At 40.3% G+C, this 60,948-nt stretch overlaps 1 protein-coding gene and 1 non-coding gene across 4 annotated transcripts; one reads left to right on the top strand and one right to left on the bottom strand.

Moving 5' to 3' along the window:
• Positions 1–6,944: 6,944 nt before the first annotated feature.
• On the bottom strand, positions 6,945–21,581 carry Il20ra (interleukin 20 receptor subunit alpha). 3 transcript variants are annotated; one of them, XM_090337641.1, is made up of 6 exons: positions 21,490–21,581; positions 15,116–15,294; positions 13,653–13,828; positions 12,621–12,762; positions 10,333–10,466; positions 6,945–7,676 (listed from the first exon to the last, which is right to left on the bottom strand). In XM_090337641.1, the coding sequence occupies exons 1-6, from the start codon at positions 21,564–21,566 to the stop codon at positions 6,945–6,947; spliced, it is 1,440 nt and encodes a 479-aa protein (XP_090193767.1). In that variant the 5' UTR covers positions 21,567–21,581. The 3 variants fall into 3 exon arrangements, with proteins under 3 accessions (XP_090193767.1, XP_090193765.1, XP_090193766.1); XM_090337639.1 differs by lacking the exon at positions 15,116–15,294 and having other exon boundaries at positions 21,490–21,559; XM_090337640.1 differs by lacking the exon at positions 15,116–15,294 and having other exon boundaries at positions 13,653–13,762; positions 21,490–21,559.
• On the top strand, positions 18,118–18,224 carry LOC150059617 (U6 spliceosomal RNA). Its single transcript, XR_016536517.1, has one exon. It is a non-coding gene; the product is annotated as a U6 spliceosomal RNA (small nuclear RNA).
• Positions 21,582–60,948: the final 39,367 nt, after the last annotated feature.

Raw genomic sequence — 60,948 nt, 5'->3', positions numbered from 1 at the left:
GGCATTGCCTTTATCGGATTCTTTTGATTACCTCCTCTCACTTCAAGACTTCATTTTGTTGCTATAACTCTTGGAAGCTTCTCAAACACAAAGTGAGAAATATCTCTCTAAGTGATCTTTTTACTCTCATTTACTTCTGCCTCTCAGCGCATTCCCTTGCCCTCTCTGACCTGACTGTGTTTCCACACTTCTGTCCTTGGTGGCTCTTCGTTGTAGCTTCTGTACTCCCTTAGCTAGCTCATCTTCTCCTTCTAACTTATGCAAATGATTCATTCTTTTTTTTTTCCCTAACCATTTGACAGATACTCCCACAAGTCCCTTGGCTTCTCTTCATAGAACAGTGCAGGTAACTCAAAGCATGAATCAAATCATGCTTGACTTTTAAACTCCCAGCAAAATAAAATCAAATGTAAACATTAAAAACAGACAGACAGGCCAGGTGCTAGTGACTCAAACTTGTAATCCTAGCTACTCAGGAGATCAAGATCTCAAGATCAAAGTTCAAAGCCAGCTTGGGCAAGAAAGTTTGTGGGACTATTATTTCTAATTAACCACCCTCAAACTAAATAGTGGAGCAATGTGTCAAGTAGTAGAGGATTAGCCTTGAACATCCTCAAAAAAATTCAGTCAGGGACAGTACCTAGATCCTGAGTTCCAAGTCCTGGCACAAGAATTTAAACACCCCCCCCCCCAAAAAAAAATAATACACCTCCAAAAGCTCAAACAGCTCATTCTCTCCTTTCTGTGTTGTCTTTTTTTTTAAATTAAAGTTGAATATGTCCTCTGATTCACTCTCACAGAGTAAGGCGCTGGCATTCATTGACAGTATGACATCCTATCCGTCTCCTGGATGGAACTCTCTAGTATCTTCCCGCTGCCACCCACCTCATTCTGGGGGCCACAGAACTCCTGTGATCTACCTGCCTTCTGTCTGCCCACTGCTTCTCACCCCTCAAGTTCCTCCTGACCAGCTCTAACCAGCTTCCTTCTCTGTAACCTCCCTTCGGAGTATGGCATAATCGTGCAATTCAGAGAATGTGCACTTACCTTCCTGGCCTTTCCGTTCCTCAAGGAACTCTCTCTGGAGTGAGCTTTGGGCATTGAAACAAAAAACTCTGCAAACCTTAGGTAACCTAGATTTTTCTGCTATCATTTCTCTTTTGCAAGTTTTATAGTTTTGTGATTTACATCTAGGTTTATGATAACCCACTTGAACCAGTTTTCTTGAAAAGGAGAAAATCCTTAGAGTATTTTGGGGGCAATGTTGATAGAACATTTAGACATCCATTGCATCTATTGAATGTTCTATCACTTTTCCAATGTATTTCTCTTGTGCCTTTATCAAAGATGAGTTTGTATGGCTTTGTTTGCCGGCACTAAATCATCTAATTTTAAAGGATTATTTACTTGTATATTCCATCAGCAAGTATTTATTTTTAGCAAGTATTCATTGAGAAGCTACTATAGCATAGGTACCATATTTTTGTTTTGTTTTTGTTCTTGTGCCTGTACTGGGGCTTGAACTCCTGACCTTTCATTCTTGTTCCCTTTTTCACTCATGACTACCACTTGAACTACACCTCCACTTGTGGCTTTCTGCTAGTTAATTGGATAATTGTCTCAGATTTATTTTCCCCTATCAGGGTTAGCTTCAAATTGAGATTCCCAGATCCCAGCCTCCTGAGTAGATAGGATTATAGGTGTGAGCCACAGGTATATGGCTCAAGCCTTTCAGATCCTCTTTTTATTTTTGTTGTTGTTGTTAGCTCTTGTTAAAATGCAATGCACTTATGGTCTTTGTTCTTTACAAAATTATATTATTGGAATTTTGATCTCAGGGCCTTTTATGCTTGTTAGTGCTCTGCCATCGGGGCCATTCCCATTAATCCTTATCTCTGTAGTCTTGCTTTTTGGCCTGGGCTGGTCTTGAACCAGGAGCCTCATAGTCTCAGCTACTTGGGAAGTAAAGAATTACACCTTGTGAGAGGGAGTAATGTTTGACAAGAAATGTACTATTTTATGTAGGTAACTGTAACCCCTCTGTACATCACCCTGATTTTTAAAAAAAGGTTAAAATAAAAGAATCACACCTACTTTACATTTCTGGTTCTTTAGAATAGTGTTTAGTTGATATTAAGAAATGCTTCAGTTATGCTTCTGTTCATACAAACATCTTAATTAAATTGCAGTTTAACCTTTGCAAAATGAAGATTGAAAGTGTAAATTTTTGAAATTTCCTTATCATATCTGGATTAAAGGTGTTTCTCCTTGAAAGTGCTACTTAGGTCTGTCATGTCGCCAACCTTTCCTTTTGTTCCTGGTGGTAACAAGCTGGCAGGAAACATGAGCCACAGGAAAAACAAACAGGTTCTGTTTGCTAATGGTCACTAGCATGTGTTACCAAGATGAGCTTATTACAGAAAGGAAGAGTTAGCCTCAGGGTAAAAGACAAAGCCTTCACATCCTTGTTGCTCTTCTCTGCAGACTGAAGTCAGCAGAGGCTGGCATTCATGGCTTCATAAGGATGTGTTGTCAGCACTAATGGTGAACACTTTAATCAAAGAGTGGCGGTAGACTCATGAAGAGTTTGAGACCAGTCTGGGCTAGGCTTAGATAAAAGAGCAGGGTGCGGGGTGGGGGGGTAGCTCACACCTGTGATCCTGGTTGCTTAGGAGGCTGCTACTTGATGGTCAGGGTTCAAAGTCAGCCTGGACAGGAAAGTCTGAGACTCATTACCAATGAATCACCAAAAAGCCAACATGGAGCTGTGGTACAGTGGAAGAATATCAGCTTTTGAGTGAGAAAGCTAAGGGAGAGACCCAGGTTTTGCGTTCAAACCCAAGTACTGTTTCATTCTCACTCCCCTAAAACAGTTGGAGGAGGGGATGTATTAACACTAGGTAACTTATCTGTGGGCCTGTGTGAGTGAGATCTTATTGTTTTCTAATTTACCCATATCTGTAATTAGCAAAAAGACATTGGCAGTCTAGAAGTTTGTGTGAATCATGGGTCTTTCTCAATGTTCTTTCTTAATGACCATTCTTAGCCTAGCTAAGGTGTTACAGCTCATGTCCATCAGTCACCAAGGAAACTCAATTAGCCCCTTTCCTCCCTCCCTCCCTTTCTCTTTCTTTCTTTCTTTCTTTATGGATCATGGGGCTTGAACTCTGGGCCTGGGTGTTGCCCCTGAGCTCTTCAGCTCAATACTACTGCCCTACGCCTTGAACCACAGCCCCACTTCCCAGCCCCTTTTATTTCTTCTAATCAGCAATGAATGTTTTATGTCCATGTATGTTCATATGTAACTTATAGAATGAAAAGGCAAGCATATCCATGCGATTATTTATTTTATTAGCCTAACCATGTTATTTTGATTAAAAGATGAACAGTCACATGTTTTTCAAAGACTTTGCTCAAAAAACAATGGTAGAAAATTTATGGTTAGATTAATATAGGGAATCGAAGAGAATAAAGAGAAAAACAACTAAGATAATTGAGCTTAAATTCATCTGGAAGATGTGGGGAGGCAATGTGTGGGCCAGGGAGAATGATTTATGACCCAGGAGCGCCCATCGTGTTGATCAACCCTGTTGAATGTTCTCATTAGATTCATCCTCCAGGGCAGACATGTGCTGCGGGCTGTACAAAGGGTGTGTCTTTGCTGCACTGATTTTCTTGGAGCTGACTAAAGGGAGGGGAACCAGCTCTTTCTCCTGCTACCGGCTGTGGGGACAAGTTCCCTTCATCCACTTCCTGCTCACAGGCAACATGTCACAGGCATTTCTGCTTCCTTTCCTGGGTGGCATTGTGTAGGATCTGTGGGCATGGAAATGCAACCACTAAGGGATGTGTTCGTGAGGAACATGGGAATAATGTCTGGAATCCTAGACTTGGATGATGCGGAGAGATGGAATGGTGGGGAGAGTCTGTCAAAGGCTTAACACTTCCAACATCACAACTCCACGTCTGCTTTCTACCTGGGGGTGGGATCGGCTGCAGAAGAGTGAGTGACGCCTCGCTACAAAAGGTAAGGCACGGAATAGCCACTCCACCCAGACGTGGTACAGGAAACACATAACTTTCCCTTGGCAAGAACGTCTGTCATCCGCTCGTGTGTGAATATACAGATGCTGTATCCCCACAAAGCCTTCAGCAACTGAAAAATGCATTCAGTGGCACTCTGTTAAGTCAGCTTCGCATCACCATAACAAAACACCTGCCACAATCTTTTTATGAAATGAGAGTTTTATTTGGGCTCACAGTGATGGAGACTGAAGCTGAGCCATGGCAGCCGTGTGGATTGGAACTTGTTTAGAGGAGGAGACATGTTGACAGGTGTGCATGTGGGAGCTAGTAGCTATAGCACAAGCCAGAGGGAGACCCAGGTCCCATAATTCCTTTTGACAGTTTAGCCCAGTGTCATAAGGACCTCTCACGAGGCTCCACCTTCTGAAGGCCACAGTATCTCTTAGCAGTACCACCTTAGGAAGAAGCCTTTAACACCACGTGGGCCTTAGGTGTATCACCCTCATCATAGCATCCACTAGCTAGCCTACTGCATATGACAATGCACTGGTGCTCTCTGTGGTGAGTGACACGCTCTGTACCAGGAGAAACAGTCCTGTCTGTCCCATAGCTCTAGTCTGTCTGTCCCTTAGGTCTAGACCAGCCCAGAAAAAGATCAGAATTCAAAGTACAGTTTCTCCTGACCTTGTCTGGCTTTTACACTGTGGGGAAAGTCGAAGAGTTTTAAGCTGACCCCTTGTTAAGTCATGAATTGTATAGGACCAAAAGTCAGAAATGCTCGATACTGCTGTGGTGCTTAGAATGACAAGAGATGGAAAAGCAGCGCCATTAGGTTCCTTCGTACAAGCCAGAAAATCTGATTAAGCCGTGGAAGGATTTCAGTCCACAGGTGCGGAGTAGGAAGCAAATTACTACTGTACTTTCAGGTGAGAAAAACAAAGTCAAGTTTTACATTCAAATCAAAATACTCAAATGTCTAAATGGCTTCTCTTTCTTGTGCTAAGACTGTGATTTGACAGCTAATAATGAGCTAATATCTACACAGTACCCATTAGGTGTTAGGTGTTGTTCAAATGCCTTCTATAGTCTAAATCTTCATTTTCTAAAGAGGCTTAAGGAAATCATGTTTCACAGATGAGGACTAGAAAATATAGTAGGTGTTCAGTAAATATTTTGTGACTGTTCAGTAAATATTTTGTGAGTGACATCAATAAGCCAATAAGCCAAACTATCATCAATTATTTTTTTCTTTGTTCCTCATCACTTATTTTCTTTTCTTTGCTCCTCATCATAACTTTCTCTCCCAGTCCTAAATTTCATTTATAGTTTGCATTGTGCATTTGTTCTTCAAAGCCAGCAGAATTCTATCAAGATCAAGAACAGAACACTCTGATAAATATAATTACGGTCTAAATTAAACCATTAAATCAGAAACTGTTTGGATCTGTGGATAATTGTAAAAGACCATGACCCCGGATCCATCTCTTCTGCCAGGCATGTCTGCCTGTGCAAAAAAAATAATAAGGAAAGGAAGATGCTGTTTGTTTTCCTGAAAGTACGTCAGTGGATTATGAGTTCATGATGAAAACATAGCTGTGTTTACATTCTTACATGGATTCTATTATATACAATGTGTTTGTAGGATTTAATCTTCTTAAGTGGTGATGGAGAAGAAAATAGTGAATGAAACTAGGAAGGTAATTTTTCATGGTATATTTCAGTTTTCACCATAAGGTAAATATTTTAGGATTTAATAAAACTATATATATATATATATATATATATAAACCTATATTCATTTGTATCTCCCTTCCTCCCGCCCCGCCTTCCCCAGGCTTCAATTCAGGGCCTGAGCACTGTCTTTGAGCTTTTTGCTCAAGGCTAGAACCCTCACATTTCTACTTCTGACTTTTTGGTAGTTAATTGGAGATAGGAATTTCATGATTCCTTCCCAGCCTGGCTTTCAATCGTAATCGTCAGATCTCGGCTTCCAGAGCAGCTAGGATTACAGACATGGGTCCCCATTGCCTGGTCTTATTTCTCTTCTGTGTCCTGTACTTACTTACTGATATTCATTCATAACATCTAAAGAGTCTTAATATTCTACTGGGATGGATTGTGCCTTAAATTATAGTAACAGGTACTTCAACTACTGAATTCTTTCAAGTTCATAATTGTGTAAATGTCTTTTCAGCACGGCATTTTCTGAAATAAATGTGTTATTCAAGTATAAAATATGTCACTTTCTCTTGGGTTAATTTTGAAGGACAACAAAATGTCCCTACTGAATTATAGAGAGGGCATTTCCTTGACACCCCAAATGCAATTATCTGAAGTCACACTCCAAAAGTAATCATAAGGTCTAAAGGGCAGGCAAAGCACATGATGTCATGAGGGTCATGCATGATTTATCCATCTAAACACGGATGATTATGGTTAAATAGTAGGTTGAGGCCTTTTAATGTGGCCCACTGACTGCTGATTTAATGGTATTTGCTTATTTTAAGTATTTCACTGTTCTCATAAAGTTCTGGAACAGCAATATGATAATTAATGATCTTTATGAAATGTTTACAGGGTTATATACCCTCATGGAATAAACAGGAAATAACTGGAGAAGCATGCTTATTAGAATAAAAACTAAGCAGAGTGGCCATAGTACACCTTTGCAAGCAAATTCTGCACCCAGCATGGCACATATGCCTTGGCCCCTTCCTCTCTGTCCTCCGCCACAGACATGCAAGTGTAAGACAGCCACTGGGAGAAGGCAGCGCCAAACATATCCGCAGAGCAGAGAGTAGTAAGTCATTCTTCTAACCCTAGCCCACACGCACAGGTGGTTCACTCATTTGAGAGGCCCACTCCTTTGCCGGCACTCAAGTGTTGTAGGAGGAGTTGAGCAAAGGGTATGCCTTAGGTTAGTTTTCCATTTGTACATACAATCTCCATTCCTCCATAAATCCCATGAGATAGTCTTCGCTTTCTTCTGCTGGTTTCTCATAGAGTCGAGACAAAAGGCTCTGTTCTGGGAGATTGTATCCCTCACGATGTTTGCGATCCTCAGGCTCCGGGTCAAAGCTGGATAATGAAGGGATGCACAGCCTGCCTCTCTCAGGGTTCCAATCCAACAGTGTCATTGGTGGTTCTTCTCTCCCCTCTCCAGGGACTGTATGTTTCTGCTCCACATCACAGAGCCGAGGGGTGTAGGAGCACAGGAATGTTTGTGCCAAGAATGCCTGTTGCACAGGTAAGGTTCCTTCTTTGGGCCCCTCCTCTTGCACACCTAGCTGATCTCCTGCAGGCTCAGGGGAGATGTCAGCTTGGACGTGGTACTTGTATTCAATGGCTGCCTTCTCTGTGGGCACCGCTATGCCAAGCCACTCCTCTTGATTTAAGGACGCACCTTGACCACTTTCCTCAAGATCACTGAAATTTTCCATCACGTGTGAAGCATACCCTATGTGTTTTGTCCACGCTTCCTCCAGATGTGGCTCTGCAGTCCAGCTAGGTTCGGGTGCAGGAAGGCCGGATCTCTCATCCATGTTTTCCACTTTTTCCTGAGGAACTTTGGAGTCATCCAAAATATTGAAGTTGATTTTCTCAGCAGGCATAAAGAATCTTTTGTCAAATCCACTTTCATAAATCCAAAGCTGTCACGAGAGAAGAGTAGGGTTTTCACCTTTTCGCTTTAGAGAGATATTAAAAACAGCTGTTAAGTAGAATTTCTGGTGTAAACTCCTAGCAATTCAGTAAAAGTAGAAGGCATGCTTGGAATACCAAGAGCCATAAAGGTGATTAGAAGCAAAGAACTGTGATTCACCAGTGAGGCTCAAGGTTGCTGACCTCTCCCCTTACAGACTAAGGGATTGCTAGTGCCGTATTTGAACTCTTGACTGTGTGTGTGTGTGTGTGTGTGTGTGTGTGTGTGTGTGTGTTCACATGCTGTTATCAGAGCTTGAAATTAGGGGCTGGGCACTTTCCCTTAGTGTATTTCACTCAAGCTAGCACTCTGTCACTTGAGCCACAGCACCATTTCTGTTATTTTCAGTGGTTAATTGGATGTAAGAGACTCACAAAGTTTCTTGCCCTGCACAGGCTTTGAAATGAGACCCTTAGATCCCAGCTTTCCTGGTACTAGCATTGTAAGTGTGAGACATTGGTACCCAGCTATTGAAAATCATTAATTCTGCAAAATCAATTTCTGCCACATGGAGAATATGCCTAAGAGTTTGTGGAAGTGCTTTAGAGTACAGGATTCACTATATATTTGTTGATAAGCTTGGATAACCTGGATACCAAGCCTTTCTTGCAATTATGGTGGAGGTAAAATGTGGGCAAATATGAAAACTGGGAGTATAAAGGAGATAGGGCCATGTAAAAATTATACTAGAACAAAGCCAGAAAGTAAATGCATCTCCCAGGTGAAGATAGATAGGGTAACTCTAAATGAGGGATTCAAATTTGAGGAGTTCAAATTTGAGATTAAAATTTAGTGGAGATATGTGAAACGTGCCTATTATGTAAGAAGGAACCAGTCAGTAATGAGTTAAGTTTACATCATACCTTAAAGTGACAATGAGGGCTGGACCTTAACATTGCAAAGTAGGACCTTCAACCTCATTCTTTTAAAAATGTTTCAGTTAAATAAAATTGTGTGTAACATCAATTCTCTTGTGAATTTTTCTCCAAGCTGCAGGCTCCCCGTACCATTAAGAAGCTAATAAATACCACACAGGGAAATAGAAAAATGTAGAGATGGATCTGGCAAAACAAACGCATTCCTGTGCATTTGTACACAGTACTGTCCATGTATTTCTTAATTCCCCTGGGAAACGCGTTCCTGTAACCATGTGCTGCTTAGCTTTCTGGCATGTGTTAGCAGATGTTTAGTATATCAGGTTTGTTCCTTCTACTTGCTTTTCCTTGCGCTGAGTGGCCACCTTGTGGTGCTGTGCCCCTTAACTGTGGTTCCATTCCATCTCAAACCTGATATTATACTCTCCTTCTGGATTGTCATGGTCTCTCCCCTGGACAATTGTCAGAGCCTCTCAGTTACTGGTGTCTAGTTTACTCCCTTTAATGCTATCTTAGAACCTCACTGGATCTAAAATTCAGAGGTGACTATGACGGTCAACTTAGGTACTCAAACTCTAAGGCTCAAAAAGTAATGTAACCCCTCTATACGTTATCCCAACAATAAAATACAATAAAAAATCTTATTGAAATTTCTCTTTGATGGAAGAAAACCCATACTTTTTTGGAGTAGTGCCTTAATTCTCCTAGTACCTGGACAACATCTGCATTCCAGTTCAACCCCTTGTCAGGAGCCAGTGTGCTGCTCAAATGTGATTTTTCACATGTCTGTTCTTTTTCCTTCCCCTTCACCTCTTCTCTCTGCTCACTCTTCTGATCAGTCAGTGGCCCAGCTCTTACTTTCTTTTTTTTGCCAGTCCTGGGCCTTGAAATCAGGGCCTGAGCACTGTCCTTGGACTTTCTCAAAGCTAGAGCTCTACCACTTGAGCCACAGCACCACTTCCAGCTTTTTCCTATGTATGTGGTACTGAGGAATCAAACTTGGGTCTTCATACATGCTAGGCAAGCACTCTACCACTAGGCCAAACTCCCAGCCCCTAACTCTTACTTTCTTAGTCAAGCTTGCGCATGAGATTTGATTTCCTAATGTACCTTCCTACATTCTGTCACTTAAGCTCCAAGGGCCTGCTTTTATCCTCCTTCGGGGAGCCTGCTTTTATCCTCCTTCACAACTTATTTTGAAATTCAACATGGTGACAAACAGAACCTCAAAAAAGGTAGGGACTGTGTGGTAATTCATCTGTATATACTAGGATTACACAATCTAATCATTAAGTATAAAGTATTAAGTTTAAAGTCTTTTCAAAGCTAAGGAAATTATATTTTATTGTTTTTCACTTGTGTCAGTCCAGGTACTTGAACTCAGGGCCTCATACTCTCACTTAGATTTCTTACTTATATAACTAGCTTATTGAGCCAGGCCTGAAACTATGCCTTCAGTCTTATCTTTCTTTCCTTTCCTTCCTTCCCTCCCTGTCTCTCCCCTCCATAATATTGGGGACAAAACTCAGGGTATCATGTATGCTAAGCAAATGTTCTACCACTGAGCTATATGTCTGACATATATATATATATATATATATATAATATATATATATTAACCCATCAACTATTTAAGTTTAAATCAACTCTTGTTAACACAATTGTATCTGTTGTAGCCTTCTTCTGTAGATTATTGCTATAAAAGAAATTCCTGCTATGCCAAGCACTCACCAAATTTGCTGGGTGCTTCTCTTTTCCAACATGGATATACTGGTAGATAGAGTATCCAATCACAGAAAAAAGAAGCAGGGCAACAGACATGGGGAAAACATACCAGAAGATGATTTTAAATGCTGATATTTGATCTGTTAACAATACAAAAAAAGAGAAATGGTGAACAGTTATGATTTTGTGAGGGTGAGAGACCAGGAGTGTTGTCAAGAGATTTCAGGAAGATTCCCTATGTTCAGAGATTCAGTTTTCTTACCTATCCATTGAGAAGCTTGAGGATTTCTCAAGCGGTCCCAGAATTCTTAGTCTCTCTGACAACAGATGTTCTTACTCTGGACTTGCCTTACATTTTTACCTTAAGGATACATTAATTACCCAAGCCATCAGATAGTCCAGTATTTTATATCTAGCTTTGAGATTGCTAATGGTTCCTATATTTGAAGGTGTGGTGTCTTATAGTGTAACTCACAGCTCTTCAATTCTGTGGATGCTCCACTTGTCTGTCCTGCCCATGGAACTTCATCTTTTTCATGTATTTAGGAAAAGCCATGAATATCTACAAGACCACGAATACACCCATCTTTGCACTGGTCAGCTGGTTCTGGTAGGCAGGACTGGAAATGGGGAATGTGTGTTGACCTTTTCAGGAGCTGGTCTGATATAGGTCTGTGCTGACTGGAAATCCATACCAAGAGGAATGGAAAGACCCAATGAAGAAAAAGTTTTGAGAAAAGTAGCATGGCCCACCAATAACCACACCTTAGAACTGATGGTTAGAATCCATTGTCACTTGCATATTTGTTTAGCATCTAAAGCTGTATGTGGATGTTGGGTTGGTTGATGCCAATAGTACCCAGATATTTGGCAAAACATTATTCTAGATGTTTCTGTGGAAGCATTTTTCAGATGAGATTAACATTTTAATCAGATTCTGAATAAAGCCAGTTGCTTTGGATAATGCATTTGGGCCCCATCCAATCAACTGAAGCTCTTAATCTGAAACAACCAGTGATCCTTGGGGAATTCTGTCAGCAGATGGCTTTTGGACACACACTGCAAGCCCATTCTTCCCATGGGTCTCCAGTCTGATGCCTACCCTACAGATTTTGGACTTGCCAGCCTACACAATTGCAAGAGCCAACCCTTTATTCTCTTCGTATCTGTTCAGTCTATTAGTTCTGTTTCTCTGGAGAATTCTGACAAATACAGCAGTAGAGAAAGGAAGCAAACTTAGCACAAATGATAAATGCCCCAGAGTCTTCTTCCCACAGTAATAAAATCATTAAGTGAGCACGGGAGCATTCCAATGCATACGTGCCATTGAACGCTTCTGATACTTGTGCCTGAGACAGAGCAGCAAAGTCACTATTGAGTTGATTGCAGATAGGAAATAGAAGTGTCATGGACAGTGAGTGAGGGTGATTTCCTCATATGGGAAACTACTGTAGGCTTGTCTAATCTGAATAGGCTCCAGAGAGCATGTTCAGCCGTAGGTCCTGCATAGTAAGGTACAAAGGACTGTGAGGAGATGTTGCAGGAGTAGGCTGCAGCTCAGTCTCGTCCTCTTCATACAGCCCCTGGCCTGAGCCCAGTTGTGATGACAATGACTATGACATTTAGTGTGTTCTAGTGTGTTTGCTATAATATAGCTAATTCACCTGAATTTAGGAGATTACGCAAAGAATATTAAACAGGACTATTCCTTAGAGATAGCCTCAAAGAAGTCATACTAATTTTCTAGGAGGTAAGTGTCTGGTGATGTCTTAGGTAGGATATCAGGGCAAAGCACAGAACCAGAATTGGGGGTTTATTTACTTTGCCCCCTTTTCTATACTGGTGAGGGAGCAGGCTTCATCTGCTTACCAGAAGTAGCTTATTTAATCTGCAGTTATGTTGTTTTAGCTATGCCAATGCAGTATATGATTTCCCCTGGAAATGTATTCCTATCATTTGGCACTGAACAAACTGTTTGCACACAGAACACTTTCTTTTTCTCCCCAATAAGAATATTATTTCTTCAATCTGCTTTGTTTTTGCTTTCCCTTCTGCTGGCTTGGCACTTCTTTTATTTGTAAAGTGGCAGAGAACCCTTCCTTTCAAAGGAACAGTTATGAAGGATGGGGGAATTCAATACTAAAGCTTTAAACTTTTTGTATGTGTTCGCAGCATTCTCCTTCTCCTTTGGAACATTTTCCCTTAAACAATGGAAGGCCTGGGGCCAAGTCATGCTTTCTGATGGAAACACAGAATTCCATTGTGTACATATATCACGTTTTCTTGGCGCTTACCTTTCAGAGTACTGACACACTGTTGAGATGACTGAGCTGAGCGAAGAAGCCCAGGCACAAAGGACTCAGCAGTGACACAGTACAGCGTGTTGGGCTGCAGCCAGCTGAGCTCCAGTGTGTGGTTGGTGACAAACTGGGACCACTAGGGAGGGAATTTCAAACAGCAGTTAGAGCCAGAGATCCTGGAACTACCCCAGACACTTCTAGACAGAAACAAAAGACAGAGACTCCACTGGATCCTTTACTATCACTATGCTTTTTACCTTTTTTTATTAAAGAATTTATTAACATTGATTTTTACATCATTATTTAAATGACAAGTTTAACAAACAAGTGTTCAAGGAGGGAATCTCTATTTACAATCACTGGGTTACCTTTTTTTTTTTTAACAACAGTTTCAAAATACCCTTTTACTTTAGCCCAGAAGACCATGGTTGGGAATTGGTTCAATTCTAGAGTAACTCTAAAAATGATGCAGGATGTCTTACTTCATGTTTTCCTGTGTTCTTGTTGATATTTTTGGCTGTACGGGGGTTTGAAATCAGGACTTTGTACTTGCTTGGCAAGTCTTCTACCACCTGAGCCATACCTCCAGCTCTGATTGCTATTTTTCACATAGGCCTGACCAGGCAGAAATGCAAGATCTTGAGATTGTGATCTCTTACCTTTGCCTGTCATGGAGCTGGGATTACAGGCTTACACCACCCTAGCTTGCTAACATTTCAAAAATCTTTCATGGAGAGTGTTGGATAAATGTTATGCAAGTAAAAGCTTTTCATCCAAGTGTACTGCTGTTTGTGACCGTGCATTGTTAGAGGGGTTCTATCAGGAAAATCTGAAGTCTAGGAAATTGATTTCATATCAGCTTCAACTGTATCTTGCTTAGCATTGCTTTTGAGTAGCTTAAAGTCCTGCATTCTCACACAGAAAATCAAATCATCATCATATTGCAAGCTAATGCTTTAGATTGCAATGCTTGTCTCAGTATTAGCTACAGAAGGTAATATATGCCTCACCCCACTGCAGGCTTACCATTGCCTTTGACTTGTTGTTATACAGAGAGATGTTGTACTTCAGGTTGGAGTATATTTGCTCCATGGAAACAGTCGGGTCTTCTGGATTTCTCTTCCATTTCTCTGGTGCCATTAGGACAATAGAAATGGACTTCTCACCAACATTCAGAACAAACTCTGGGGGGCCAATTTTTGCTTGAAGAGGAGGGGTATGAAAAATTAGTATAGTAAAGACTGCAGCTCAATCCCATTTAGATCAAGGACCTGAGCCCGTCTTCTTAAAAGTCAGGAGGTATCTCAATATGCTAAGGCAGACCCAAATTGTATTTATTTAATTCCTAGTAACATTGCCAATATAAGATGGTGCTAAATACAATCAAATGTGTTTTAACATTTCTGTGACTTAATAAAGTTGGTGCTTAGTACCATTCACATAATTAGATCAATGGGAAAATCAGAGATGGTATTAAAGTGACCCTTTAACAGAGGCCAGTCAACTCTTAACACAAAGGTCAGGAGAATGAATGTTGTAGGCTTTCCAGGCTAATGCATCTCTGTCTCAACCCATTTTTGGAAATGATGTAGAAACAGTCGTAGGCAACTATGTAAACAAATGAACCTGGCCCTTATTCCAATAAAACTTTATAAACAGATATTGAAATTTGAAATTTCTTCCATATATATGCTACCAAGCAATCAAGTCTGGGTCTTTGTGCATGCTAGGCAAGCACTCTACCACTAGGCCAAACTCCCAGCCCTGAATTTATTTTTCACATGTCACAAAATTGCTTTAATTATGAGTTACACTTCACCACATTACTAAGTTCAGAACAAGCAGAGTCTTCTTTAGTTGGGCACAAAAGACGTGTTTCTTTTTCTTTTAAATTTGTGGTACAGAGGATTGACCTCAAGGCCTCACACTTGCTAGTAGGTACTCTACATTTGAACCACATCTTCTGTTCTTTTTTGTATTTGTTTCACGGAGGGGGGGGGGTCTCACTTTCTGTTTGAGCCTGCCTATGCTACAATCCTGCCTGTACATTCCCATATTATTGAGGATGACAGCATAGGTCCGTGCGCTTCTTACAGCTTGTATAAGAGATAGACATTACTATGTCCAGACAGAGGCTGAGAGGAAGCCTTAAAAATTTTGCCTCTTTGAGTTGACCTCATAACATGGTCTACCTATCCCTCTGAAATAGCTAGGATGAGGCTAGAGCTACCATGCTCAGCTGGTTCGGGACACTGCATGCAATGATAAAAATCAAAAGCTGATAATATTGGCCTCTGACCTTAGTTTTGGATCTAGAAAAGACCTTAGAAATCCCTTGGCAGAACTTTTCACTGACTGATGAGGCCAAGAGACCTTTTCCTCTGGGGCAAGGTTGTCTATGGAACCATGACCAGCACATCAAGAGTTGGATTAAGTTGGACTCAATACATATACAACAGACAATAATAACAGACAATGACCTTACTTACTTTCCCACAAAGGATAGAATCGATGTGTTTCAGCCCATTCAGAACAGTTTGTTTCCCAAATGGCCTTAACTTTAGCGTAATACTGGTGCTCATAGTCAGAAGTTTCAGCAGAAAGATCACAGTAGGTCCTGTTGATATGTCTGCATTCAGATTTACTCAGCCATTGCTTTTGTCCATATCTGCTTAGAAGGAAACTGAGTTAATAATGAGGTGCCCCCTGTCTTACAATTAAAGAACCAGTCATTATGTAAAACTGAATGGAAGACCTTCTCTTCAGAAAAAACAAAAGTGCCTGTCATTGAGATAAAAGGAACCTACTTTTGCTGCTGGCAAGGTTTTTTTTTTTCTTCTTTTCATTAGCTGTCAGGAACATGAGTCAGAGTTTCTGTACAGAAACTTGCTTTCATTGGAATTATAAGGAGGATAGTACATTTTGGAAGCATGTGTAATATTCTTTTTCAGCTACAGTAAAGTTTATAAGAATTGTGTGATCATTTCTTCTAGTAACTGAGTTTTTAGTCCATTAAGTATATGAGATCAGAAAAAGTGCCATGACAGTCACAAAATTTTAAACCTGGTAGGCATTAAGAGTTTATGGATGGGCCAGGAGTTTGGCCTAGTAGTAGAGTGCTTGCCTAGCATGCACAAAGAGCTGGGTTCATTTCCTCAGTATCACATACATAGAGAAAAGCTGGAAGTGGTGCTGAGGCTCAAGTGGTAGAGCTCTAGCCTTGAGAAAGTTCAAGGACAGTGCTCAGGACCTGAGCTCAAGACCCAGGATTGGCAAAAATTAAGAGTTTATGGATAATTCACTAGATTGGAGAACACAGGAAACCTGTGATTTTAATGATTGATTTTGACTAGGTTGTTCATATTAATTTTCTTTACCGCCCCCCTCCAACTTTCATAGCACTTAGAGAGGGGGAAATATCTCTGCACATTTTAGAAGAGAGAGGCTAGTATAAAGAGTTTAGTAACATGAGGGGCTAGTGAAAAGATGGGATTGAATTGGAGGCTAAAGAAGAGACAGAAGGGGCGTGGCTTAGATGCCATGGCTTTGTGTGGAGAATGTAATGGGAAGCATTTGGTAGAATACTGCAGTGGCTGCACAGAAGATTCACAAGGATGATGGTAATGGAATGAGGGGGGATATTAAGAAATAGGAGACAGCACATGATGGCTGAGTGTGTGCAAGAGCTAAGGTAAATCAAGATGTTAAGGACGATGTCTCTTTCTGCTTTGGACAAGATGGGTGAATAGAATAAAAATCACCAAAATAAAAACCATTAAAGAAGAATGAGTTTGGAAAATGAAGGATGGGACAGGAGGGAAAAGATAGTCTCATGTTGCCATGTTTATTGTGAGGTGTGCAAGAACTACCCAAATGCAGATGCTCAGTAAAGGGGAGGTGCTGGAGAGGTGAAAGTGGAAGGAGAAGTTTTGGAATCAATGATGTAAACTCCACATTAAAGGCAGGAATAATAGGCAGGAATAACAATAAGCAGGAATAAACTTATCTATGGACACAAAACCAAGTCTGTGAGTTGCAGGCAGCATCTAAAGGTAGAGCAGGTTAGAAGGGAGTAAAAAAGGCCTTACAAAAGTCTATCTTGAGAAGGTGGATAAGGCAACATCCGAAGTTTGAGGATATCTTTCCTATTCAGGATGTGGGAATAGTTTTGAATGCAAGTATCTCCTGTTTCATCAGTACCACAGACACCAGAACACAGCAGAAACAAAACAAGATACCAGAACACAGCAAAAACAAAACATCACATCTTGCTGCTCAAGTCTTCCACCCAGGGAATACCCCTAGGGGCCTCCAAAAGTTTTTGGCTATGATTAATATATATTATAGGTATATATGCATATACACATATTATTGTGACTCAGCTTACATATCTATATGAGAGAGAAATAGAGAGAGAGAGAGAGAGAGAGAGAGAGAGAGAGAGAGAGAGAGAGAGAGATATCTAACATACAAAAAGAAAACTTTACAAGAGTATACCCAAGCCTCTCTACATGCTTCATGGTTGGTTATTTTCTATTCCATACCTCTCTACATTATTCTACTCCTTTCCAGTAGCTATAATGCTAGTTGTCCTGAATCACTAAAAATTGATTTCTTGACCCACCGGTGAATTTTGACCTTGTGGTTTGTCCTCTCTTCCTCACACTTTTCTCAATCTGTCAAAGAGAAGAGCATCTTTGTAGGATAGCTGCTGACAAAGGAGAAAATGCTCTTTTCTGGATTCTGAATGAAAGATATCAAATGAATCATTTGACTACTATTCTACTAATAATACTTATTAGAAACAAAAAAGTCTTGAGGGGCCTCAGTGTGTTTCTAGTAGCAAGTACAAACATCTGTCAATGGCCATCATGCTCTGAGAGAGTGCTAAGGATTTGCAAACTGTACTTTGCAGAATGACATAATGATCGAGGAAGTAGTTTCCATTATTTTCAGTCTACTTTAGAGATTAGCAAATCAGAGTTCATCACGACCAAGGGATCCATTCGGATTCACAGGACTAGCTGAGGTCAGAACTACCTTTCTCTGACTACAGTCTGCTATAAATTCTTTGGATAAAATTTAAACTTTCATTAAAATACCCTTTAGAAACAAACCACTTAAACAATATAGAAATATATCTCCTGCCCACACTCATCTGGTTCACTTCATAGCCTGGTCAGGTACTGAGGGCTGGCTGACTTTAAAGCAGCCCTGGGAGACTTCTGACAATGGAATCCAGGCCTGGCTTCCTTCGTGCCCACTGTCCACACCAGAAACATGCCAACATGTTTCCTTTAGGCATCATTAGACAATATCTAAATCTAAACTATTTGCTCTTACAGAGCAGGAATGACTCTATAAGTCTTTTATAAAACACACAAAAACATGGACAGAACAAGCTCTTTACTCCATCTAATAAATAAAGAGGATACTCAGAAGTCCAAAAGCAAAAAAAGCATAGTACCCTTGAGCATAAAAGCAAAAGCGAGTGCTCGCTTCAGCAGCACATATACTAAAATTGAAACGATACAGAGAAGATTAGCATGGCCCGTGAGCAGGGATGACATGCAAATTCGTGAAGCGTTCCATATTTTTGTGAAGTAATGCACCTTCTATCTGGTGAATACAATGTAACCCTTCTATTAATTACAATAAAAATATATGAAAAAAAAGCAAAAGCAAAGGTCCTGAGTTCAAGTCCCAGTACTGCCATACACCTCTTCCTCCCCTTCTTCCTCCTCCTCCTCCTCTTCCTCCCTTCTCCCACCTTCCATTCTCTCTTCTCCCTTCTTCCTTCCTCCTTCTTTCTTCCTCCTCCTCCTCCTCTTTTTCTTTTAAATGCATACTATCAAGCAATCCAGAAAGGTATACTCAAGGGAGAAATAAATCATCCTGAAACCCATTTCTCTGAGACATTTGGTGCATTTGATTTGGTACATTTTGTTTAGCTCATGTATAAATGGAAGGATGACTAGCTGGTTAGATAAAAATGGACATTAGATTATACTATACATATGGTCCTAATAAATTAACTCTAATAATTTAACTCTACCTTAATTTGAACTTTGATAGAAAAAAGAAATGGATGTGAAATTAAAGAAATATTGCTCAATTTCAATATTTCATTACCACAAATATGTTATCTATTAAAAGAGCTCTTAAATTAAGAAAATGGCTTAGGAAAATAGCAAGAGGTTAATTTTTCAATTAATAAAGTACAGTTGGCCCTCTGCATCCTTGGATTCTGCATCTGAAGTTTCAACTATGATTTGACAACATTTGGAGCCATGATTGTGCCTTTGTCCTTATTCCCTACACAATCTAGTATAACAAATGTTCACAAAGCATTTGCCCTCATGGTAGGAGTTGAAAGAAATCTAGAGGTGATTAAAGTACGTGGGAGACCGTGTGCAGGTTACATGTAGATAGCATGCCATCTGATGTGAGGGCATCTGTATGAACAGATCGGTTACTTGTTGGATGACTGCTAGGCAAAGAGTAGGTGTAGGTGTAGGGATCTGGCAATAAGCTTTTGCTCTTCAGAATTTGTAACTTGTGTTTTGGTCATACATGCCCTCGTCAAACCTTCCTTTCCCTCTGCTGAGGAGTGATCTGACTTCAGGGTTCATCTGCTGGAGGCTTCATGGGTCCTTGGAAGGTCATGACCTTCCAGAGCTGCCTCCAAGTCATGGGTAGGTGCCTTTCCCCGGTCTCACCACAGGCTTCTTTTCGAGCTGTGACAGGGTCCCCGGAATTCATTCAGTGTTACCTCCTCTTTTTCTGGCATTCTCTGGTGCCAGACTATGGCTCGATGTGAACACTTTCTCAATTTCTGGTGGTAGAGATGCGATCTGTATACACATTCTTACTTGTTAGGTGAACCTCTTAGCCTTAATGCTCTTATTCTTGTGAAATTATTTTTCTGCTATTTGGATTCATGAAAGCCTGGGGTGGCTGTCAACATCTGCACTTTTTAAAAATTTATCTATCTATCTATCTATCTATCTATCTATCTATCTATCTATCTATCTATTTATTTATTTGCCAGGCTTGGGGACCGAACTCAGGGTTTGAATACTGTCTTTGGGCTTTCTTCCCTCAAGGCTTGTGCTCTACCACGAACCCAGGTCTTTGTGCATGCTAGGCAAGCATTCTAACCACTAGTCCAACCTCCCAGCTCCTGCACTTTTTTTTTTTGCCAGTTATGGGGATCGAACTCAGGCTCTGAGCACTGTCCTTGGGTTTTCTCAAGGCTAGAGCTCTACTACTTGAGCCACAGCACCACTTCCAGCTTTTTTCTATGTATGTAGTACCAAGGAATTGAACCCAGGTTTTTGTTCATGCTAGGCAAGCACTCTACCACTAGGCCAAACTCCCGGCCCCATTTGTGGTTTTATTTTTTGTGGGGGGTCAATCCTAGAGCTTGAGCTCAGGGCATGAGCACTGTCCTTGGGATTTCTGAAGGCTAGAACTCCACCACTTGAGCCACAGCACCATTTCTGGCTTTTTTTTCTATGTATGTGGTACTGAGGAATCGAGCCCAGGTCTGTGTGCATGCTAGGTAAGCACTCTACCACTAGGGCCAAACTCCCAGCCCCCCTGAACTTTTTTAAACCTCTGATTCTACAGCTGTTGGTTGAGTTGCATCACTTAGGGGTCTGGGTTGTGGCCATTTCTCTTGTTTTTGGAAGACAGAGATTATCTGTCCTGCATTCTTTTTCACGTGCAATGAATGTTGAAGGAGAGGTGAAACGTCAAATTGTAGGACTCATGGTACAAATTCTGCACTTAGTTAAACTTACCCTAAAGATGCCTAAAACTCCAATAATCTACAAGTCTCAGGGCTAATGAACTGCCTCATTTGCATAGCCAGTGAATAACAAACTTCTTTTTTATCCATTTAAATAACTTCCCTTGGCTGAGCATTCATAAGAAAATGTGCCAAGACAGTTCCTCAAAAGACTAAACATAGAGCTCCCCTATGACCCAGCAATTCCACTACTTGGCATTTACCCAATTGTCCAGAAACAAGGACATACTAAACCCACTAGTACAACGATGTTCATTGCAGCACTATTTACCATAGCAAAGATATGGAACCAACCCAGATGTCCCTCAGTTGATGAGTGGATCAACAAGATGTGGTATTTGTACACAGTGGAATTCTACGCTGCTGTCAGAAAGAATGACATCGCCCCCATTTGTTAGGAAATGGAAAGACTTAGAAAAAATCATATTAAGTGAAGTAAGCCAGACTCAAAGGAACTTAGGCTCAATGGTTTCCCTCATTTATCATAATCAGTAGAAACCTTGGGCTTTCATAGCAGAGATTTGCAATAGAACAAAACCTAGATACATAAGGCCATACAGTATGATGCCAAATGAAAGGACCTCTAGGATATAGAAACAAAAGCCATATAATGAGTAATTGCTGTCCTTAATATACTATGTTATTTCTCATCTCTTTTGCTGTCCCTTGGTAATCTTATATTGTTACGGTATCTCACTTTGTTATCTGATATATTGGATATATTTGTATTTGGTTATTTGAAATTGGATAGGGAAGGGGGGAAATCAAGATGAGGGGTGGGCGTGGGGGGGAGGGAAATGGGGACCAAGACACGAGAAAGGGTATCAATGTATGTGAATTAATGCACCTTCTATCTGGTGAATGTAATGTAACCCTTCTATTAATTACAATAAAAAAAAAGAAAATATGCCAAGAAAAGTTAAGATTAAATATCCAAAACTTTTCCAATATCCAAAACTTTTCCAAACTTAAAACCATAAATTTCATTTTTGCACAATAAATGAGTATGTGTCTCATGTTTATAAAATAGAATGAAAAGAAACAACTTACATGAAATATTCCACAGTGTAGGCAAGTTCAATTCCATGTAAACCCTCTGGTGGATTCCACTGTAAAACATTCTTCATGTTAATGGAGAAGAAGGTGATATTTGTAGGTTTCGGCACACCACTAGAGACACAAGGCACTGAAAAAAGGGTAAAGAGGATTTGTGGTCTAAAGTGGAAGAAAAGGAAAACTATCCCTAGAGTAAGTAGCTGCTCTCCAAAGGTGGTCCCAAAGAGCTTTGTCTTCCCAAACTCAGGCTGTGTACTTGCTCCCACTTGGGTCGTGAGCTGGCTGGGGCTCACTTGGAGAAGAGCGTGTGGCAGAAGTGACTCTGGGACTACACTGGTAGGTGGTCGAAAGTTTCTGTTTTGGTGCCTTTTGAGCACCCTGAGTTGCCATATAAAACAGCTAGGGTTCTGGAGAGACTGTGGCAGGAAGTCATATGGGAAGGGGGTCTGGTCCTAGTGTCCCAGCTGAGTCCTTCCTGAAGCTCACTCCAGCCCCATGCACCCTGACTAAACCTACATGAAGACCTCAAGTGAGACTAGCAGAATTAGTCGTTCAGAAATCACCAAGGGGCCGGGACTTTGGCCTAGTGGTAGAATGCTTGCCTAGCATGCACGAAGACCCGAGTTCGATTCCTCGGTACCACATACATAGAAAAAAGCCAGAAGTGGGGCTGTGGCTCAAGTGGCAGAGCTCTCGCCTTGAGAAAGTCCAAGGACAGTGCTCAGGCCTTGAGTGCAAGACCCAGGCAAAAAAAAAAATGAAAAACAACACTGAGTTCTGGGGTAGTTTGTTATGTACAGCAGATAATTGGGTAATCCCCTGTTTTAGAGATTGGAGTAAAATCTGGGATCTTTCTCAGGAGGTTGCACTCCACAACCATCCCCTTCCATGGCTTGCTTTCTCTCCCATAAAACGGGAACCATAATTGCAACTGCCCACTACCTGCTAGACTGGAGACCTATTCAAATTTTATTCAAATGCTATTCAAATTCAGAAGCTATGGGAGACGCCTGGGATGTGTTTTGGTATTTGTACACCTGAATAAATTTACAAAATTTAGCTTGCATGGTTATGAAAAAGAAAATTGGGGATAAATGTTTCTGAAAAGCCAGAGCTGAGAGTTCTGAATCGGAGGTTGGATTTGAGTTGGATTTATTAACTTATACAATAAAGCAAAATAAAACACCTGGATGTGGGTACTCAGAGTGGGTGGATGAGTGAAGAGGCGAGAAGGGGAAAATGTAGACAAGGGTTCAATATATATCCTACAAAATTAAGAGGAGTGAGGGAAGGGGCAGGTAGGAAGAGACGAGTAAGAATGTTGACTATAATATCTCGATCAATGTTAACATTGATCGAGATATTATATTCATAAACTGCTTTGTTAAATGGCAACTCCTTTGTATAACTATTTAAACATATAATAAAAATAATAAATTAAAAATAACACAAGGGGAAACCAATGAAGTGAAACAATTCTAGTAAATACTGGTATGTTTATATAATTGCAATACAAGGAAAATTGTGTCCTTTAAGACCAATTTGTAGAAATTCTCTTGTAGAAATGATACAGAATTGAAAAATGATCAAGCATTTAAGAAAGACATGGAAGGGGTGTCTGTGTTCAAGAAATAATGTACTCACTACTTGACCAATGTAACTGCAAGCCCTTTATATATCACCCCCCACAATAAAATACAATTAAAAAAATGGAGTATACACACACACATACACACATACACATATATGATAGGTTGATCCTGTGGAGGATATATATATTTATATATTAATAAAAGATTAGATAGATTGATCCTTTTTTTGTTCTGTCCCAAGGATAGATCCAAGCTCTTGATCATGCTACACAAGCACTCTGCCACCAACCCTCTCTCATACCCAAGGATGATCCTTGAATTAAAAAGAATGAAAAAGTTTTGTGGGAAATGTATGAATCAAAATATTAATGTAAAACACTGGAGAGATCAAGGCTCTCAAGTAATAATCCGATTTTGTGAATAATGTATCTTAATGTATGAATATTCTGCAACTAGAATATCAGAAAATTCAGAGTCTTGATATTGCAAATGGAAACTTAGGATACAATTTAGTTTCTGGATCCATTCTTGGCTAAGACCTATAATTCTTATGTAAATTAGAGGGAACTAATGTCAGAGAAAGGAATTAACTTAAAGGTTTGGGTAATCCTTTGATATTATTAGAGATATATGATGTATTGTATTACCACAAAGCAAATAAAAAAAGAAAGTTTAGAATTAATCTTTACAATATGATCCTGATTTTCAGCAAAAGAAGCTCTTAACATCCAGGTGGGTTGAGCCTTTGTGAGTGGATGTGTGTGTGTGTGGGGGGGGTTAGTTGTAATGTTTTCTGCATTTTACCTTGATCATGGAAAAGAAGAGAATTCCCAGTTTTATTTATTTATTTTTTCTTTTCTTTTTATTGGTGCTTATCCTGGGGCTTGAACTTGGGGCCTGGGCATTGTCTCTTGAGTGTTTGTTTTTTTATTTTCTGCCACTTGATCCACAGTTCTACTTCCAGTTTTTCTCGTCATTATTTGGAGGTAAGAATCTCATGGACTTTCCTGCTTGGGTTGCTCTTGGATTGTGATCCTCAGATCTCAGCCTCTTGAGTAGTTTAAGATTACATGAGTGGTCACTGCCCTGGCTCAGATTTAACTGAGTATCTACTCAAAGATAATGCGAGTGTGTTACTTGTGTGGTAGGAATAGAGAGTCTGGAAAGGCCATAGCCTGCCATACGCCTTTGATTTTGATTCTTGTAGCTTTGGGGAAACATCGTGTATCAGTTAGTACTGGCACGTTCTGGAGACCATACAAGCCAATAATTTGCATTGATTCAGTACTGTTTTGTGTTATTACTCGGTCCTATTTTTTTAAACTGGAGTTTTGAAATCAACATTGAAGACTGTAATAATGTTAAACCCCTCATAGATCATTCTAACCTTTGAGATCTTTGTAAATTTAAAATGTGGTTCCACATTTTTAGATGATCCTAATATGCATAGAGTAGTTAGCATCTTACTGGAAATAAAATAAAAATAGTGCATTTCAATATCATAGATGAGAGACATTGCCAAAACATGGCTTTTTAGAACTGATAAGGAGATGAAATGTTCTGGTTTGTTGCAACATGAATTTGGAGATAGAAATCGCAAATAGTCTTAGAGATTAGAAATCACGATTAGTCTTAGATATTAGAAACAGACACATTCTTTCAATGTTTAACCTGTTCAGTCATTATCTTCTACAGCACCTTCCTCCTACTTTTCTTCTCCTTCCCTGTCCCCCTTCCTTCCTTCCTTCCTTCCTTCCTTCCTTCCTTCCTTCCTTCCTTCCTTCCTTCCTTCCTTCCTCCCTTCCTCCCTTCCCCTGTCCCCTTTTTTTCCTTCCTCTCTTTCCCCCTTCCCCCAACCCCTTTCCCCCTTCCTTCTTCTCCTCTTCCCCTCTTTTCTTCCTTCCTTGCAGTACTGTCATTTGAACTCAAGCTCTTAAACTTGCTAGGTTGCTCTTTCCCTTGAGATACCAACCCTGCTTTTTGCTGGTTACTTTGACAGAGTCCCACTAACACTGGCATCCAGGCTGGCTTAAAATTGTGATTGTCTGGATCTCAGTCTCCTGAGTAGCTAGGATTAAAGGTGTAAGCCCTCTGTGCTTAGTGGACTAATGTTACTTTTTGATTGCCTCAGTAGAAAAGTATATCAGTTTTGGATCATCTCTTCAATGAATTAAATGTTATCTAATGGCAGGCCTATAATGAGCAAAGTAGGCCAAATCTTATCTGTAAATCTCACCAGGATACACAGTATTTTCTCCTTGTGACACAGCCTGCTTATTTCCCAGCCTCTCCGCACCCCCACCCATCCTTTTACTAACTCAGAGCAAATTAAGCCAATATAGTCATTTGCTCTGATTAAGGCACAGGCATTTTTGTCTCAAAAATAGATATTGATCACTTTCAGTGTTGGCAGTAACTTGGCTATCTCTATCCGTTTTCACATTTGTTAATTGTGGAACTCTATTATTTGCCTTTAATCAGTGGGAACAAATGCAGTCATTGTTGGCCATTCTTCAGAGCTACAAGAATTCTCACCAACTGACTGCCTGCCCCCTTGGACTAGCCCTCATTTTCATAAAACCCAGGAGATCTTTGGTATGATCAAAAATGATTCCTATCTATAATCCTAGCTATTCAGGAGGCTGAGAATCTCTAATGATCACCAAAAATCTAGAAGTGGAGCTGTGGCTCAAGTGGTAGAGTGCTAGCCTTGAGTCAAAAAGCTTTAGGACAACGCTCAGGCCCTGGGTTCAAGCCCCAGGACTGCATATACACAAAAAAGAATAAGCTAGCTGGGTGTTAGTGGCTTATGTCTATAATCCTTACTACTTAGGAGCCTGAGATCTGGAGGTTTGAGGCCAGCTGGATAGAAAAGTTTGCTAGACTCCATCTCTAAAAGAAACTAGCAAGAAAGCAGGGCTGGATCAAGTGAAAGAGCATCAACCTAGCCAGGATAAGGCCCTGAATTCCAATCCCAGCACATTAAAGAAAAAAGACAGCTCTAGTGTTTCTGTTTTAATACTGGCTAGATTATGTACATCACATTGAAGAACATAATGCATTTATAAAAAAGTTCATATGTTACAGTGTTTAGTTGGTAGGAGCAAGTTGGCTAGTGTAGAAGAACATAGTTGGTGGCATTTGCTGCATCCTTCAATCAGCATGGATCTATGCATGGAGGATTCACATATAATGTTGTAGAGTCATCCAATCTTCACAGCAGCCCTAAGGCAGTTGCCTTTACAGTGTTCTGTACTGTATGGATGTGGAAATGAGCACTGAGAAGCTATACAAGCTCACCCAGACAAATAGGGAGTGCTGGGTCAGAACACACTTTCAAAAATAATTTTGCACCATTGGGTTTTAAATGTAGGGCTTTGGGGTTTAAACTTAGGGCTTTGAGCTTGCTAGGAAGGTAGGTATCCAGTTGAGCCATGGCTCCAGCCCCTTCTGTTTTACGTTGTTATTTTGGGTGAACAGAGGGCAGTTATGGGGCTTGAATTCAGGGACAGGACTTTGCCCCTGTGCTTTTTTGTTCAAAGCTGGAGCTCTACCACTTGAGCCACAGCTCCCACTTTTGGCTTTTTCAGTGTTTTAATTGGACCTAAGGAGTGTCACTGACTTTGCTGCTCAGCCTGGCTTTGAACTGCTATCCTTAGATCTCAGACTTCTGAGTAGCTAGGATTACAGATGTGAGTCACCAGTGCCCAGCTTTTAGATTTGCAGATGTGAGCCACCAGTGCCCAGCTTTTAGATTATTTTAGATAGGTCATTGCTTTATGCTCAGGCTGGTCTGAAACCTATGCCTTCTATTTATGTCTCTTAGGTAGTTGAGATTACAGATTTAAAGCATACCACCTATTTGTTGAGATGGAGTCTTGGTGACTTTTGCCAGTACTGGCCTCCAATTGTGATTCTCCCCATCTCTGGAGTAGCTCGGATTGCAGGCATGTGTTACAACATCCAGCCTAGAACATACACCTTTAATCTCTTTACCCACCTGCTACCCTTGCACATTAATTATAATTGAAACAAAGACAAGACAAGGCAAGGCTGGTGGGAAAAACATATGCTATTCTAAGATATTAATATGTAAAATGACATAAGAATTAACTATACTGGATACTGATCTGGCTCTCAAATTCCTTTTGGATCCTGCCACTTCTTATAGTAGAAGGGCCTTTTCTTTCTCCATGAAAGTATTTTCTATTTTTCCCTTCCATACCTCTAGCATGCATGTTGAAGCTTTATTTACACAGTCTCCAGACACATTCCCCAGACCGTGGGGTGACAGCAAAAGCAAGGGCAACTTGGATCTTCATGACTAGTCTGGTTTCTTTCCATTTGAAAACTAACGTAAAACAGGTTGAAACTTTCTTAATAAGGACCAAGAAACACAACAAATCAGAGAAAGTCTGGATAAGTGGGGCTGCATTAAGCTGCAGAGCTTCTGTATGGCAAAGGACATAGCTAGCAAATTAGAGAGCCTACAGAGTGGGAGAAGATCTTCACTAACCATACAAGGAACAAAGGACTCATATCTAAAATATTTCAACAGCTCAAAAAATCGAATCATTCTAAAACTAATCTCCAAAGAAACAACCATCCCATTAAAAATGGGCCAAAAGACTTAAAAAGAGTCTTCTTTGAAGAAGAAATAAGAATGGCCTATAGACACATGAAGAAATGCTCAACATCTCTGGCCATAAAAGAAATGCAAATCAAAACAACTCTAAGATTCCACCTCACTCCAGTTAGAATGGCCAGGATCAGGAAAACGAATAATAACAGATGCTGGAGGGGATGTGGCCAGGAGGGATCACTACTACACTGTTGGTGGGAGTGCAAACTTGTTCAACCACTATCGAAAGCAGTATGGCAGTTCCTCAAAAGACTAAACAGAACTCCCCTATGATCCAGCAATTCCACTACTTGGCATTTATCCAATTGTCCAGAAACAAGAACATACTAAACCCACTAGCACAACGATGTTCATTGCAGCACTATTTACCATAGCAAAGATATGGAACCAATCCAGATGTCCCTCAGTTGATGAGTGGATCAACAAGATGTGGTATTTATACACAATGGAATTCTATGCTGCTGTCAGAAAGAGTGACATCACCCCATTTGTAAGGAAATGGAAAGACTTAGAAAAAATCACATTAAGTGAAGTAAGCCAGACTCAAAGGAACTTAGGCTCAATGGTTTCCCTCATTTGTCATAATCAGTAGAAACCTTGGGCTCTCCTAGCAGAGATTTGCAATAGAACAAAACCTAGATACATAAGGTCATATAGTATGACACTAAATGTAAGGACCTCCAGGATATAGAGACAAAAGCCATATAATGAGTGATTGTTGTTCTTAATGTACTATGTCATCTCTCATCTCTTTAGCTGTCCCTTGGTTATCTCATATTGTTACAGTATTTCACCTTGTTATCTGATATATTGGATATATTTGGTTATTTGAAATAGGATAGGGAAGGGGGAAAACAAGGTGAGGGGTGGGGGGAGGGAAATGGGGATCAAGACATGAGAAAGGGTATCAATGTATGTGAATTAATGCACCTTCTATCTGGTGAGTATAATGTAACCCTTCTATTAAATACAGTAAAAATATATGAAAAAAAGAAAACTAGCGTCAAGCTTAAAGCTGTGCAGATGGACGCGTTTCATCTTAGCATTGACTCTAGTGTACTCTGCCGTGAGCAAAGGTTCAAGGCTATCTATGACTAACTAGGAAACCTTACCACTGAGGGCTCCATGCTCAGCTTGGCCAGGGAAAGTCTCCAGATTCCCCAGTCTTTGAAAAATCTGAATATTTCAAACTCATCAAGAAAGTAATGAAGCCTGTCAGCAGGGGGCACCATGAGTCTGCATAGTCACTGTGAAGGGGAGAAAAGACTGGATGGGGGATAGAACAGGAGGGGAAGGAGATTACTGAAGCACCCTCCTCCTCTCAAGAGGAGGAGCTTGGGCCACTTGGAGGCAGCTATGGGCTGGAAGGGAGCATAAGGAGCAGAGCTGCACTTGGCTCCAGGGTGGGGACACTAAGTGAAGGGAAGATGGGAAGATGATTTATCAAGGAATGATTGTCTGCCTGCCTGCCTCCCTCCTGTCCCCTCCCTCCCTTTCTCTCTCTCCCTTTCTCTCTCTCTTTCTCCTTTCTTCCATCCTTCTTTCTCTTTCTTCCTCCTCCCTCTCCCTCTCTCTCTCTCTCTCTCTCTCTCTCTCTCTCTCTCTCTCTCTCTCTCTCTCTCTCTCTCTCTCTCTCTCTCTCTCTCTCTCTCTCTCTCTGTCTCTCTCTTTCTCTGATCTTTTTGCAATAACAGGATTAAACTCTAAGGCCTTTTGACTTGCTATGCAAGCATTCTACCACTTGCGTCATATCCATCATCCTTTTGCTTTCAATTTGCTTTACACATAATTTTGTTTTTCACCATCTCTATCCAGCTGGCCTCAAGTTTGATCCTCCAACCTCCACTTTCTGGGTAGCTGGGATTATACCACAGCTTGCCCCTTTTATCTGCTTTGATGATGCAAAAAAGTGAGAATTAGCATTCTTTTTAAAGGAATAAAGAAAACACGTTTAATTGTCAAAACTTTTGTGGTTCAGAGCCAGCCCAGGCAAGAAAGTTTGTGAGACTTTTATTTCCAGTTAACCACCAAAGTGTCAGAAGCGGAGCAGTGTGAGCCTTGCCTTGAGGAAAGAAGCACAGGGAGAGTGCCTAGTCCCTGAGTTCAAGTCCCAGGATCAGCACATATGCACTTACAAACACACACACACACACACACACACACACACACACACACACACACACACAGAAAGAAAACAATTTGATAACTCATGTTCTCTGATGGTTTTAAAGATATTGAAAAAGAAATGTTGGGTGCTTTTAGGCAAAATTTCAAATTTGAAAACTACAAACACACTCCTAAATAAACATTCCAGTTGTGATGAGTCATTTTTCTAACCTGGTAGTACTGATAAGATAATCTAATCAATATCAAAGTGAAATTAAGTCACACCTAGCTTGTTATCAGGATTCATATGAAAAATTGAGTAAGAAAGAAGTGTCTTTGCTCCCATTGATTGATGGCCTGTGAGCACACCTCTGACTCAGTGATCCTCCAGAGATATCACAGCCCCCGCTGTAAAGCTGCTGACATGGTTCACACAGCCCCTTGTGTAGGCAGTGTTGGACTGTCCTAAGTGTTTGGCTAGTGGCACCTGCTCTGGCTTCTCTTTCTGTAGTTCTGCAGTCTGGCAATGCCCACACAAAATTACCTTTCACACCAGAATTTTATCTGTTCTTTCAAGTTTTTGCAATTTTGATGCCCCCTGCCTGTAGTAGCTCTTAACATGAAAGAGAACACGTTCCTCTGTATTCATCCCTGAATGAACTGCTGTTATTTATCTCATTATGACATGGTATTCTGTTGTATAGGGGAAGAATGGCCCGGCAAATGAGGATTCCTGACTGCAGACAATCTGGGTAGCAGCATGGTCTTTGAAGAGAAAATAGAACTTTTAAGACCCAGGGAAGAGAAAAAACTCTGCATTCCTTTAGTTTCTGGCACAAATCAGCTCTAGGTCCCTTTGAATGGTAAAGATAGTCTCTGTCTCAAGTAAACTGTGAAAGATCATCAATGGCATATCCACCAGGCAAGCTTCCCCACCAGGTGATGACAGGTTACTCATATCTTGTGAACTGAAGCATTTAGATTCACATCTGCTCTCAGGATTTCTCTTTTGTTATACTTCAGTGCTGTAAATAGAATGTGTGCATCTCCATTCACCTGGTTCAACTCTAAAGGCTAGGGTAGTGATAGGTGGAAGTAGAACTTTTGGGAGTTAACAAGGTCATTAAAGCAGAGCCTCATGCATAGAATCAGGAACCTTTCCTAAAGAAATCTGTCCTCCCTTCTACCATCTGAAAAAACAGATCATCATCCATGAATGTGGAAATCTAGTCAGGCTAGACACCATGTCTAATGGTGCCTGGATGTTGGACTTCTTGGTCTCCAAATCTGTGAAAAATGGATTTTCATTGTTTATGAGCCACTCAAGTCTATAGCATTCTGTCATAGCAACCTCAGCAGATACAGCTTTGGCCTTTGGGACACTCTTCTAGCCAACTAAGTGCTAAGGAAGTTCTAAGTCTTTTCTTGGGTCCTTCCAGTAGGAAGAGGGAAAGAAGTGGGACAATGAAATTTAACATGAGTTAGTCAATGACAGCTCTGTTAGTGGAGTTTTACAACATGGGACAGCTACACTAGTTCAGAGTGGTGGTACCTTTGAATATAGAACTGTAGACAGAGCAAAATAATGGTCTCAAAGTTAACATCAAGTTAACTTTGATTTTATGCCTGAGTATAAAAGGTTATTGTACAGAAATTTTAAAAAGACAATGCACGGATTTGTGCTGCTGAGCACACCTGCATGAACGGGTGATGTTCTGGGAGTGAGTTCATGAAGAGGAAGGGAAAACAGCCTCTGTGGTCCATTATACCTCCCTCTTCAGTGGCGGGGGCATTCTGACTTTCCTGTGGAGGACAGTATATTCGTCAGCCAGTAATTCATCAGCCAGTGACACAACAACCAGACCACAGGACAGAATGGCCAAGTGCACCCTCTTCTGAGAACTTCCTCTTTGGGACTATTCAAGTTACTCAAGTTCATGACTCATGAAGGAAACCTTAGTATTGCGAACATGCTACCCAGCCTTACCCGGAGAAAGTTTCCAGATTCCCCAGTCCACTCAGCCCCTTACACTGGAGCCATAGAGGCCCTAAGCTGTTTAACACAGCAGCATCATGTCTTGCAAAGCCTTTGTAGCCACAATGTTTGGCAAAGAGATTCTTTGGAACTGAGCTAACCGGGGATCTATGGGGTGGCTAGCAAGCATGGGAGATGGGACAGGACCCCAAATGCCATGAGCATCTCCATTTGGGTAGGATAGTTTGAGCCACCAAGTCTTTATAGTTAGAAATCACCCAGGGAGGAATCCTTGCTAACCCCGGGTGGGGGAGCAAGGTGGGCTGTGGAGGTGAGGAAGTCCTTTTAAGTAAGAGACTGCCATTGCAAAGTGATTGTTGCCTATTGTAAGCATATTTCTCAGTGGCCAAACACCTTAATAGACTTGGAAGAAAAACATACCTCTTGCCCCTGAGTGAGTGTGCTACTGGGGAAATGAGGTTAAAAAGAGCTGAAGTACAGAAAGCACCAGAGGGTGATTAGCTAATTTCAGGAAGTTAAAGTCATAAATAACTACATCCTATTCTTCCAGGAAGGGCAAAACAAGTAGGACTACCTTCAGTTCTTATCTTAATATTGGTCTAACTCCATCACACTGGAGGCAAAGACACATTTTCTCCTGTCTCTTTCAATAAACCATGTCTCTTAAAAATTATTAAATATCCTCTCTTCCTCCTAATTGTATATTAAGCACCCATGAAAAGGAAATCTAAGTAGCACTTGGAATCTGATTCAGCAACCACTTACCTGAGAAGAAAGATATACAATTGTCTGAAAGGAGAAAACAGGATTTGGTGTTAACTTACTGAACTTAATTTCCTCCCCTAGCCACTATCCTTACTGATTATTTCTCTGATTAGTCATTTCCATACTTGTTTTGCTGCCTCAGTTTCTCTGACATGTCAATAACGTAGGCTTCCATCACCAATCCTTCCCTGTTAATTTCTACTAATTGTTATGTGCGAATGGCTCCAGAGACACTCTGGATCTTACTCCTCCTGACTACATGTGTGCCTTTAAGAGAGTTACTAACAGCTGTGCCCCAGCCGCCTCATTTATCAAATCAAATAAGATGTCCTGGCTCTTAGGCTTGTTGGGACAATTAAATAGGATTGTTTATACAAAGCCCTTGGCTGAGCACTTGGCACAAAGAAAGACATTAATAATCGTTACCTTGGCATAGCCATCCTTAGTATTCTTATTTTATAGCTGAATAGAGGAAACAGGTAGGATGGCTCAGTCCTATTGGTGGATGTGCTATCCTAAACATCCTATGTTAGGGATGTCTCTGCGGGAATACTAAATTACTGTCTCTAGGAAATACTCCAAAGAGCAGGGCTGTGGAGAAGATGGCATTATGCAATCATTATGTGTTGCTTGCAATGGATGGTGGATGGAAGCTTCTAAGGAAAAATAGAAGAAATTCAGCGAAGGAAAGCAACTACTTCTGTGAAACTTTTCCTGGTACATAGTCATTCATTTGATGTAGAGGGGCTGGTTTGGCAATAGAAACTGGAGATAGAAGTATGTAGAAGACCCAGTTTTTATGAGCATTTTCTGAGTCAAGAACATGATTCATCTGTACACACGTCATCAGCCAGGAACATGCATATTTATATGAATAAGTGGTGCATAAATCATGCAGAAAAGTCAGTGCTGTTTCTGTACGGCTACACCTCAAGATGGAAATCTATGTGTCTAAACATGTTCATGTGTATTTTGCTGTTGATACTTGCTAGTAAGACTGCAAAAAGAGACTTATCTTCACAATACATTGACGTTCATCCACCAAGAAGAGTGTGAGAGAGATTCCTTTCAAATCTAGTGTCTTCAGAAGTAGTTTATTAACATGCAAATGATTCATTTTCATTTTTTAAATTGCCCTTTGTGTTATTTGACACAAAAATCTTCAGCTTGATTCCCCAAGGTGGTTGGAAATAGTTGTGAGAGCTTGTGAAAATAGAATTCACTCCCTGGAGATGGTTTTTCAGGCATTATGACAATGCTGATAAAAAAGAGTTTAAGAAATTCATTGTTGGGCAATTTTTGTGCATAGCCTCCTGAAATGACAGCTCAGAACATGCTATTATTCATGTGGCATGCCAGCTCTGTTATTTATTAACGAATCAGTCTCATCATGTATGGTAGACAGTCCTATCTTGAATGGCCATCTTCTTTTTTGAAAAAAGAATCCTTCCAAAAGTAGATTTGGAATAACCTGATTCCTCTTCTACTTGATAATATGCCTCAGAAAGAAATGCATGAAAGAAAGAACTGGATCAGGAACAAGTCACTGAAGTATTGGAAAGAATTGCAATTAAAACTCCCAAGCTCAGTCAATAGATATTTATTAAATCCCAGGCTACATGTTTCATTTTACTTTTGAAATTATTTCCATAGCTTGTACTTCGCTCTCTCTTCTCAGAGGCAATATAATCCTTCCAGTGATACTTCAATTGCTTTGAGAAAACTAGAACTTGACAAGCTAAAAGAAGTGAAAAGAAACTAACGGAAAAGTAAAGAAACCTTAAAATAATTGCATATTGGAGATTTGGAAGTGAAATATAAGGCAGAAATGATTTAAAAAAGGGTAAGTGATAGTCAAAAGAGCAGTGGAGAGGGAAAGAAGGAGGAAATTAAGGATTGCCTCCCCCCCTTTTTGTTCAAATTAAGGAATTATAGTGAAGAATGCCCAGAATTTGTGAACTTTCAATCCATATGCAGGCTGAGCACCCTTAACCTGAAAATCTGAATCTGAAATGCAACAAAACTCCAAACTTTGAATGTGCACAGGATGCTGAGTGGTCATGTCTCAAGTAAGAAGTTTCAGTTAAAATGCAAATGAATTAAAATATTAGATATAGGCTATGTGCATAAGGTATATATAAAGGAAAAAGTGAAGTTTGTATTTAGACGTGGGCTCTATATCTCCATGACCTTTTTGCGCATTTTTTAAACTAAAAAGGTTTATGGAAAGCCAGATGTAGTGGCACACACTTGTAATCCTAGCTACATAGGAGGATGAGAGCAGGAAAATTAAAATTTGAGGCCAGTTTAGGCAAAATGCTCTTGTGCCTGTTGTGATCAATAAAGAGATGGGCATTATGGGATGTCTGTGTGTCATTCCAGCTATGTGGAATAGGAGAATCACAGTCTAGGCCAGCCAGGGCAAAAAGCAAGACAGGACCCTCCAAATAATAAGAAAATAAAGGGCTGGACACTGATCATTCATCTGCCTAGAAAGAAGTCCTGAGTCCAAACCTCAAAGGATCTGCTTTTCCTTTAGACAAAGTCTTGCTATATAGCCCAGACAAATGGTGAACTTATCCCCTCACTTCAGCTTCCAAGTGCTAGAGTTTGAGTAGACCCTAAAATTTAAAAATTATATAGTTTTAATATATATTCTAAAATATGAAAAACTGAAAAAACTCCTAAACACTTCAAATAAGGATCACTCAACCTGTAAGTGTTTCATTAATTTTAGAAACAGCAGCAGTAAAGAATAAATAAATAAATAAATAAATAAATAAATAGTAAAGAATAAATAAGCTTGAGGAACTGAAAATGCGGTAGTTCTCCTTGAGATACGTATTTCTATGGTACCTCCTTCATTCATGTATTACATGTCCCTAAGACCCCCTTTCCTTAATTCTTACATTTATCCATTTAATTTGCTCTTTCACTTGAGAAATTATCTTCCTTGTGGTGAATAGAAAGAGAAAAGAAACAGAAGGGTAGGATTTAATTTTAATGTAGCACTTGACAAAAAAAGCACACATTATTGTTAATTATTGGTGAACGCTGAGAAATTGTTGTTTCTTTTTAGAAGGGAAGAGTAAAGGAAAATAAATCTCCATATTCAGAAGTTAAGGAAAATTTTTAAGTTAGATCACTGGATCAGCCCATGTATAGTTCTAATGGTGTTTCTCTACTTTCAATGTATATTCACTATTGTCTTTCTCTCCATTCCTCCCATTATCCCATCTACAGTTTTCTTGTCTTCTGCACTTATTTCCTCTCAGACATCCATCCAAATAGTTACTATTCATTTAAAGTATTTATTATCCATTACTACTCATATTAACTATTCTTGTTAAGATTACTAGCATTGCTGTCAATAGAGATATGGCCATGAGTTTCCTGTCTTTGAAAATAGGAAAATGGGAGAAGGGTTGTGGTGCTTATCAAAAGGCACAAAAACCCGTGTCCATTTCCATCTAATTCCCGTTGCCTCTACTGGAGAACCTTCCCGTGTAAGTCACAATTCAGTCTTTCATAAGTTAACAAGTTGTCCTGGCACTGGACAGTGTGGTGTGGAAGTGGGTGTCACTGGGTGTGCTGCTGGCTACAAATTCAACTTAAACCACTGGACCACGGATCAGAAATGTTTACGAAATGTGTATCCTTGATGAAATCCTATGTCAGGCAATGGTCAGGGAAATGGAAAAGAATGGCTGGAAATCGATCACAAGGTGGGACTTAGAATGAGTTCTGTCAGGGAGAAGAACACTTGTGGGGTTATTGGGGGGAATCTCTGGGGGATGTGTAGTGATGTAAGTCTGCGGATTGTAAGGCAAGAAGTAAGAGGGGCCAGTTATATCCAGCAGGTCAGATGAAGAGCTGGGCAGGTCCTGGCTAGGCAGGAAGTGTCCTGTGGAGGCCACTAGACACAGATGTGCGCATGGTTGGGTGGTCACCACTGCTGGACCTCAGAAGTCATTTTCCACAGGTGAGGAATCCAGCCTCTGCAGTGGAAGTGACTGTCCACAGAGAGGCATTGGAAGCGAAGGAGCTGGAACTTCCCCCTCTAACTTCCTGTCCACCATATTTCCCTCTTTGCCTTGGAGTCGTAGGCTGAAAGGACTATAAGGCAATCCTTAGGGGAAAGGTAACAATATGCATAATTTCTCAATGGTGATTATTCACCATTGTAACAAATTCTTTCAAATCAGCTAAATATATAATAAAAGACAACCAAATTGAAGCCAACCTAGCCAAGAATTTTGAACAGATCCATGACAAAAGATGATATCCAAGTGGTAAATACATTTACTAAAAAGTCTCAATGTCATTGTCCCTCAGAAAGCTGCAAATGAAAGCCACAATGGATACCATTATACACCCTAACACAACAGGTAAAATTAGGAGGTATTTTTGAACAATACTTTAATGTTGCAGTTTCTTCTAAATTTCAAGGACGTAATCCACAGAATCTACTTCTGTTTGTTGTTGGTTTGAGGCAAGTGGGCAATCTTAGTCTACCCAGTCAGACACCATAAAGATGACAGCAAACAGCCAGATGGCTGGCTCTCCTCTCTATAAGTAGATGCTTCGGTGTTTTTCTTGATGATGAGGAAGGGGCTCAGACCTCTTCAGGGTTGGACTGGGCTTTGAGAAAGTGAGGTAACTAAATGCTATGAGGTGAAAGTTTCTCTATGTCACACAGGCCTTGTAGTAAGCTGGCTGGTAGAGGTCCTTAGCTTGCCACAAGATGCAAAAAGGGAGTGGTCAGGATGAAAGCAGAGCAACAGTGAGGTTATAACTCTCAGGGAAGAATGAAAGGCACCTGTGTGAGTTCACCAAGACTGCCACAATTATGCCACAAACTGGGTGGCTAAGAGTGGCGTCATTGGTCTGCTCACTGTCCTGGAAGTTAAATGCCTTAAATTGTTTTCAGAGTGTGTTCTCACCATGCTCTGATGTGTGTGTGGGTGGGGGGGTGTCTTAGGGGTCATTGGCTCGTGGTAGCATAACTTACATATTTGTCCACCTCTCATCTTCACCTGGCCTGGATCCCTCTCTCTTTTTGTCGGGATGCCAGTCCACCTGAATTCTAGGATGATTTCATCAGGAAACCATCAACTAATTCCATCTGGGAGGATTGTTTCCAAGTGAAGGACAGGACACACTACTCTGAGGTTGTGTATAGACACAATTTGTTGTTTTTTTTTTTCCTTTGAGACATTATTCCATGTAATATTGCCTTCACAATATTGGAACTTCTCCAGAAATAACAGAGAGCCTGGACCAGAGAGCCTAAATCAATCAGGGTAAACTCCTGAATCTGGTTCATTGAGCAGAACATTGAAAGAACTAGACTGAGTCAGGAAGTGGGGGACAGCACCTCTAACCAAAATCAGAGCTGTGACGTGACTGTCCTCTCTCGATTGGGCTTTGTTGCAGTGTGGCCAAGAGCCACAGGTCAAATAGAGGCTGCCACTGGCCCCGAGGTAGGTCTGCAGCCTCAAGAGCCCAGGAGGTCCACCCACTCACAAGACTGCAAAAATTCCAGGACAACTTTTCTTCTGAGTTTACCACGGCTACTAACTCATTTCTAAGTCTCAGCCAAGTTTATACATGCTAAAGTGTTCTGAGAAGCATTGTGGTTGCTGTCTTTAATCAAAAGCTAAACCAGATTCCAAATATCTTGGGTTTTTTTTAATGTTTTTTACTCATATGTCACAAATACAGAAGAAACAAAAAAGAAATGATAACAAATCACCCAGTTCCACTGGTTTCCAATGGGTAAAGACTTTAAACTTAATAAGCAAAGAAAATCTCCTCCAATAAGCAAAGAAAATCTCCTCCATTACATGATGGAATAACTGTATGAAGAGGAATTATGTACCTGGCTGCTATGCTAGAGAAGGATGAGCGTGGGATCGGGGGTCCGGGGGTGCTTTAGAAGCACTGCCACTCACAAGCACTGCGTCTCCCATTGCCTTCCCTTCTGAGCCCACCCTTTCCCAGAGTTTGGCTTGTTTAAACACAAACCTCACTTGGCACCTGGCACAAGCCCGGGAGTCACCTTGGGTCACCATCACTGGTTGCTGTCACTGCCACATGTCACCATTGCCCAACCTCCTCTCCCCACCTCTCAACCTCTCCTGGAGCCACGCAAAGCTGAACTCGAACCTGGGGCGCGCGGGGTGGAGGGTTTCTCACTGCACGCCCCAAAACTAACCTCAAAGGAGCCTGGACGCGCTGTCCCAGGCGGCCCGGTCCTCTGGTTCGCGCCCCACCCCTCCCCAGGGCCACCACTCACCTGCATAAACCACTGGCGCGGCTGCCAGCAGGAGCAGCAGCCTCAGGGCCTGGGGACCTGGCGCCAGCTTTCCCGGAGCGCACGCTGGGGCAGCAGGGCCGGATGTCATATCGGGACCCCAGGCTGCCCTGACGGTGGGCGGGCAAGGGCATGGAACCCCTGGTGGAATGCGCGCCAAGGGGCCAAGGGGCCCACAGAGTTGAGCAGCTTCACGCAGCTGGGTAATCCCGGTCACCCCGGCTTTCAGTTTGGAGAGACTGAGCAGTTCCACCCCCAGCTTGTCAGCAGGTCACCACTGCGCAGGTGACAGCTCACTCCAGGAGGGAGTGGACGGCCTGGTGGAAGGTGCGAGCTATATTCTCTCTGAGCCTGGAGGTTTATCTGAAGCTTTGATCTGAGTTAGCAGACTGGATTCCAGACAGAGTTATGGGAAGAATGACATGTTTATCCATTCCCCAGAGTGCTGTTAGGCGTCTATCATGCCCTGGACTGGATTAAATTCAAGTAGAACCATCTTCACTTTTAGGCATGGTTCCATGTTATAGCAGGCCCGCTGTCAGCAAGGCCTGTGAGCATTTGCACACAAGAAGAAGGAGAGAGAGAAAGAAAGAGGAAAGAAAGGAAGAGAAAAAGAAAGGGAAAAATGTTGAAAACATGTGAGAACAATCTCAAGGACAGTCTCACCACAGATATCTAAGTAATTGTAAAGGCTGAGTACAGCCTGAAAATTGAGAAATAAACTAGATTGTGTCTCTTTCTCCATAAATGTCTGTTGCATGAGACAAAAGCAAGTTTCAGTGGCTTTTTTTTTTGTCAGTCCTGGGGCTTGAACTTAGGACCTGGGCACTGTCCTTGGACTTTCTCCAGGCTAGTGCTCTACCACAAGTATCATTTCCAGCTTTTTCTGTGCATATGGCATCAAGGAATTGAATCCAGGGCTTTGTGTGTGCTAGGCACACACTCTACCACTAGGCCACACTCCTGGCTCAGTAAACTATATTCTGTGTGTATGAATACATGTACCTGTTTTCGAAGTACTGGCTCAGTACATTTATTTTTTGATTTAATCTTTTACTTCATTATTTTTATTTTCTGCTGGTACTGGGATCTGAACTCACTTATGTGCTCATGAACCACATTTTCACTTTCTGGTTTGCTTTTTTTTTTTTTTGCCAGTCCTGGGCTAGAGCTCTACCACTTGAGCCTCAGCACTACTTCCGACTTTTTTCTATGTATGTGATACCGAGGAATCAAACCTGGGTCTTTGTGCATGCTAGGCAAGCACTGTACCACTAGGCCAACTAGGCCAAACTCCTGGCCTTTTTTTTTTTTTTAATGCTAGCTAATTGAAACTAAAACTCTCTCAGGTTTGGCTTCCAACTAAGATCTAGGTCCCTGAGTAGCTAAATAATAGGCATGAATCACTGGTACCTGATTGGACAGGAACGTTTAAATTCTAACCTCCTGCTCATCTCCATTAAGTTCAAGTATTAGAATTCTAGTCCATCTTGGGTGAAAGTAAACTTCAGTGTACCTTACAAAGAGTTTTGAAGTAACTCTCCAAACCCATGATTTCTTTCGTTATCAACATGCTAACACCTTTTATTGGGTAAATATGTAACTCACTAAATTATAGTCTTAATTTTGTTGAGCCTGACATCTTATAATCTGCTTTTGTGGTCCTAAGTCAATATTTTCTCACCCCACCTTCAAGCACTGGTACCACAGAAGAAAAATTCATTTGTTTTCCTATTCTACTTTAATTCTTAAATGGCTTCCAGGAATGAGATGTAACCATGATAAGATGAAATACTGAATTCTTACTTGGAGTCAGCTACTATGCTTATTATTTTTTTTTTATCTTTTTTTCCTCTTATTCCTTAAAATTGTGTGACTTAGTTATATTTTCAAAACAAGGAGACAAGCTTGGACAAGTGGCTTACTTAATGATCAACAGGACTGGAATGTGAGTTCAAGTTAATCTAATCCAGAGTCTGGGATTTTAATTAAAAAAAAAGCAAATGCATTTGAGGGTAAACTATAAATCGCCATATATATATTAAACTGTGTTCTGATTCATTTATGGAAAACTCAACCTGCTATTTTATATGATGAACATTTTTTTTCTCACTTACAATGTTGTTTATCTTGGTAATTCCATAGTCAGGGTCAAGTTCACTTAGAGTGATCCTGGGGGCTAGACTTTAAGAGTCTCTTAGACTTTCCTGCTCAGGCTGGCTATGAAACTATGATCCTCAGATCTCAGCCTTCTGAGTAGATGGGATTACAGGTGGACACCTGGCTCTAATCACTTATTGGTGACATTAAAATTCTTTCTAGTTTGGGGCTATTAGCAATTGGGTTTCACTCAAGTAAGTACATTTGTTTCAGCTAGGAATGTAATGATGCAATTTTGGCTTAAGTAATTCATGCTAAACTCATTTTCCAAGAAGTCTTACTGTCGGGGTTTTTGGCACTCTTTGCCTCCTGACCAGCAGGAAGGGCAAAGAGAACAAGCCCTGACTAAGACAAGACCGAGAAAGGATAGGGCCGACTGGCCGCCTTCACCCAGCCCTCCCTTCTACAGAGGGAAGACACAGACATGGCGCCAGGGAGAATGTCAAGGCAGATTCGTTTAATAAGAAAATACCAGGGGCTAAAGTAAGAAGCAGGATTGTCTATTAACATAAAAGTAGGTAGAACAGGGGGAGGTAGGTGCGGTCGGAGATGGTGGCGGGCCAATCCACGGGTTCAAGGTAGCCTTATTTTACATCAGAAACCACAGCCAAACCTCCCAACCAGGAGACAGGCAGGTTGGATCTCCAAAACCAGGAAGTGAGCACTGGGCCACAAGGTAGGCCTTTTACCCTTGATGTGGCGTGCCCCACATCTTACCAATATGCTCTCTTATCAGCAGTGGTGGACAGTTCTTCCACATTTTTTTTTTGCCAATTCTATTTTCAAGCTTCATCATTTATGCTATTTTAGAAGGTGTGCAATGAATAATACTCCCTGTAAATTTCATTTACTAACAACTCTCAGTGTCATCATTTATGGGGGGAAATGTAAATGAAATTCACGGGGAGTACTATCCATTGCACATAAACATTCTACATCAAAGTATAGCACCAAAACCACAACAGTGGTTTGTTGGGATAGCTGAGTGTGAGGAGTCCTTACCTGGAATGGGCCATGCATAGCTGATGAAGGCTCAATCGATAGTCAGCAGATGTGACAAATTCTTTCAAACAAACATAAAGACAATGTAATTGGAGTCAAGATAATTTAGTCAAGAAATTTTAAGATCCATAACATAAAAAGGGTATATACAAAACAATGAAGTGTTCAAGGATAATGCTAAAGCCCTGATTTCAAGCCCCAGGACTGGCAAAAAAACAAAAAACCCTAAATAAAAAAATGAAAGCTCAACCAGAAAGCACTTCTTAAACACAAAAAGCATACTCACAAAAAATGATAAGTTTGATCACATTAATATGAAAATGAAAAAAATACCAAAGGAGACTAAAGAGGTAAACCATAGACTAAAAAATATATATGCATTATGTATATAATCTACACAGATTTTTCTTATATATACCTAATTATGTCATAGATATTAAACCCACATATAGGCTTTGTATATATGTCACTATATATATGTTCTGTATATATGTGTATATACATGTATAATATGTGTATATATACACATACACACGTATAGAGCACATTTTACTTAATATTTTTTGTATGTCATGAGGCTTGAACTCAGGGCAGTGTTCTTAGGTCTTTTGCTCAAGGTTAGTGCTCTACCACTTTGAGCCACAGCTCCACTTCTGGGTTTTGAGTGGCTAATTGGGGATAAGAATGAATCTCATGGGGACTTTTCTTCCCTGGTTGGCTTCAAACCACAATCTTCAGACCTCAGTCTCCTGAATATCTCAGATTACAGGCATGAGTCCCCTGGAGCCAGGCTTGTTACTTAATTTTAAGGAAGACTTTTAATTGAGGGACATGAGATGCTGGTTTGATCATTGAGGCTGAACCTCCATGGGTTTCCTTCTCACAGAGAAAACAGCGACTTTTGTTGTAAATAGCCACTGAAGTCTCTTCAGTCACTCCCATAAACAATGGTGGCCATAAAAATGATGAAAATCCTAAGCCAGCATTGAATGACCTTGGCATTCATGATCAACAACAAAAATTTTTGATGCAACAACTGTTGTTAATAATTTAGCTGGTGTCTTTGTCAGCCAGGCATTCTAATTAGCCAGAGTGTGTGAAAAGAAACTCAAGATTCTTCTTTTCTATTTTAGAGAAACAAAGTTCAATAACAATCTACTAGTAGTCTGGTATCATGTAAGATGTAACATAGTTTCCTCTTTTAACTTAAGGAATTTGCTATCTGAAGAAGTTAACACATAGGTAATTTTGGAGCTCTTAATTTCAAGAAGACTTAGAATAAACAAGACAATCTTGAAGAATCAAGTTGGGTAATGAACATCATGAAAATATTAAGACTTACTCTAAAATGACAGTAAATTAACTTTCATCAGACTTAACAACTGATACCATTTAAAACAATACTACAGGGGCTTGGGGCAGGGCCTATTGATAGAGTGCTTGCCTAGCACATACAAAGCCCTGGGTTCGATTCTTTGCTATCACATACACAAAAAAAAACCTGGAAGTGGCTCAAGTGGTAGAGAGCTAGCCTTAAGAAAAGCCCAAGGACTGTGCTCAGGCTCTGAGTTCAAGTCCCAGTACTGGCAAAAAAAAATACCACAAAGAGAGTGAAAAAGTAGATACATAGCAGAAGATATTTGTAATATGTATGCCCAAAGAATCCAGAAGATGTAAGACAAAAAGAACCCAATATAAAAAGAGGCAAGGGTTGAAAAATTACATTATTACAAAAGACATCCAAATAGAAAATAGTCCTTTCAACAGACCTTTCAACACTGGTCAAGAAAGAAATTAAAATCACACCTAGTACACGCCTAGTCTGATAGTAAACCATATCAAGTGTAGTTGAGATGCTGGAGGAATTGCAGCTCTCATACATGGGAGGTGGCCGTGTTACATGCTGAGTGCCAGATGCCAAATTCCATGAAAAACTCGGAGCATAATTTATAGCCAACATCTGGAAGTCTTAATTTTGTTTTTCTATTTGCTCCTTTAAAGTGAAGTCTTGTGAGACTGTGGAGCCTGGACCTGAGCAGAGGAAGTAGACGCTTGGTGTCAGCTGCCATTCTTCCTTGCTACCCCACTCTTGATGCCCAGTGAGTACAGAATTCTGGTGAAACCACAGGAGAGCTTGAGGTTCGATGGGACTTAATGGAGATGCATCTGAAAGCCACCAGAGACTTCGTTCTTATTCAAACCTTGTAGAAACTAGAAATAAATTATAAACATGTATGAAACTATACGCAGATCATATGAATATATGGTATATGACAAGGAAAATTCCAATGGTCTAACTCCTTTGAACAATTAACTTACAGTTTAACAAAATGAATACCAGGAAACTTGAATGTGGATTGCTCAGGGATAGGGGAAGCCAGGGAGAAGGGGATAGATGAATGGAGAGAAGAAGGGTGGACCCATGCAGTTTGGATAGTCAGTGTATGTGTGTGAAAATAGAATCAGGTAACTTGAGGGGGTGAGTGGTGCTGGGACAATTGAAAGGGTGACGCTGATAAACATATATTATTGTACTCATAAATTTACAAGAAGAATCAAAACTCCTTTGTATGATTACTTAAATACTTAGAAAATGAAAAAAATAACGCTGTGCAAGGTTGCAAAAAGTAGGTAAACAATGTCATTTTGGAATTTTACATTTTCTTAAGTTGAGCATCAACCTTGAAACATTTTGCTGTGGTTTAAAGCATCCCACTTCTAAAGAGGAAGAGCTGATTGGCAAAGCCAAGTGGAGAATTGAGACAGGAAATATTATGTGGAGACTTGGAGGTGAAAGCACAATCTTCTTGGAGTGGTGCAGGGCAAAATCAAAAGTCAGTATCTGGAGCCCAAGAGCCTCTCAACTTGGTTCCACACAGTAGAAATGTGACCACTTGGCCACTGGATGTCACTCTTCTCTCACAGTCCTTAGTCCAGGCCAGTCTCTAATGAATATTCATTGTCTCATTTTATAACCTCACAGAGGGCAAAGCCTCACCTGTGCAGGCCTTTGCAATATGGGATCACTTATGGTCCTGGCATAAAATTTTGATTTTCAGTTCTGAGCAGCTCGGAAAGGTTCAGAAGACATGAGTGGCCTCAAGTGGGGCTCTCAGCTTTAGTATGGGCCCTAAAGCTATATGCAGTGGTTCATGTCTGCCGGGACATTTCCCTGTCACTTAAGAGTAGCTATAGCTCTAGAAGCAAAGACTGCATATTTGGGTTTTACAGATGGCTTAGGGTAGATTCAGACAATACTTATACCATTCCATTAAAAACAAAACACAGGAAGTGATAAAACAAGACCAAAGACCAGTTTATAGTGAAACATGACAGTTGCTCTCATTTTTTAAAAAGATTAACAACATTGATTTCAAATGTCATGTTTAACAAACAAATATTGAAGAAGGGATTCTCTATATACAATCACTGGCACATAGATTTTAGAATATAATTAAAATTAAGCTGAGGGTTTGTATGTGATAGATAGTATCACTCTAGATAACATTATATTTGTAGAGTATATATCCCATCATATATTTTTATGTCCGTGTAGTTATGTTTATATCTCCAAGACCATGTTCATAGCCTTGGGTACCCAAATATTGAGTCATTGCTCTTGTACTGTTTGGATCTAATATCCACATATTAAGGAGACCATGTGCCTTTTCATCCTTTGGTCTTGACTTGTCTCACTCAACATGATTCGCTCTAGATTCATTAACTTCCCAGCAAATGTCATTATTTTATCTTGTCTGTTGGCTACGTAGAATTCCATTGTGTATAAATACCACATTTTTTTGTATCCATTCATCTGTAGCAGGGCATCTGCATTGTTTCCATTGCCTGACTATTGTGAATTGTGCAGAGATGAACATAGCTGAGCAGGTGTCCTTATCATATCCTGGGTTATGATGCTCAGGATAGATGCCCAGAAGTGGTATGGCAGGATCATAGGGAAGGTCTATTTTAGTTCTTTAAGAAACCTCCAAACTGCTTTCCAGAATGAGTAGCTCTCATTTTTAAATAAACTGTTTTCTCCTTTTACTGGTACTTAAGGCCTCTTGCTTGCTGAGCTGGAACTCTACCACCTGAGGCACATCCCCAGCCCTGTTTTATGTAGTTATTTCTGCCAAGAACTTTAGACAGCTATATGTAGGGCAGAGAACATCACTCCCATTTTATGGACAAGGAATGTCCATATTGAAAGGCTTGGTCTCTAGAATGGTGCCATTGGAAGGTGCTATGGACCTTTAAAAGGAGGGGCCTATGTGAGGCCCTTAGGTCATTGGAGGCTTGCCCTCAAAGGGTAGAGGGCTCTTTCAATCTGTACTTCCTTGATTAAGATATGAGCCCTCATGCTGACATGGCTTTCTGCTGTAATACATGCCTCTCCCCAGAAACTAAACCACGTAGCTGTCTCATCTTGGACAAAACCCTAAATGCCTGTTTGTGACGTTTTCTTATCTTGATAAGAAGCTGAGTAATATACTAGCAAGTATCTGAGTCACAAGTCTCACCTAATTCTTCAGATTCCCCGCCTTACTTTTCCCACTGCACCAGAGTGGACTCTCAATTAATTATAGCTAATTATTAGAAATGAGCTCTTCATGGTGATTCTCCCCCCCCTTTATTGTCCCTTTTAATTTCTTTCAAAAGTCACCTCTGGGGGTATCCCCTGAAATCTTAGGGGGTCAGTGATCATTATTCTGAAAGAAGTTTAATTTATCTTGTTTCTCCTGTTTGTTTTAGGTCAAGGAATCTAAAGCCTAAGATATACATCAGTACTACAAGTGACATGTATTTTTTCTTTAGCTAATTTGAACCCTTAGGAAGAGGAAATAAGTTGGAGGATACATCTCACAGGTCAGTTGCAGAATGTTCCAGAGGTGCAAATGAGCTGAGCTGTTGATTCAGCTGAAGTGATTTTGATGAGCATACGTTTGCAAGAGGCTCCATAATGTGGTTCATTGCCATATAGTCCTAGGGTTTATGGGTTTAAAAGTACTAACTCATGTCTGAGGAACATTTCACATGGATGATTATAATTCTGAGTGCACTGCCTGACCATCTGCTTATCTACAGGAATTATAATCAGACAGAATGGCCCTGCTCAAATTGAGGTACGGAAAAGAAATATGCAAAGTATACCATTTTCTTGAAGAAGCACTGTTATTTTATGCCCTGCGCAGCATAATAATGTTTGTTTGTTTGTTTGTTTGGCCAGTCCTGGGCTTGAGCTCAGGGCCTGAGCACTTCCCTTGGACTTTCTCAACGCTAGAGCTCTACCACTTGAGCCTCAGCATCACTTCCGGCTTTTTTCTATATATGTGGTACCAAGGAATCAAACCCGGGTCTTCGTGCATGCTAGGCAAGCACTTTAACCACGAGGCCAAACTCCCGGCCCCCCAGCATAATTTTGCACATTTTGCAAAATCACAGGGAAGTGTTTCCTAGTGACAAACATTTTATTTATTCCATTTAGGTATTTATCCAAAAGGGTTTCAATTCCACATAAAGGTTTATGAATACAATGTGTCTTGATCACCCCTTCTATCATTCTCATCTCTCCCAACCTGTTAGATGGTTCCAATTTCATACGTGTACATTGAATATCATGAAATACTTTAAATCTTAGTTTTATTATTATTTTTGCTCTCTGCCTTGAAGAACAATTGAGAAGAATGACTTAAAGGAAGTTGTGTCATTGATTTGTTGCTGATCTGCAAAAAGTTTTCTACTAGTTCAAAGAGAGGCTTAATTTGTTTGTATGGAGATGTGAAGGACTACTGTCCTGAACTATTCAGTTGAATTAAATCAATAAAATCCCATATGTCGGGGGCCAGGAGTTTGGCCTAGTGGTAGAGTGCTTGCCTAGCATGCACGAAGAACTGGGTTCGATTCCTCAGTACCCCACATACATATCAAAAAAGCCAGAAGTGGTGCTGAGGCTCAAGTGGTAGAGTGCTAGCCTTGAGAAAGTCCAAGGACAGTGCTCAGGCCCTGAGCTCAAGCCCAGGACTGGCAAAAAAAAAATCCCATATGTCTTCTGCTTTTCTAACATATTTTATTTAGCAATAAGGAACAAAACTAAGATTTAAAGTATTTCATGATATGCTACTGGAATGAAGGAAAGTTGGTGTATCAAGCACATATCTAAAAATGAAGCCAATGGGACCTCAACTGTGGCTGGAACTATGGGTGTTCTATGGCAAAGACTGGGTAGAATACAGTGAAAGTGAAAGTAATGCCATGATTTAATGCCAGTTGAATTAATTAACTATATAATCTGCGGCCCGAATAATAGGTAAGCTAGGTAAGGACATGCAAATCCATCATTACTCTGGGGAAAAAAACCATTTAAAAATTAATTTATTGTTTCCTTTGTTAATACTTTATTGATGCTAATTTAGAACACAAGGAGAATGAACAGAAAAACAGCTTTCTTTTATGAAGATGACATTGTAGTGGAAAAGACAAACAAAAAAATCACCAAAACCTTGAGCTTCCAATCGTGGCAAGTCCATGTCTGCTGACTGACTTCTGAGAGGCTGAGGGAGGAGAGAGGAGAGCAACTTCATATTTGTATTTCCTTAAATGAATTTATTTTTATTTTGCTGTTAGCTGCTGAAGTCTACATTATTTCTTTCTAGCTCCCACTGCTCCCTTCCTAATGTCATTTTCTGATCATTCTCAATGAGTGTTGGTTGGTATTTTAAGCAAGCACAGTCTTATGCAGAAACAATGATAGTTGTAACACTTTCATTTAGTCTAAAAAATATGATGTAATCCCAAATTGACATTCTAAAAATGACTTTTTATGTCTTCACCAGCAGTATTGGGATTCAGACTCCACGGCCTTGCAGCTTGTAAGGCAAGTGCTCCTTTCTGTCATTGAGCCATGCTCCTAATGATTTTTGGCTTTTAGTTTGATTTTTAGGGTCTCATGTTTTTGTATGGGCCAGCCTTGAACCACAAGCCTCCTTTCTGTACTTCCTGAGGTATCTTGGATTAAAGATAATGTGCCACCTGGCTCAACCTTTTTATTTTATTTCCCATTAGCTCTACTCTTTTATATTACCTTGTATAGGTGTACTATATTTTTCAAGTATACTAACTTCCAACTAAATAGAATTCCAGAGCAGTGTCTACAGAAACAATCCTGACCGAGAGGGTATCTGTAATCTTAGCTCCTTGGGAGGCTGGCAACAGGAGGACTGTGGCTTGAAACTACCTTAGGAAGAAAAGTTCTTGAGAGGCCAACTCAACTCGTAGCTGAGCACAGCAGAGCTTCTGCCCCAAGGGATGTGGGAGGGTGAGATTGGGAGGAACATGTGCCAGGCCAGTCCAGACAGAAGAGTCCATGAGATCTGTCTCCACGTCCCCATGGATGTAGTGCTATGCACCTGTGAGCGCTGAGGGCCTGGGGATCTGATGAATAGCGCCTGAGTTTATTTAAAAGTTCTTTGTTCTTGATTGTTTTTAAATATCAATATTCCAATATCAATTTCTCAATGACGGTAGTTGCTATATTCAGTGGGACTTTAAGATGTCTGTTTAGATATTTTAATATGTGTAATTCATTGTCAACTTTTCTAATTCGCTAATAGAGGTTGAAGCTATATGCAGTTGTACTTTTTCTCCTCTGGCATCTGAAAAGATTACTTTCTTTTCTGTAACTAGATTCTTGAATTTTTAAAAAGAAAGGTAGATTTATGTTTATTTCTTTTAAAACAGGAATGCCAGAGTGGCTGAACTAGTCTGCATTCCCACAAGCAGTGCAGCAGGGTTCCTTTTTCTCCACAACCCCGCCAGCAACTGTCATTGTCTGAGTTCAGAATCTTGACCATTCTTGTTGGGGTAAGGTGGTATCTTAGGGTTGTTTTTATTTGCATTTCCTTTATGATCATAGATGATGAACATTTTCTCATATGCTTTTCTGCCATTTTAATCTCTTCTTCTGATAAGTCTCTCTTTAGTTCCCTTGCCCATTTAGAGATTGGTTTATTGGGTTTTGGGGGGGATTAGTTTCTTGAGTTCCCTGTAGATACTGGATATTAAGCATTCGTCAGATGTATTGTTGGTGAATATCTTTTCCCAGTTGGTTGGCTGTCTCTCTACTTTTGCGACTATGTTTTTATCTGTACAGAAACTTTTTATTTTTAGGTAGTCCCATTTATCGAGTCTCTCTCCAATCTGTTGTGACCCTGGGATTCAGTTCAGGAAACTTTTGCCTGTGCCTATGAGTTCCGGTGTCTCTCCTACTTTATCATGTAGCAGTTTCACGGTTTCTGGTCTGACGTTGAGGTCTTTGATCCACTTTGAATTGATGCTTGTGCATGGCGAAAGGCTAGGGTCAATTTTTAGTTTTCTGCATGTGGCTGCCCAGTTTTGCCAGCACCAATAATTGAGCTTTGTTTGTTCCATTGTATATCTTTGGCTCCTTTGTCAAATACAAGTTGACTATAGGTATGTGGTTCTATTTCTGGGTCTTCTATTCTGTTCCACTGAACTTCTGGTCTGTTTTGGTAGCAATACTCTGGTCTGTTTTTGTACCAATACCAAGCAGTTATTGTTATGGCTCTGAAGTCTGGTATTGTAATACCACCAGCATTGCTCTTTTTGCCTAGAATTTTTTGGCTATTTTAGGTCTTTTCTTGTTCCATATGAATCTTTGGATTATATCTTCTATTTCCGTAAAGAACGTCTTTGGGATTTTGATTGGGATTGCATTGAATTTGTATATCAATTTTGGCAGTATAGCCATTTTCACTAGTTCAGCCATTCTGGAAAGCAGTGTGGAGGTTTCTTAAAGAACTGAAAATAGACCTTCCCTACGATCCAACCATACCACTTCTGGGCATCTATCCTGAACATCATGACCCAAGATATTATAAGGACACCTGCTCAGCTATGTTCATCTCTGCACTATTCACAATAGCCAGGTGATGGAAGCAATCCAGATACCCTACTGCAGATGAATGGATACAGAAAATGTGGTATATATACACAATGGAATTCTACATAGCCAACAGACAAGATAAAATAATGGCATTCGCAGGGAAGTGGATGAATCTAGAGCGAATTATGTTGAGTGAGACAAGTCAAGACCTAAGGAACAAAAGGCGCATGGTATCCTTAATATGTGGCTATTAAATCCAAAGAGTACAAGAGCGAGGACTCAATAACTGCATACCCAAAGCTATGGACATGGTAATGGAAATATAAACATACCTATATAGACATAAAAACCTATGACTCTATAGACATAATGTTTTATTTCATAAATTAATATGTTTCTATGACATACTAACCCTTAGCCTAATTGTGATTAAGTTCTAAATACTAAGTCCTAGTAATTATAAATAGATTCCCTCCTTGAACACTTGTATGTTAAACTTGTCATTTAAAATATGATGTAAAAATCAATGTTAATAAATTCTTTTAAAAAAAAGGAATGCCTACTCTGAAATACCTTTCTTTTTCCCTATCTTTTTCTTGTTTGTTGGTCATGAGGGTTGAACTCAGGGCCTGAGACTTGTTCCTGAGGTCTTTTACTCAAGGTTAATGCTCTATAACTTGAACTGCAGCTCCATCTGGTTTCTGAATGGTTAATTGGACATAAATCTCAAAAACTTTCTTGCCATAAATGTCAAAGATTTCTTGCCCAGGCTGTCTTTGAACCATGATCCTCAGATCTCAGCCTCTTGAATAGCTAGGATTACAGACATCCACTACCACCAGCACCTGACTTCAATCTGCCTTTTTTCTTAAAAAAAATCATTCTTTAACTTATTGCTGGGCAGTAAGAAAGTTTAAATGATAGAGGTAGATAGGAACTCCTTACTTGAAGTTAAAAGGGTTGGTCCCATCTTAAACTCCAGAGAAGAGGTGAAGGATTTATTTTTTGAACTCTGGGCCTGGGCATTGTCCCTGAGCTCTTCAGCTCAAGGCTACTACCTACCCCTTGAGCCACAGTGCCACTTCCACTTTTTGGGGGTTAATTGGAGATATGAATCTCTTATGGACTTTTGTGACCTGGCTGACTTTGAACCTCGATCCTCAGATCTCTGCCTTCTGAATAGCTAGGATTACAGGTGTGAGCCACCTTGCCCAGGTTGAGGTGAAGGATTTTTTTTTTTACCAGTCCTAGGCTTGAACTCAGAGCTTGAGCACTGTCCTTTGACTTTCTCAAGGCTAGAACTCTACCACTTGAGCCTCAGTACTACTTCTGGCTTTTTTTCTATGTATGTTGTACTGAGGAATTGAACCTGGTCTTCAAGCATGCTAGGCAAGCACTCTACCACTAGGCCAAACTCCTGGCTCTGAGGTGAAAAATCTTTAGCCTGAAAATCCAAGAGGAAAACGTTTTGACTTACATAGTAGAACTTAAAGTCAAGTAGAGATTATTAAGTGAACTTTTACTGTTTTTGTAAAGAAGCGAAATCCATGTGTTTTAACTTAACTTCTGATTGTGATTTCTTGGGTGATCTTTCGTGAGCTCCCTTTACACCCAGAACTGCCAACTCTCCATGTGTGGAAAAGCTATAGCTTCCCTTAGCACGGAGTTTAATGAATCATTTATTGTGCCTCACTTTTTGCTAAGCCCTGATGCAATCAAGCTTTGTTTTTAAGTGCTCTGAAATCCTGGTTGTAAAGCACACTAGATCAATAAATTATTATAAGGCATTTGTAAATAATGAGGCCTTACCTCAACATTAAATAATGATGGAAGGGAAATGGAACTTGAATCATGCCTGCTCTAGGCTGTTCTCATACACGTCCTCGTCATTGGCTTATCCTTCTTCAAGTCTTAGATTGGATTTCTAAATCAGTTCAAACCAGTCAGTTCAAATGTGGGATTTTTTCCCTTTTCTTTTTAAAAATTTTATTATTTCTTTAGTCAGTACTTGAGCTTGAACTCAGGCCCTTGAACTCTGACTTACCTTTTTTATGTTTATTTTTTGGTTTAGACTGCTATTCTACCACTTGAGCTACATCTCCACTTCCAACTTGTGCTCATTAACTGGACATAAGAGTAGTTCAGATTTCTCTGCCCAGGCTAACTTCAAATCTCCATCCTCAGGCCTATACCTTCTAAGTAGCTAGGGTATATAGGCATGAGCCACCAGTGTCTGGCCCTTTTCCTTATTTATTTCTATAAAATAGGCAGTTATTTATCATCAGGAAATAACTGTGGTCATAATTTGACTTTTGGGATGTAAAGAAATGCAGATATCCATTCAAAACTTACAGATGGATAGGTACTGTATGTGCACAGTATTTGCTTCGTTTCTGCCTTGCCCACTGTACCAGGAAAGAAGTAAGGAGAGTGTTCTCTTTGTTTTTGGAGGCACACATGGCTGAATGGTTGAGGAAAGAGCTGTAGTTTTTGAGAGCCGTGTTTCACAGAAGTTAAGGACTCAGATAACTGCATATAATCATTCACTGTAGCTGACAATCTATGTGAAAACTCAGAGCTCTGAACACTGTAAAGTAGAACTGAAGTTGAAGGCCTGGATTATTTCCTCAGGAATCTCATAGAACAGACAAAGGGATCATATAACAATGGCGTGAGGCCTGAGTCTGTGTCAATTCTGTTCTGCTGTTGGATTTCAATTATTTATGTCAATTCTGTTCTGCTGTTGGACTTCAATTATTTAAAGATATGGGACTTCCTGTTCTGGAGTAGAGGTGTTGATTGTAGTTGAAGTAGTTTATGAGCAATCCAGGATAATGTTAACAATGCAGCTGCATGGCTACTACAATAGGGTACTTTACAGAGAGCTTTTATAAGTAGGGATCAACTTAACCGTCTTTCTTCTATAAAGTAGAAGGCTATGACCAGCCAATATCTTAGCAATATGTAAGAATGGGAGTGTCTGTATGAAGAAATGCTCCACATCTCTGGTCATAAAACAAATGCAAATCAAAACAACTCTAAGATTCCACCTCACTCCAGCTAGAATGCCAGGATCAGGAAAACGAATGACAACAGATGCTGGAGGGGATGTGACCAGGAGGGATCACTACTACACTGTTGGTGGGAGTGCAAACTCATTCAACCACTATGGAAAGCAGTATGGCAATTCCTCAAAAGGCTAAACATAGAACTCCCCTATGACCCAGCAATTCCACTATTTGGCATTTACCCAACCACCCAGAAACAAGGACATACTAAACCCACTAGCACAACAATGTTCATTGCAGCACTATTCACCATAGCAAAGATATGGAACCAACCTAGACGTCCCTCAGTTGATGAGTGGATCAACAAGTTGTGGTATTTGTACACAATGGAATCCTATGCTGCTGTCAGAAAGAATGACATCGCCCCATTTGTTAGGAAATGGAAAGACTTAGAAAAAATCATATTAAGTGAAGTAAGCCAGACTCAAAGGAACTTAGGCTCAATGGTTTCCCGCATTCGTCATAATCAGTAGAAACCTTGGGCTTTACTAGCAGAGATTTGCAATAGAGCAAAATCTTGATACATAAGGACATATAATGTGAAGCTAATTGAAAGGACCTCCAGGATAGTGAAACAAAAGCCATATAATGAATGATTGTTGTCCTTAATGTACTATGTTGTCTCTCATCTCCTTTGCTGTCCCTTGGTTATCTCATATTGGTATAGTATCTCACTTTGTTATCTGATATATTGAATTTATTTGTATTTGGATATTTGAAATTTGATAGGGAAGGGGGGAAAACCAAGACGGGTGGGGGGTGTGGGGGGGGGAGGGAAATGGGTACCAAGACATGTGAAAGGGTATCAATGTATGTGAATTAATGCACCTTCTATCTGGCAAATATCATGTAACCCTTTTACTAATTACAATAAAAAAAAAAAGAATGGGAGTGTCTGAACATTCCCATTTCTCTCCTTAATCTGTTCATTTTAGAGCATGGATTAGCAGACTCTGCCCTGCCAAACACAGCTGTTTTAAAACAGCCTGTGACTTAAGAACAACTTTTTATGTTCTAAAAAATTGCAAAAGAAGAAACAAGGAACAGATGCAATAGACATATTATTGTGGCCTCAAAAGCCTAACATTTATTGTGTAATCCTGTACAAATTACAAACCCTTGGCCTACATGCTGCTTACATGCTCTCTTCCTGCTAGGCAGAGACTATGAATCATAGTTCTCATGAGAAAAGTATTTATAAACAATCAAAAGTTGGAAACGTTTGGAAAGAAATGTACTCATTACCTTACTTATGCAACCATAGCGCCTCTGTATATCTGTATATTACCTTTACAATTAAAAAAAAGAAAATGTTTTCTAAATTCTTGTAAAATAGTCTTGAAAACAAAGCAATTAGGTTTTCTGATCCTAAAAATAAGTTGTCCATGGTTGTGGACAGAATGTGTAAAAGCAAACTGCATACATCATTTCTTGTCTCAGATCAATGATGTCACCTAGATAGGTTGAAATGCACCATGATGAAAATATTTATACCATGGAAATCAGAAAAATCTCCAAATTAGGGCCTTCTTTCCCGCAAAAGCTATTTTGAGGTATCTATTGATATCTGAAGTTATCTATCACCAAAGCTCAGGTATTTTATCCTAGTACAAGAGACTGTTCTGTAATTTCAATTTTGGACCAATTGGTACATTTTCTTAGAAGCTAAAGCCAAGAGGATATATAGATAAGTATCATATATACATACATGTATGTACATGGTGAATGATAAGAACTACATTATTGGGTTATTGTGAAGATAAAATGTGGTAGTATATCTCCAACAAATTTCAAAGGTAAAGCATTCATAGCAATATAATACATGCTATCTCAGTAATACCAATCTCTAGTATTTCATACTCAGACTAATTCTGTGGAATAGGAAACATTCAAATTCCATCCAGACCCCATGAAGAAGGAATTTTAAATGTCTTCTGGGAGTCTATGAATGTGTGCTCCTCAAATAAATGAGACTGACTCAGACAAGCCAGTCTTGATATGCCCGACTCTGCTCTTCTCCAGGAAAGGTTTAATGTCACCCGCCTTGTGGGAGTTGGTGGGAGGATGAGACAAGATAATATAAGGTAAGGTGCTTTGCTAATGGTAGCATACCACATGAATGCAAGGCATTATTATCTTACAACAGTACAATTTTAAAATGTGTGTGGTGAGATTCAGGCTGACATTCTGCAAAAAAGGAGAGCTCAGAGTCACATATGCATCTGCCTCTCACCCTCTCCCATCAAATGTCGTGAATCACTGGCCAAAATGAAAGCTTTGTCATAGTTTATCATAGGCCATCATAAAGCCTCCTGTGAAAATTTTACTCCACTTAGCGAAGCTCTGATGAGCCTGTGTATTAGAACAACTGACACTATGATTTCTGCAGAGAATAAACATAAGTGTCCATTATTTATTTTTCTTTATACAGAATACATTTTATTTTTAATATTTTTATTATCTCTAAGTAGTTTAACAAAGTAGTTGTTCACCAAAACAGTTTATGAATATAGCACATATTGATTAATGTAACCCCTTTCAACCCACTTCTCCCAGCCCGCCCCTCTCATTACTTATCTTAACTCGATTTACGTATTGAATTTTTGTCATTTAACATAGAGTTTATATGTACACTGTATCTCGATCTGTGTCATCACTTCAACATCTTCATCCCCCTTTGACTCACCCCTTCTTTTGTATTTCTCATTTCTGTGGAATATAAAATGAATTCTTCCCTTCCTGCCCCCGCTTCCCTGCTTCATTATTCTACCCCTCTCCCCCTGACCCCACCTTACCCTCTTGCAAGTATCCATTTCCTGGGACTTATTTTGTTAGGCTTTGGCTTAAGTCTTTTTAAAGAATTACATTATTTGTTCTCTCCACAGAGTCTATTACACTTCAGTTAATTTATCTGTTACCTCTTGCTTACCATCTAGTATATTTACATGCAGATTTATAAGCGCCTTCTAGCTACCACAAATAGGAGAAACTATGCAACTTAGGTGTTTCTGGGTCTGGCTTAACTTCACTTAATATAATTTTTTCCAAGTTTTTCATTTCCTTACAAAAGGTACAATATCATCCTTTCTGATGGCTGTGTAGAATACCACATTTTCTTGACCCATTCATCCACTAAGGGGCATCTGGGCTGATTTTGTATTTTGGCTATGGTAAATAATGCTGCAACGAACACCGTTGTACTGGTAGCTTCAGTGTGGCCTTGTTTGTGCTTCATTAGATAAATGTCCAGGAGTGGAATTGTTGGGTTATAGAATGAATATATATATTCATATTCATTTATATAAACATATGTAGTGGGGCTTGAACTCTGGGCCCGGGTGCCCCGGCCCGCGGGGTTCAGTCAACTGAGACCCGAGAGGGAACCGTACCTAAATGAGTGGGACAGACAAACACAAAGAATGAGACCAAGACAGTGTTCTGATCAAGGTCTGTTTATTGAAAGTCAGAGGGGGTTTACATAGGGCTTTAAAGCAGGGGCTAGTGCAGCAGAATTTTTCATGGTAAGCAGGAAACAGGGCCTGAGAAAACAGGACATGGGGCAAGTTAACCTGTTGAGATAACAGTTCAAACATTCCTTAGCATAAGGCAGAGCAGTCTATAGATTAACTTTGTCAAGATAGCCGTCCGAATGTCTCTAAACACAGAGCAAAGCAACCAGTAAATAAAGATAATGATCCAGATGTCTCTTAGCACAAAGTAAATGGCCTAAAACTTTTTTTACTAAGGCTATCATATTAAAAGTATTAGGCATCAAGTTAAGAGACCCTGAGGCAGTCTCCAACACCCGGGCCCTGTCCTTAAGCTCTTAAGCTCAAGGCTATTGGTCACCGCTTGAGCCTCAGTGCCACTTCTGGTTTTCTGGTGGTTAAAAGTCTCACAGGCAGGCCAGGAGTTTGGCCTAGTGATAGAGTGCTTGCCTAGCAGGCACAAAGATCTAGTTTCAATTCCTTGGTACCATATACATGGAAAAAAGCTGGAAGTGGTGCTGTGGCTCAAGTGGTAGAGCTCTAGCCTTGAGAAAGCCCAAGGACAGTGTTTAAGCCCTGAGTTCAAGGCCCAGGACTGGCAAAAAAAAATTCTCAGACTTTTGTGCCGGGGCTGGCTTTGAACCTCGATTCTCAGATGTCAGCTTCCTAGGGTAGCTAGGATTACTAGCTTGAGCCACTAGTGCCCAGCTTAGAATATACTTTTTTATTAAAGAATTTAATAACATTAATTTTTATGCCATATTTCAAATGTCATGTTTAACAAACAGGTATTCAAGAAGGGAATCTCTATATATGATCACTGGTACTTTGATTTTAGAACATACTTAAAATTAAGCTGAGGGTTTGTATATCATAGGTACATAATAATATATGTAATAAAACATGTCTATAGAGTATATAGCCCATCATAAATTCTTATGTCTATGTAATTATGTTTAGATCTCCAAGACCATGTCCATAAACTTGGGTACCCAAATATTGAGTCATTGCTCTTGTACTATTTGGATATTAAGGAGACCATGTGCCTTTTGTGCCTTTGGTCTTGACTTATCTCACTCAACATCATTAGCTCTAGCTTCATTCACTTCCCAGCGAATGCCATTATTTTATCTTGTCTGTTGGCTATGTAGAATTCCGTTGTATATAAATACCACATTTTTTGTATCCATTCATCTGTAGTAGGGCATCTGGCTTGTTTCCATTGCCTGGCTATTGTGAATAGTGCAGAGATGAACATAGCTGAGCAGGTGTCATTATCATATCTTGGGTTATGATGCTCAGGATAGATGCCCAGGAGTGGTATGGCAGGATCATAGGGAAGGTCTATTTTCAGTTCTTTAAGAAACCTCCACACTGCTTTCCAAAGTGGCTGAACTTGTTTACATTCCATCCAGAAGTGTAGTAGGGTTCCTTTTTCTCCACAACCCTGTCAGCATTTGTCATTGTCTGAGTTCAGAATATTGGCCATTCTAATTGGGGTAAGGTGGTATCTTAGGGTTGTTTTATTTTTTTAATATATTTTTAATTATAATTAATAGAAGGGTTATATTACATTTGCCAGATAGAAGGTGTATTACTTCACATACATTGATACCCTTTCTCATGTCTTGGTCCCCATTTCCCTCCAGGGTTGTTTTTATTTGCATTTACTTTATGACCATGGATGATGAGCATTTTCTAATATGCTTTACTGCCATTTTAACCTCTTCTTTTTATAAGTCTCTCTTTAGTTCCTTTGCCCATTTTGTGATTGGTTTGTTGGGTTTCAGGGGGATTAGTTTCTTGAGTTCCATGTAGATACTAAGCATTTGTCTGATGTATTATTGGTAAATATATTTTCCCAGTTGGTTAGTTGCCTTTGTATTTTATTAGCTATGCTATTATCTGCCCAGAATCATTTTATATTTAGGTAGTCTCGTTTGTCGAGTCTCTCTTCAATCTGTTGTGACCCTGGGACTCTTCAGGAAGTTTTTGCCTGTGTGTATGAGTTTCAGTGTTTCTCCTACTCTATCATGTAAAAATTTCAAGGTTTCAGGTCTCATACTGAGGTCTTTGATTCACTTTGAGTTAATGCTTGTGCATGGTGAAAGGCTAGGCTCAATTTCTAGTTTTCTGCATGCGGCTGCCCAGTTTTGGCAGCACCAATAATTGTTCCACTGTATAACTGGCTCCTTTGTCAAATACACATTGACTATAGGTATGTGGTTCTATTTCTGGGTCTTCTATTCTGTTCCATTGATCTTCTGGTCTGTTTTTGTGCCAATACCATGCTGTTTTTGTTATTATGGCTCTATTGTAGAGTTTGAAATCTAGTATTGTAATTCTAGAATATACTTTTATAAAAGCATTTTTCTTGTCAGGTGCTGGTAGCTCACACCTGTAGCCCTAGTCACTCAGGAGGCTGAGATCTGAGCATCATGGTTTGGAGCCAGCCAGGACAGAAAAATCCATGAGACTTTTATTCAGAAAAAGCTGGAAGTGGTGCTGTGTACTTCAAGTGGTAGAGTGCTAGACTTGAGCACCAAGTAACAGTGACCAGATGCCCAGGCTCTGCGTTCAAGCCCCAAGACTGGAGACAAGTAGTGGATTCATGTTTTTAGTCTCGAACAAATACTTTCAAAACATTTATTTTAGAACTTCTTCCAAAGCTCAAAGTGTGACTGCACAGTGAATTTTTGAACATGTGGGTTGGAAAGGGCCTCTAGCCACGCCTGGTATGGGTACTGTGTGAGCCAGTGTGCCTGCCCATGGGTGTCCAATTCTAAGAAGGTCACAGCTGCCTCCCAGGACTCATGCCCCACAGCTCCACTCATGCCCCAGGCAGGAAGCAGTGGGGTTACCATTCCCAGCTGTGGCCTCAGTGCCAGGCAGCCTGAGGCCAGCGGGTCTCCATTCCCAATGCCTGGAGAGAAGCCAGTGCCTCAGGACTCCTTCAAGGGTGGGGCTGGACAGGGACCACCTACTTCTGTTTTCTCCAGCATTCCCCTAAGCTATGCTTTGTGCTGCTTAGACAGGATCCCTGTGCTGTTTTCTGATCTTCATGTTCTCCATCCCAATTCTTACATTGATGCTGCATTTCCAGGGTGAAGGTATTAGGAGGTGGGGGCTCTGGGAGGTGACAAAATAGCAGAGCAGATACTTCATGAATGGGATAGGTGCACTTATAAAAATGTCCGAGAGACCTCTTACCCTGCCCGCTATGTGAGGATATGGTGAGATGGTGTCCTCAGGAAGAAGGAGGCCCTTCCTGGATACCAGATTTGCCAATACCTGGGTTGTGGGCCTTTCAGCTCCTAGAACTATGACAAACACGTTTCTGTTGGTTATAGTGCCTTATAATCCAATCTAATGGGAGTCAGAGAGTATAGCAGAATATCCAACAATGGAGAACTGTT

Source organism: Megascapheus bottae, chromosome 8 (assembly GCF_031878675.1).
Source record: "Megascapheus bottae isolate mThoBot1 chromosome 8, mThoBot2.hap1, whole genome shotgun sequence".
Lineage (NCBI taxonomy): Eukaryota > Metazoa > Chordata > Mammalia > Rodentia > Geomyidae > Megascapheus > Megascapheus bottae.
The sequence above is the reverse complement of the archived record's forward strand: the minus strand, read 5'-3'. Positions and strand labels throughout refer to the sequence as shown.

Coding starts and splice junctions, on each gene's coding strand:
- Il20ra (XM_090337641.1), bottom strand. CDS start 21,566: ATGAAGAATGTTTTACAGTGGAATCCACCAGAGGGTTTACATGGAATT. Junction 15,295..21,489: donor TACACTGTGGAATATTTCAT/GTAAGTTGTTTC, acceptor CCTTCTAAGCAG/ATATGGACAAAAGCAATGGC. Junction 13,829..15,115: donor ATTCTATCCTTTGTGGGAAA/GTAAGTAAGGTC, acceptor CTCCTCTTCAAG/CAAAAATTGGCCCCCCAGAG.